The 72,089-nt window shown below is 44.2% G+C and overlaps 1 protein-coding gene across 2 annotated transcripts; it reads left to right on the top strand.

Moving 5' to 3' along the window:
- Window positions 1-53,330: 53,330 nt before the first annotated feature.
- LOC310770783 (uncharacterized protein) lies at window positions 53,331-70,458 on the top strand. Of its 2 annotated transcripts, none has more exons than XM_083663490.1 (6): window positions 53,331-53,612; window positions 56,594-56,731; window positions 57,908-58,054; window positions 64,401-64,784; window positions 67,078-67,275; window positions 70,259-70,458. In XM_083663490.1, exons 1-6 carry the CDS (start codon window positions 53,552-53,554, stop codon window positions 70,375-70,377), a joined length of 1,047 nt encoding a protein of 348 aa, XP_083519616.1. In that variant the 5' UTR covers window positions 53,331-53,551; the 3' UTR covers window positions 70,378-70,458. The 2 variants fall into 2 exon arrangements, with proteins under 2 accessions (XP_083519616.1, XP_083519615.1); XM_083663489.1 differs by having other exon boundaries at window positions 64,398-64,784.
- The last annotated feature ends 1,631 nt before the right edge of the window (window positions 70,459-72,089 follow it).

The raw sequence follows: 72,089 nt of genomic DNA, 5'->3' as shown, positions 1-72,089 counted from the left end.
ATTAGACACCAGAGAAGCTAGCTCATGACATGTTCTCCTCATGCATCATTAGACACCAGAGAAGCTAGCTCATGACATGTTCTCCTCATGCATCATTAGATAGACACCAGAGAAGCTAACTCATAACATGTTCTCCTCATGCATCATTAGATAGACACCAGAGAAGCTAGCTCATGACATGTTCTCCTCATGCATCATTAGATAGACACCAGAGAAGCTAGCTCATGACATGTTCTCCTCATGCATCATTAGATACAGTGCTGTAGTGGTAAAAAAAAAGGTGGGTAAACTATACTTTTGACTCGAGGCAGCTTTCTCACGCGGCACCGGCAGTGTTATAACGGCGGATAAATAAGCTTCCATGACCATTAAATATGAGAGTATATAGAAGAACTTAATCTGAATCATATAGCCCTATAAGGTATATCAGGGGGTTCCCCCACATTTCTGAGTAGCCAGCCAGATAGAAAAAGTAGCTGGCTATGGGATGGGCCTTGCCCCTCAAGGGGGGTCCGGGGGGATTCTCCCCCGGAAGATTTTTTTTTTACATTTTAAAGTAAAATTCATCAACCTGGTGCATTTGAGAGCAAAATTAACTACACACATCTCTAATGTGTTGTGACTTTACAAATAATTAGGCCTAAACAATCAATATAAAATGTATTTATTGAACATTTGTTGAATTTCTCCAGGTATGAAAAGTTAAATTATACAGTAGGTAGCCTACTTTAAAGGACCTTGTATGAACCCAGTATATACAGTTTGAAGAGTAATATAGTTCTCTCTCTCTCTCACACACACTGTACCTGTGATTGTCAGCTTCAGCTTTATAGCTAAAAATATGTAGACAGATTGAATCTGTGATTCTTGAATACCAATATATAATTCAAACTGTCCACAAACACATTGGGCAAGGATAGGTAGACAACATACTGTACATGGAAATAAAAGTGGTTCTGCCACTCTGGCCACTAAATTTTAGTCAGCCAATATTTATTTATACAGATCTCGGCACAACAAACACCAGTATGTTTCTAGATAGTTTTCAACATGGTCGTATTATATTGGCTTTATACAGTAGCACCTGGACTATTCAAGTCGACTCGCACGCACCTAATGTTACAAACTTTACTTGATCAGAGGGAAATCAATCATGTTTCTTACACCAGTGATTCACTCTTCAGTTGTAAAACGGTGAGCCTATATGATTTTCCCCACTCCGGACACACATTTTTAACCAACCTTACCTATGTTCAGCTCACCATGAGCTGGTCTCCAAATGCACGTCTCCAAATGCGCATTGCGCATCGCTGGCACAATGGCACCGTTAAGTTGTTTGAAGGGAGCGCTGTCTGGGCAGGCAAGCACAGCTCGATAAAGGCACCAACGTGACCGGGGCCGTGTAGGCTACCTTTCCCGCGGAGCGCTCCACAAAAATAGGCTACGGTTCGCGGAGATCCTGGTCAGTGCCATGCCCATGTGTAATCTTTTTTCTTTTCTTTTGGTGTATGACGTGCTTGGCGTGGTCTCCGCATCAACGGAGTTTACGCGAACGTGTTAATAATAAGTGTGCATAAACGATTTAAACATGTGAGTAAACGATCTTAAAAGGTGCCTAAACGCTGCAGAGCATTGAAAAAGGTACGTAAACACCGTTTACGTGCGTTTAGCCACCACTACAGCCCTGATTAGATAGACACCAGAGAAGCTAGCTCATAACATGTTCTCCTCATGCATCATTAGATAGACACCAGAGAAGCTAGCTCATAACATGTTCTCCTCATGCATCATTAGATAGACACCAGAGAAGCTAGCTCATAACATGTTCTCCTCATGCATCATTAGATAGACACCAGAGAAGCTAGCTCATGACATGTTCTCCTCATGCATCATTAGATAGACACCAGAGAAGCTAGCTCATAACATGTTCTCCTCATGCATCATTAGATAGACACCAGAGAAGCTAGCTCATAACATGTTCTCCTCATGCATCATTAGATAGACACCAGAGAAGCTAGCTCATGACATGTTCTCCTCATGCGTCATTAAACACCAGAGAAGTTAGCTCATAACATGTTCTCCTCATGCATCATTAGATAGACACCAGAGAAGCTAGCTCATGACATGTTCTCCTCGTGCATCATTAAACACCAGAGAAGTTAGCTCATAACATGTTCTCCTCATGCATCATTAGATAGACACCAGAGAAGCTAGCTCATAACATGTTCTCCTCATGCATCATTAGACACCAGGGAAGCTAGCTCATACGAGAGCAAGTTGATGGTATTTGATTTTCCGATTTGTTTTTTGGTTGTGGTTGTTATCTCAACTAATCCAATCACCGCTAACTTCTCCAGACAGCCGGTCTCCGGCCCGCCGGCTACAGCCCCTCCACAGATAATGTTGCTTCCTCTGAAAACAAACTTGTTTTCTTACCAGACATGCTCTCTGTTATCTGTCACAGCAATAGAAATAACACACTCTGAATGTGAATAGTGGTAAGCACCTCGCAGACAGACACGCCCTGATAAGACACAGAGAAAATGTTTCCTTTCAGTTGGAAGTGACGGTGTGAGTTATAGCCTCCTTCAGAACAGCCCGACATCTGACAGCGCACAAGGTAAGACAAATCTTTGCATTAAGATTGTTCTCTCTTCGCTTTTTGATATGCCGATTAGAGTGGTCATGTCTCAGTGTGTGTGTCACAGTGTGTGTGTGTGTGTGTGTGTGTGTGTGTGTGTGTGTGTGTGTGTGTGTGTGTGTGTGTGTGCTGGTGTGCATGTGACAGCAAAGCGAGGCACACCAAGGTAAGTGTCAAAAGAGAACACAAATAAAAAGGTACCAGACTTGCCTTGTTGGTTGTCAGAGAGCTTCAGGCTGCCAAATGACTGCCATCTATTCAGCGTCACTCCGACACTGATAATGAGGATTGAAATGAATGGCGACACTTGAGTATAAAGCAGCACACAACACCCTGCACAGCACCCTGCACAGCACCCTGCACAACACCCTGCACAGCACCCTGCACAGCACCCTGCACAACACCCTGCACAGCACCCTGCACAACACCCTGCACAACACCCTGCACAACACCCTGCACAGCACCCTGCACAACACCCTGCACAGCACCCTGCACAACACGCTGCACAACACCCTGCACAGCACCCTGCACAACACCCTGCACAACACCCTGCACAACACCCTGCACAACACGCTGCACAACACCCTGCACAGCACCCTGCACAACACCCTGCACAACACGCTGCACAACACCCTGCACAGCACCCTGCACAACACCCTGCACAGCACCCTGCACAGCACCTTGCACAGCACCCTGCACAACACCCTGCACAGCACCCTGCACAGCACCCTGCACACCCTGTGCTTATACCGGAAAACAACTTTCACACATGAAGGCATTACAACGCTTTCTGGCAATTTCCCGGTATAAAGCGCATGTGTGAAAACGGCTTATATAAGAAGCATGACTACACACATAAAACTCAGGTCTGGGTACGGTGTCCTCTTTTAAACTCCCCTTATGCGTGCGTCCCTCCTGACGCATCACCTCACCCTCTTGTGAGTATATCCGTATTACGGAACCATCCCCCAGACCTGCAGCTTTTAGCAGTAATTGCAATCATCTATGTTTTAAAACCAATTGTATAATAGTGATAGAGAAACAGCTGTCAGCAGTTAAAAGCGACGGTAAACATAAAAGTCTTTAGTCTATTTTTAAAAGTAAGTAAAGTTGGGGCAGATCTGAGGTCTTCAGGCAATTTGTTCCAGCTAGCAGAAGCATAGTGGGTAAATGCGGACTTCCCATGATTTGATTTGATCCTAGGGACAGTTAATAAGCTGGACCCTGCTGACCTAAGAGGTCTAGACGGTTCGTAGCATGGGAGCAATTCAGCTATGTATTTTGGGCCTAGGCCATTAAGTGATTTATAGACTAATAACAGTATTTTAAAATCTATTCTATGACACACTGGCAACCACTGTACGGACTTAAGAACTGGAGTGATATGATCAGCTTTCTTAGTCTTCGTTAGAACTCTAGCAGCAGCATTCTGAATGAGCTGAAGTTGCCCAAGTTCTTTTTTAGAGAGACCAGAGAAAAGGCTATTGCAGTAGTCTAACCTACTATAGATGAAGGCGTGAATTAGTTTTTCTAGATCCTGTCTGGACATGTAGCCCCTAATTCTTGCTATATTTTTAAGATGATAAAAAGCTGATTTTCTGATTGACTTAATGTGGGAGTTAAAGTTGAGATCGGAGTCAATAATAACGCCAAGATTTTTGACTTGATCCTTAGGCTTCAGGGATTGAGACTCAAGGCATGCAGTGATTTTAAGCCTTTGTTCATTGGGACCAAAGACGATCACCTCTGTTTTGTCTTTGTTTAGCTGTAGGAAATTCTGGCACATCCAGTTATTTATTTGATCAATGCACTGGCACAATGATTCTATGGGAGCATAGTCAGCTGAGGAAAGAGTTATATACAACTGAGTGTCATCTGCGTAGTTATGATAGGCTACTTTGTTTTTTTGCATAATTAGGCCTAGAGGGAGCATATAAAGGTTGAAGAGAACGGGCCCTATAATGGATCCTTGAGGCACCCCACAAGTCATCCTAGTTAGGTCAGATGTGTAATTGCCAATGGAGACGAAGTACTTCCTGTCTTGAAGATAGGACCTGAACCACTGGAGGACCGTACCCGATAGCCCAACCCAGTTTTCCAGTCTGTCCAATAAAATTGAGTGGTCAACAGTGTCAAATGCAGCGCTAAGATCCAGTAGCAATAGAATCGTATTTTTGCCTAAGTCTGAGTTCATTCTAATGTCATTTATGACTTTAGTAAGCGCAGTTTCAGTGCTGTGATGGGGGCGAAAGCCTGATTGGAGTTTATCTAGGAGATCATTTGAGGTAAGGAATCTATTGAGTTGTAGGTAAACAACCTTTTCAATTATTTTGGCTATAAAGGGGAGATTAGATATTGGTCTGTAGTTACTGATTACCGATGCATCAAGGCTACGCTTTTTTAGTAGGGGTTTAATAACTGCAGTTTTCAGGGACTCAGGAAAGGTGCCGGTCAAAAGGGAGCTATTAACTATTTGCAATAGGTCCGACGACAGACAGTTATAAACGCTTTAAAAAAAGCTTGTTGGAAGGGTATCGAGACAGCACGAAGATCGTTCATCCCGTTCAAGTCTCGTGAGAGTTTCCACACCAGCTGCTCTGAAGTTACAGGAGATATTCCCCTCGTGATTATTGTCTTGTTCACAACAACTTGAAGATTTTGTGAAACGATGGCCGCCCTTATCGATTTGAGCCAGAGTATATGCTTGCAGAGTTGGCCGAAATTGAAGAGCGGACGAGGAGAGAGAGGGACAGCAGGACGAACAAGCCGCTGCATGGCCGAGAATAAATGGTGATTGGTGGTGTTCATGTGGACGCTGTAACTCTCACGGTTCACAGACCCCGTATGAGGAGACCTGAACAGCCCGGAGGCGTACAAACAGCCTCACGTGTATTTATGTATCATATAATAAGGATATGGAGCGCGGCGTGACTGAAAAAGTGTTATTTACAGAGCGCATCATGGAGCTTGCCCCATATGCTCCAATTATAGGCTGTTTGAGGAGTGTACTCAGTGCGACAGATCTTCTGTGGGGATCCGAATGAAACCAAAGGTATTTGGGTGAGTAAAACATAATATTTTAAGCTGGAAATGAGGACCGTGGTGTAAAAAACCGAAATTCTCCTTTAAATGTGCTATGTGTAGAATTTTAACATCAATAAAATATTACCACATTAACACTGAAACATTAGTAGCTATTATTTTTGCCGTAAAGAAACTGGCAAGATTGGCAGCATCTACCAGCCTTTATACTGCATTTGACATTTGTGTGCTGCAGGTCGGATTACATAGGAAATCTGCTGGATTGCTTTACAACACAAAGTGTGATTATTCCTTATTTTTCATTTAGTGTGTTTTGTGGCAAAAACAGTGCAAATGAAGCTGCAGCTTTCAGTGTTTAGATGGGGAAAATGGTGGAGAGCTTGAAAAATTCCTTTCAACATGTTTGCAATCTTCAGTAGAAATACTGAAGAAGCAAAGAAGGCAAAGAGCAGTAGCAACATGGGATGTATGGGAAATGTGGTCTTAAATTGGTGAAACACTCCACAATAAATACCAGGATATCACAATGCATTTGACAATGATAATATATTGATGTTTAATTAAGCAATATCACACTCGAGGTCGTGATGTTGTTGTCTAATATCGTCACGGCTGTGATTCAGTCGTGGCTTCTCCATGACGGTATTAGACAACAACATCACGACCTCGAGTGTGATATTGCTTTTATACAACAATTGTACAGCATAAACAAAGCCATTCATCAAGTAATAATAGCATTGTTTTAAGTAATTTGCAACAACAGATGATTTCTGTCTGTTATTCGTCTCCGCCAACAAAAACATTTCCCTCAGGATTGCACTCAAGTGTTGCCAAGCAAGCAACATCAGGTAAACTTGCTGCCTGTAGTTTCCCGACTGCAAGCTAAGCTAGCTAAGCTAACGTTAGCTACTTTGAGGTTAGCACAGACAATTTCAGCTTACCATTCATAATTAAGGTTAAATCAATATTGCTGTCCCTGAGTGCGAGGGCTGTTTGAACACAGCCTAATCAAGGAAACGTTTAGAACAGCTGTGAAGCAGAGTGATATACAGTACACACAGTGAAGCGCCCGTGATGTTCTCGTGAAATATCAGCACGGCTAAGATCCCTCGTATCAAATTGCTCGGCCGGAACTAACTGTTGTATTCACCGTATGTTGCCCCGCACACTTTTTCTCTTCCATGTCAGACGCAATTGTATTTGTTCTTCCGGTTCAACGTGCCAGCCGGCCGGTTGCATTGTAAGCATCGATAAACTGTAAACTATCAATGAAGTTTGGCAACATTCAGTAGCTACATTGCAGTGAGTGTGGCCAACTTCAGTTACATGCTCATAGCAATACTGCTGCCAGGAGCTGATGGCTGTATCCGGTCAGCATATCTTTAGTTACAAATTCAGCACGTTGATTTCCAAATAGGCGTTATTCTGATAAACTGGTCACATATTTGGAATATATGTTACGTTCTCATCAACAGTTTGTGTGTTTGTTTGTTTGTTTTTGTTGTTGTTTGCTTGAAAACAGCTTTTTGGCAAGTCTAAAAAATGATAAAGGTAGAGGTAATCAACATCCTGGTCTAAAACGGAATAACGATTACAAAATGACATTATGCAGAAGAAGTGTCCTGATATGCGCAAATGATAAGGTGAACAAACCTGCTACACGTAGCACCTTGAAGACCAAAACCTGTCTTACCTATTCTCATTTGTTACATGCTCACTCTCTCTCCCTTGTTATCAGTCCATTTGTCTCTGTCCATCTCTCTCTCCTCCACTACCAGCCCTGTTTCAGCACTGAAGGGAGGCATCTCATTCCTGCTCCCCTCTACTACAGAGATTGATTGAAGTTATAGGCCTTAGTGTCTAAAGGCCATAGCTCTTCAGCATGAGAGTGAAAGCACCATCTATGGCTACCATTATATGTACAGGATGTGTGAACTGATTGTTTGCTGATGAGAGCACCATCATAAAGAGAGAGAGAGAGAGAGAGAGAGAGAGTGTGTGTGTGAGAGAGAGAGAGAGAGAGAGAGAGAGAGAGAGAGAGAGAGAGAGAGAGAGAGAAGAGAGAGACTGAGAATGATGATGAAGTGAGGAGAGGGAGAGAGAGGGGAGATACTGTACAGAGGGAATGAAAGGGAATTAAAGCTTTGTCAACACAGCAACAATGAGAGCACCTCCCACCACTCCCCGGCATGGTCATCCATCCATTAGTGGCTCGCTCGGCACAGAGTGACTCAGCGCTAAATCAAAGCTAACTCCCAGTCCACTCATTATGTCCATGACGAGCTGAGACAGACGCTCCACACAGACACACTGTCCTCCACTCAGACGCTGTGTGCTTCAGCGACAGGACTCCCTGCAGAGATGGAGCACGCAAGCATACGCGCACACACACGCACGCACCAGAGATGGGGATTTGACTTGCAACTTGGACTCGATCTGTACCATACACTAGAAAACTTTTAAAAGACTAAAGTCTGGCCCCCTCTCATAAATGACCCCAAAAAGGCACAATGCGGTTCACATGTGTAGACCATTGACTAATAGGTCAGTGCCAGTGGTGTAGGCTAGTTTGCAATGCATTTGTTATATTGCGGGAGTATAACGGGAGTTTACTGTAGCTCCATTTCAGCGCACAACAAGGTATTTAGCATTTATTTGTGTCCTGTTTTGGTGCTGGAGAGAGCACAACTATTGATTTTTGACAGTGCATGTCACTGAACTTCACTATTTGCATGAGCCAAGACTAAAGACTTACGATAATATTAAACACGTTTGATTTTGTTGGAACGTGAAGATGAGAGGAAGACTGAGTTAAGACAGCTCAGACCGTTTGATCACCACCTTACACCAAACGATGGAGATGACGGGAGCGCGCTATAACTCCAGCACAACTCTCATGATTTTTTCCCGACATTGGACATGTCGAAATCCCACAGTGAAATCGCTTGAAAAGTCTTCCGGTGTAAAGTCAGCAGTCGCACACACAGTGGACCCTATCTTCCCAAAAGCGGTAATTTAGCGTTTGCACTCGTTTAACGCCGTATGCAAAGCAAATTGGGGGCGGGCACAAGCGCATGCCTGTTATAATTGTACTGGGCATAGGCATGCCACATGCCAAAGCAGGAGTTTCAGTGCTAAAATGTGAGGATAGATGGCATTATCTATCGTCAGCAGCACGCAATTACTTTGCGCTAAGAGCTTTGAAAAGGACCTCTACGCGTTAAAATACCTCACTGTGCTGGGAGCGCATCATAATCTCCCCGCAGCGCAAAGTAAAATTTATTTTGAATATGTCATTACGCACAGCCTTGGCACGCCAGGACATCAAATTCTGCTGCTAAAATTGGGTATTAGCAGATAATTCAGTGAGGCAATCAAGTATAACTCACTGAGAAACTTTTATCACATCGCAAAGAGGGAAATGAATTGAGAAAACTTGTTGGACAATGGACAGGCTATGCAACGACTGTCTGGCTTGTGAGCTAACTTACTGCTTGATCAAAATAAAGAAAAAGAAAAAGGGGAAAATATAATATGCTGCTATGCTTGTGTAAATCTATCTATTACTGTCAGGTCATCACAGCAATGTGGAATCTTGATGTCATCACTTCCTAATAGACAAATGGAGCTGGATTCAACAAGATTTTGAGACTCATTCATCATTGGACAATACAATGTCAATCTTACCAATCTATCCAATCAACAACCAATTTGGTTGAATAAATCAATTGATTGATAGTAATTGGTGAGGGCAGTTGAGGCTTCACTGTTCCCTGTGAATTGCATGTGTTTTTCAACCAATCATGAGATACTGTAAATTACCAAGGAAATGAAATGCCCAAGGGGGTAATGTTAATGTTGCGTACCCCTGAGGGCACAGACAGACCCAGTGGCACAGACTCTGTCTGTATGCCGCTCTCCTTTCCATCAGTGCCCTACAGGTGTCACTGTTGAAGCATTTTAAGAATATCATGAATACCAGGAATTTTATTAAGAAAAAACACATTTGATTGATATTTTATAAAAAAAAAATATTATTATATAAAATCCCGCATCTCTTCTAAAGAATAAGGGAGGCTCATCCTCCCTTGCATACATTAATAACCTCCACTGATGTATGTATGTATGTATGTATGTACAGTGTTGGGCAGTAACGCGTTACTTAGTAACGCGTTTACTTAGCAACGCGTTACTGTAATTAGTTACTTTTTCAGTAACAAAGTAATATAAGGTGTTACAATTTCCAAAACAGTAATTATATTACAGTTACTAATCCAAGTAACGCTGCGTTACTGCGTTAGATCATGCCCCGCCAGAATGCAGCGTTTTCTATGTAAAAAGAGAAGAAAAGAAATAGTAATCCTCATGGACTCAGGTAGACCTGTCGCGCCGCACATACGTCATGACGTATCGGCGCGACAGGTCAGAGAGTGTGGTTACTTCAAAACAAAGCAGCATGATGGAGGCTGAAGCCAGGAGAAGAGAAATACGTGTTCAAAAGCTGGAGGTATTCATGCCATTATTTTGAGTTTGTCTCGGTCAAAGAGGCAAAGAACATTATTGTCCTTTGAAAACTATGTGCGAGCAGCTTGGCAGATGCTACCTATTTGCACTGTTGATTCGCCCTCATATCGATGCATCATAGAGAAAATAGCCACGAAGAACAATATCAAGCTGCCGGCACAGAGAAAGACGTTTGCTGGCTACCTCGAGAGAGAATATGCGGGGATGGAGGCTAAATTGAAGGCGACGCTGGGTGAGGTAGACTTGGGTGTAACAGTTCACTGGAGTAACAGATACACTTTGGGTAAGTGTTGTACACTTTGTTACTTTCTAACCTTCTGGTCAAAGCCTTCTGACCGTAGTCAGACGGCCCAGGGAATGTTGACAGATCATCATCACTTTTCTTACAGCAACGAAGCTTGAAACGTTTGTATTGAGGCTGTGTTGTTTTATTACCACTCCGACAGTAACAGCATCTTTCTTTACACTCACGTTATCTGTCTGACTCTCTCATTTCACGTCTTTTCTTGTGTGAAGCTAGCCAGTCTTAACACACCACTTCCTGTTCTTTCTAACCGAATTCCAAAGTAAAATGCCTTTGGTGTTTCTTTTAACATAACAAAGCGAAAATAATTAATACAGTGACATGCTAGATATGTACTGTAAACTTAAGTGTAAGGTATTTGGGATAAAAAAAGAAGAAGTAACTAGTAACGTAACTAGTTACTTTTTGAAAAAGTAATAAGTAAAGTAACTTTTATTACTTTTTTAAGAAGTAATCAGTAATCAGTAACTAATTACTTTTCCAGAGTAACTTGCTCAACAATATGTATGTATGTATGTATGTATGTATGTATGTATGTATGTATGCCTTTTCTTTCTTTTCCTGTGTCTGAGCTTGTTGTTGTTTGTGTTCTAAGAAAACTGAAAATAAAATATTGAAGAAAAAAAGTTGGGGTCCAAGTGAAATGTTCTATGTTCTCTCCTGTTTCTAAATATAGTTGTTTTGGTTTGACTAAGTAAAACAATTTTTTATAAGCATTTTATGAAATGTCTATGGGAAAATAAATGGCAGATGGAAGGTCTCTGGTACGCATGCTGAAACAGGAAGTGACGTCGACTTTGGCCCTCTATACACGCTGTACAGGGGAGAATCGTGACCCTGGGAGGAAACCGGGAGAGGACAATGAAAATTGGAAGTCTCCCGTGAAAAACGGGAGCGTCAGATATGCTAAGAAAGTCCCACTGAGTTGGCCTGGTCTACTCCCGTGTCACATTTGTTTACCATCAATTTTTACAATCAACAATTTGGCGGCTCGGCGGTGCGGTTTGGGTGAGATGGAGAGGCCGTGTTTCAGAGCTACCCACTGCTGTAACAGTTCAGTGGCTACGCCTCGCCGCTGCTGGTGGAGGGGAGGGGAGCCGGGGGTGGGGGGGGTGGGGGGGTGGGGGGGGGACAGACTTCTAACTATAAAGTAGAAAGGCTGAGGGGGAGAGATAGCGCAGGACTCATTATCAACTACAGCAGAGAGTTTAGCACACACAAGGAGGAGAGCTGCTGCTGAGGGCCCCCCCCACACACACACACAATCACACACACAGACACACACACACACACACACACACACACACACACACACACTCACACAAATCCTCTCTCCCCTGACTATATAGTGTCAGCTCTCACTCATTCTCTCACTCCTCCATCTCGTTTCATCCCTGTTGCTCATGCAGTCCATCCTTCATGTCTGCTTTCTATCTCCCCAATACATTCTCTCTCTCTCTCTCTCTCTCTCTCTCTCTCTCTCTCTCTCTGAAGAGCATAGAGAGCTGGCATCAAGGCATCAGGCCAAAGACCCAAGGGCACTTTCCCTACTCCCATGGCCGAGGGAGAGCAAGTGTACCATAAAGGGGAGTATCTGAAAGCAGTAGAGAGCTACTCAACGGCGCTCACTTTCAACCAGATGACAAGAACTGCCTTGTTGCTCGATCGAAGTGTTATTTGAAGATGGGGAGGTTCTGAAAATGCTTTAGTTCAAGGGGTTGTTCCAGAAGGCAGAGGTTTTGTACACCATGGGAGAATTGGAGTTTGCGCTGGTGTTTGACCATACCATTTCTATAGTATTAGTATTGGATCCGTTGCTAATAACAGTGGTAATAATGACAATAACATTATCGGCATTTGCCTTTCCATGGGACTATTCCAGTGACATGGAGAGGGGGGAACTGCTCCATGCCGTAACAGCATGTCCTCCATATCTACCTACCCAGGCTTTGGTACCAGCCTGTCCTCCATATCTACCTAGCCAGGCTTTGATAACAGCCTGTCCTCCATATCTACCTACCCAGGCTTTGATACCAGCCTGTCCTCCATATCTACCTACCCAGGCTTTGGTAACAGCCTGTCCTCCATATCTACCTACCCAGGCTTTGGTACCAGCCTGTCCTCCATATCTACCTAGCCAGGCTTTGGTAACAGCCTGTCCTCCATATCTACCTACCAAGGCTTTGGTACCAGCCTGTCCTCCATATCTACCTACCCAGGCTTTGGTACCAGCCTGTCCTCCATATCTACCTACCCAGGCTTTGGTACCAGCCTGTCCTCCATATCTACCTACCCAGGCTTTGGTACCAGCCTGTCCTCCATATCTATACCTACCCAGGCTTTGGTAACAGCCTGTCCTCCATATCTACCTACCCAGGCTTTGGTAACAGCCTGTCCTCCATATCTACCTAGCCAGGCTTTGGTAACAGCCTGTCCTCCATATCTACCTACCCAGGCTTTGGTACCAGCCTGTCCTCCATATCTACCTACCAAGGCTTTAATAACAGTCTGTCCTCTATATCTACCAGGCTTTGGTACCAGCCTGTCCTCCATATCTACCTACCCAGGCTTTGGTAACAGCCTGTCCTCCATATCTACCTACCAAGGCTTTAATAACAGCCTGTCCTCTATATCTACCAGGCTTTGGTACCAGCCTGTCCTCCATATCTACCTACCAAGGCTTTAATAACAGCCTGTCCTCCATATCTACCAGGCTTTGGTAACAGCCTGTCCTCCATATCTACCTACCAAGGCTTTGATAACAGCCTGTCCTCCATATCTACCAGGCTTTGGTAACAGCCTGTCCTCCATATCTACCTACCAAGGCTTTGGTACCAGCCTGTCCTCCATATCTACCTACCCAGGCTTTGATAACAGCCTGTCCTCCATATCTACCTACCCAGGCTTTGATAACAGCCTGTCCTCCATATCTACCAGGCTTTGATAACAGCCTGTCCTCCATATCTACCAGGCTTTGATAACAGCCTGTCCTCCATATCTAACTACCCAGGCTTTGATAACAGCCTGTCCTCCATATCTACCAGGCTTTGGTACCAGCCTGTCCTCCATATCTACCAGGCTTTGGTAACAGCCTGTCCTCCATATCTACCTACCAAGGCTTTGATAACAGCCTGTCCTCCATATCTACCAGGCTTTGGTAACAGCCTGTCCTCCATATCTACCTACCAAGGCTTTGATAACAGAGCCTGTCCTCCATATCTACCTACCCAGGCTTTGATAACAGCCTGTCCTCCATATATACCTATCCAGGCTTTGATAACAGCCTGTCCTCCATATCTACCAGGCTTTGGTAACAGCCTGTCCTCCATATCTACCTACCAAGGCTTTGGTACCAGTTTGTCCTCCATATCTACCAGGCTTTGATAACAGCCTGTCCTCCATATCTACCTACCCAGGCTTTGGTAACAGCCTGTCCTCCATATCTACCTACCAAGGCTTTGGTACCAGTTTGTCCTCCATATCTACCAGGCTTTGATAACAGCCTGTCCTCCGTATCTACCTACCCAGGCTTTGGTAACAGCCTGTCCTCCATATCTACCTAGCCAGGCTTTGTGCACTGGAGAATCCAGAGCACAACTCCATATTCTTCCAAGACTGACAGATGCCAATTATGATGATCAAGGCATCTGAGCACTATCAGAGAAAGACAGGCTCTCGCAGAATGTCTTAGCTACAGATTGATGTTGAGGATCCTCAGTGAGAGTGTGCATACTGCGTGTGTGTGTGTGTGTTCATACAGAATGCATATATGTGCGTGTACTGTGTGTGTGTGTGTGTGTGTGTGTGTGTGTGTGTGCGTGCGTGTGTGCTAACAGTGTGTGTTCATACAGAATGCATATCTGTGTGTGTGTACTGTGTGTGTGTGTGTGTGTGTGTGTGTGTGTGTGTGCTAACAGTGCATGTTCATACAGAATGCATATCTGTGTGTACTGTGTGTGTGTGTGTGTGTGTGTGTGTGTGTGTGTGTGTGTGTGTGTGTGTGTGTGTGTGTGTGCATGCTATGAGGGAAAGGTTTCTAAAGGCAGGCTGGATGCGCTCAGAGAGAAAGCAACAGCTCGCCCGTTAATTATGTTGGCTAATAGAGCAGCTGCTGATTCCCTCCCATGTCAGTGGGCCTCACAGCGGGGCGGGCAGGCACAGGCAGCACTCAGTGAAGTATGAAGATGGACGGGCTGCGACTTTGGCTAAGCAAGGTAAAGAGAGAAGCCATTACACTGATGCAGTTGATGGACTTCGGACAAGTCTCTAGGCCGGGATACATTGGAATGTATGTTGGTAATCAGGGGCCACTGCCAGCGTCTCTGACCATTCTCACTAGTCTTCCAAGACCCACTGAATATTTTGTTCTATGACAATGTAAATACTGAATAGCACTTTCATTAAAAAAAAGATGTAGCTTCATCCATTCTTTGGTTATCAACACTTGAATGTAGGTAGTGTTCATCGAAAACATCCGCCTGTCCCACAAAAAGGGTAGAAAAAAGCATTTTTGTAAAATATGTTCACGGGTCCTGAACCAAATCAATGTCTCTGAGGGCGGATAGTGGATACTGGCCGGTGTTGCACCCAACTATGCAGCCCTATGATTTGGTTTCCCTTTCCGACCAAACATGTTCATGGTCATACCTTTCACTGTAATACCGATGTATGAGGGAGATTCAGTCCGCTCGAGGGAGGCGGGGTTCTCCATGTCTGGAGGTCTGGAGCTCATCTACCGGCTGAAATTTACACTGTGTGAGAGCTCACAAACTGGATTACTTAACTACCTGAGAGGAGAACTTTGACAGCGCCTGGTGAAAAAAATCCTTCAGGTTTGATTGAGAGGCTGCCTTGCTGTCATGAGTCCGTGTTATCAGCGCCTCGGGTTGGTCAAAGCTGCCCCAGTACCAGCGCTTTGAGCAGCAAGCTTGGAGCTTTCCTGATGGGAGACTTTTCTCTGCTTCCTGGTTTTGGTAGACTATCACGGTGGCTTCTTTGTAACACTGGAAGTGCTGTACTATTCACAAGGTGGGTAAGAGCGCCATCTATCATATAACAGTGAAAACATGGATTGCTGTGGAATCACGTGATTGGCGGGGAAGCGTCTCGGAAATGACGTTAGATCACGTCAATGGCAGGAAAAGAGTGTTCAGATTGATCTAGAGAAGTTACCTAAAAATACTAATCTCATAAAATAAGAATGTTTGATGACATTAATGCTAGTGATATAATAGTTGGTCAATTTTAATCACATATTAGCTTTAAGAAGAAAATGTTAATGATATATAAACCGCTTATCAGCAAATGCAAGCCTAAAGGTCTTTACACATCGGGAGCGTTATTTTCGTGCGATTAATTCGCACGTCAATATTATTTTCCAAACCTATATCAGTCAATGCAACCGTGTATACCAACGGCGAAGTTTCACTGAGCGTTGTTGCGGCGTTTATTTTTTCGGACCAAGGTTGATTTTTCAGAAATTTGCTTCCGACAAATCTGTTGCTGTGATTGACAGGTGATTGTGATTGACAATTTCGTGGTGTATATTCGCATCGCTCTTGGTGTGTAACAGCCTTAAGTCTAACAATAAAATGTTAAGCTCAAGATATAGTAAGTACCATTAATACATGTGTTTAAATGAAGCAGAGGCTTATCTTTTCACTGCAACAAATTTAAGAAAATGGAAAGATATCTTAAAGATAGGAAAATTTAAGAACCCCTTTGCCTTTTATCCAAGAGAAATTTCTCCTACAGGAGACAAATAAAGTAACCTTGACTTGAGAACATTTTTAAGAAGCTTTGCTTTCAAGAGTCCCATTTATGACGTTAATTCTGTTTTGTTTTTACAAGGCAAAATAAGAATAGATACTTATCAGGTTGAGTAATGTACACATAATTGATGTAAAAGATGGACAACATCTTAACAGACTGGCGCTGCACTCCACAATGCCACACTTGGAGCATCTGGTGCAATGTCGTTGTCTACCGGTCTCATTCTGTCACAGGCAACATGTGAACAGTTAACTAAGATACAACGCACCATAGTTCATATAATCTGCTAAAACCCCATGCAGAGGAAGGCTTTCAGTTTAAATCCCATGTAGAGATAGTTTGTTGCCCTCTTTATCTGTGCATGGTAAAATAGCCCAATCTTTTTTCTATGTCTGCTAATACCCAGAGCTACTGTAATCATTGTAAAAGCACATAATTTCAAATTCTAATTTGAAGGATGCTTCAAGCTTACATACCGCTAATTTCCCATCAGTCGCCTTTCATTAAGTTCTGTGCTTTAATTTTTTTAGTGATCAGTATTCACTGATTCATAGACATCAAACCCATCAAGATGTTTTCCTCTTAGGATTTAGGACAGAATGATAGCACCCGAATAAGCTTTGCTGAATCTGAGAACACCCTATTTCTTCTCCTGTCCACTCTTCCTCTCTTCAAGTCTTCCTCCCCGTCCTTTGCGGTCAATTCTCTGCCCCTCTTTGATTCACACTTCTCCCTTTCTTTCAACCCCCTTACCATTCTCATCTTCTCTTCTCTTCTCCCCTCTTCTCTCCTCTCCTCTTCTCTTCTCCTCTCTTCTCGTCTTACTCTAAGGCTTTCTCTCCCTACTTTGTTCCACTGTGTGATTTGCATATAGGGCTGAAAATGCTGTTGAGCACTGCTGATGCGAAATTGCATAACATTTTACAGCTACAACATGTCCATTAGGAGTTTTACCTATCACAATATTTTGTGCAACGATAAATGTGTGGTGGCCTGCAAAAACCCTTCACATGGTGAAAATTTGACATTTTCATTTTTGATATTTCCATAAATTAGAAATTCCCATATATATAACTTTTTTAATGAATGAGATAGCTCTCTCAGATAAAAAAAAAAATTATTAGTATTTTAATCTGTTATGTGTCTAAAAGTAAAATGTGAGGAAAAAATTGGTTTAGAAATTCCACAACATAATATTTTCTACAGTGGCATTCCACAAAAGCCATAGAATAAATACTTTCCCTTTTGTTTTATGAAAATAATTATTCACCATGATGTACTATGGAGACCAAATCACTCAAAATCTCAAAATACCTGCAAAACAAATTCTCAACCTTCTGTGGTTCATTATTTATACAATGTGTAGCAGGGACATGTGAAGGGTTCTCACAGGCCGCCACACTAACAATGTGTAGCAGGGACATGTGAAGGGTTCTCACAGGCCGCCACACTAACAATGTGTAGCAGCAACATGTTAAGTGTTCTCACAGGCCACCACACTAACAATGTGTAGCAGCGACATGTTAAGTGTTCTCACAGGCCACCACACTAACAATGTGTAGCAGGGACATGTGAAGGGTTCTCACAGGCCACCACACTAACAATGTGTAGCAGGGACATGTGAAGGGTTCTCACAGGCCACCACACTAACAATGTGTAGCAGGGACATGTGAAGGGTTCTCACAGGCCACCACACTAACAATGTGTAGCAGGGACATGTGAAGGTTCTCACAGGCCACCACACTAACAATGTGTAGCAGGGACATGTGAAGATTCTCACAGGCCACCACACTAACAATGTGTAGCAGCGACATGTGGAGGTTCTCACAGGCCACCACACTAACAATGTGTAGCAGCGACATGTGAAGTGTTCTCACAGGCCACCACACTAACAATGTGTAGCAGCGACATGTTAAGTGTTCTCACAGGCCACCACACTAACAATGTGTAGCAGTGACATGTGAAGGGTTCTCACAGGCCACCACACTAACAATGTGTAGCAGGGACATGTGAAGGATTCTCACAGGCCACCACACTAACAATGTGTAGCAGCGACATGTTAAGTGTTCTCACAGGCCACCACACTAACAATGTGTAGCAGGGACATGTGAAGATTCTCACAGGCCACCACACTAACAATGTGTAGCAGGGACATGTGAAGGGTTCTCACATGCCACCACAATAACAATGTGTAGCAGGGACATGTGAAGATTCTCACAGGCCACCACACTAACAATGTGTAGCAGCGACATGTGAAGGATTCTCACAGGCCACCACACTAACAATGTGTAGCAGCGACATGTTAAGTGTTCTCACAGGCCACCACACTAACAATGTGTAGCAGGGACATGTGAAGATTCTCACAGGCCACCACACTAACAATGTGTAGCAGGGACATGTGAAGGTTCTCACATGCCACCACAATAACAATGTGTAGCAGGGACATGTGAAGATTCTCACAGGCCACCACACTAACAATGTGTAGCAGGGACATGTGAAGGTTCTCACAGGCCACCACACTAACAATGTGTAGCAGGGACATGTGAAGGTTCTCACAGGCCACCACAATAACAATGTGTAGCAGGGACATGTGAAGGTTCTCACATGCCACCACACTAACAATGTGTAGCAGGGACATGTGAAGATTCTCACAGGCCACCACACTAACAATGTGTAGCAGGGACATGTGAAGGTTCTCACAGGCCACCACAATAACAATGTGTAGCAGCGAAATGTGAAGGTTCTCACAGGCCACCACACTAACAATGTGTAGCAGCGACATGTGAAGGTTCTCACAGGCCACCACACTAACAATGTGTAGCAGCGACATGTGAAGGTTCTCACAGGCCACCCCACAGATGGCTACATGACTAATGATGTATCAACAAAACTACTGAAGCTGACTTTTTCATTTATTTCCTTCTTTTTTTTTACAAACAGCTGAAGTCAACTTTCTGGTACTTCTGAATGCAGACTAACGTTTTTAACAGGAACATTAATTGTTACTTCCACCAAGGAGGCGGTTTGTTCGTCACCAAGATTGCAGAAAAACTACTGGGCCCATTTTCATGAAACTTCATGGAAGGGTATATGGGCCAAGGCAGAACCCATTACATTTTGGAGCCGATCCCACTAGCAGACGGAACTATTGGCCATGGCAGAGGTATACGCGCTCCAAGTGCCCTTCTAGTTATAATTGTTATGATGCCTGAATTGCAGCTCTCTTCTGCATACATACTGAGTTATGGTTTAGGCTAAATAACTTACATGACAATTATTACAGCAGCTTGTGATATGTATTTCCTTGTCCGTTGCTAGCACAGTAAGATACATCAGCATGGACAATACGTATTTAAACATTGTAATTTCATGCATTACATGGGGGTAAACTGCTTGCACAACAGTTGGAGACCACAAATTGCATGCTCAGTCAGAGTTACCTTGGCATTTGGCACCTGACTTGAATATGCAAATAGAATAGTGACAGAACAATTGATTTACAAACCATGCACTTGAAAACTCTGGGAGCAATTAACATTTCCAAAGGGTGGCAGTGTCACAAGAATTCCCAAAGGTGTCAGATCAGTGATGATCGCCTTATTGCGGAAAGCCTAACAAACGATCTAACAGTACAGGGGAAGTGTGTGTGTGTGTGTGTGTGTGTGTGTGTGTGTGTGTGTGTGTGTGTGTGTGTGTGTGTGTGTGTGTGTGTGTGCGTGTGCGTGCGTGCGGGCGTCTGCGCACGTGTGTGTGTGTGTGTGTGTGTCTGTCTGTTTGGGGGAGGGGAGGGGAGGGGAGAAAAAAAATCAATGAAGCTATAAGTTCACGAATGCAAAACAGAAAGGTCCAAAACATACAGGAAAGGACAACAATAACAGGCCCCTTTGCAGTGCTTTTTCTAGGGTGACAGTGGCAGAGCTACTAATGTGAGACACTGCAAACCTAAAAGCTACATACATGCACCCACTATACAAATCCTCAAAACGTTGGAATGTGGGGTTCCAGTGCAGTAGAGATTACATAAAAGGGAATTATTAATCACCTTCTTTTTTTATGCTAGAGCAGGGGAGAGGCTGCCAGCCTGGGATAGGAAGAGATGATAACAGGATGCCAGAAATTCGGCATGGATGTGAAAAATGGCAATAGAGTGTTGAAATATTCACACGCTAATGAATGCCTATAAATACAGGAGTCTTCAGCAGTGTGTGAAGAGGGCTCATCAGCAGAAAAGGCTTCCACTCTCGGAGCACACTGGGCGAGATAAGAGAGAGGGAGAGTGTGAGATTACGATAAGCTCATCTCCGGCGTTTTTCTATGCACAAGCCTCAGAGTCGGGCTGAGAAACAGAGGGGAGGAGGAAGATAGGAAGAGAGTCTGTGTGCACTAGGAGATGGATTTGTTACTGTTGGGAAGACTGACCAGGAGAGGGCGCCCTTCACTCAATGCAGCATTGCATGTGTGCACACGCACATGTGTGCACACGCACACGCACACGCACACGCACACGCACACGCACACGCACACGCACACACACACACACACACACACACACACACAAGAGGGCGATACCAATCTTTTCACGGCCATTACTTTCAGATTCGCTTTAATTTCACTTGTTCTTTATCATAATCCAGATGTTCCACCTGTCTCGCTCCCTCTGCTCTTTCCTCCAGCACTACAGTATGTCATGTTCACATTTTCCAACTGAAGTCTCTCTTTGGGCAGACCCCGGCCACCTCAAAACTCTTCCACTCACCAATGCATCCTCCTCCTCTGTCCAATGTCATTGTTAATTTTTGCCTTCTGTTTAGCAAATACAACAGCCCCGCATCATCCAAACAGCAGGGAGAGGTTACGGTGATTAGAAACGGTCACAGTACACTCTCTGCCTCCTCTGATACCGCTAGCTGTGTCGTCATGGAAACAGGATGCCAAGGTAGACAATACATATTCACAAACCATCGGGGCACTGTTTGGTAGGAATAGCAAAACTGGCTGAAGTTACAGTACTCAACAAATGCTCCGACACGTCGTTGAGATGGCCTCGCCGACGAACAGTAATCTATGAACTTTGGTGGAAGTGTTTTTTTAACGAAATTGGAGGTTTGCTGATGCACAAGTGCTGAGTACTCAAGAGAAGTGTCAAGTGCTGTGTCTTCTTGACAGCACAATCTATCAGAATAAAAATCATTTCTGGAGCGGAGCAACGTCCTTGAAAATAAAATGGAATTTGCAAACAAGTGTAGTCAAACTGATGTTGCTGTCAACTCAACATGCACATAGTAGGCTACACACACACACACACCCACACCCACACACACACACACACACACACACACACACACACACACACACACACACACACACACACACACACACACACACACACTCACACTCACAAACTCTGAAGTAACAGTATTGTTACAGTAGCTGTCCTGTCCCTGACCAGTGTCTTTGGAAGTCTCCCTGGGACAGGTTCTGAGCTTCAGACATCCATATGCATGAGCCTATTGTTTTAATAAGGGTCCACTCTGTCATAACACCTTGTTCTAAGATCAGCTGAGCGCTGCACCTCTGGGTCCTCCATATTCATACACTAATGGCCAGCCACCTCAACCAACAGCACCGGAGCAACAAATCCTGCTGGGAAGGTGAGTCGACCAGAGAAGACAAACAAACTTGAGCTAAGGTCCTACTTGTGAAAACAAAAATTGGATTGTCCCATAAGCACAGTGTTGGGCAGTAGCTTGCTACAAGTAGCGAAGCTACATAGCTTAACTACATTTCTCAGTAGCTTGGTGGTGGCTTCACTACTTTTGAACCAAGTAGCTTTTTCAGTAGCTAAGCTATTGATAGACCCAAGTCGCTTGTAGCTTCCTGCAAAAGCTACAAGCTACTCGCCAGAGAAAATCCATGAGCAAAGCACGCAGTGGAGATTTCTGCTGCGGTTTGGATTAAAGAGGAGGAGACATTGCATATGTCAAGTGTGCCTGTGTAGCCAATAAAGCACTTCCAGTTCCATTATGACAGACAGTTGTTGTCTCATCCTTGCTTTTTAGCATCCTTGCCTCTCTTGCAGCAAGACCCGGCACTACTCTGCCTCTGATTGGGTTGGTTTAGGCAATGAAGACTGACGATTGGTTAAGGGTAGGGCAAAATATATCATGTGCTGGCGAAGTCACATCAGCAACGAACGTTGAAAGATGGCAGAGCCAGAGGGAGCTGCACTGGCAGTGATGAAGAAGACATTCAGGTGTTATTGTCTGTTTTTGAATATGTGTTTTATAATAAACAATCAAAATGAGATTTTTTTTGCCTGCCTATTTGTTTGGTGGAAAGACAGAGAGAGAGGTTAAGAGAGTCTGACTCACAGACAGAGAGGTTAAGAGAGGCTGACTCAGACCTCAGACAGAGAGGTTAAGAGAGGCTGACTCACAGACAGAGAGTGGTTAAGAGAGGCTAATTCACAGACAGAGAGAGGTTAAGAGAGGCTGACTCGCTCACAGACAGAAAGGTAGAGAGGCTGACTCACAGACAGAGAGAGGTTAAGAGAGGCTGACTCACAGACAGAGAGGTTAACCCTTGTACCCCCCTTATATTTTTTGCCTGTTAAAACCCCTAATCCAGCAGCTGGATATTGATAGTCAATAGTTATTTGTTATATTCATAATAATTATTATAATTATTATTATGATTTTTATATTGATTCTTATCCATTGGTAACTTCATCCCTCATACCTCATATCAACATTTCATGCTTACTCAGAATTTTAACCCCTCAAATGCCAGTTTACTGTACTTACTGTACAATCAAATTTACAGTAGAAAAGACAAAATATGATTTTTTTGCCTTCCCATCAATGCCACCTGGATATCCCCCTGTGGGAAACTGCTAATTTTCGACTGCCAGCTAATTTTCACAAAAAACATAAGATAGCTTCATTGATCCATCAATCTCGGTCTAAAGGCTTCAAATCAGTAGTTTGCACTGGAAAATCCGGGTTCCCAGGTCATGTGACATGTTGCTATGACGACCACTGTACTGTGTATTTCATGTTAAACTGCATGCAATTGGCTGCTATGCCAGCACTGATCAAATACAGGGGCGGGGCCAAACACAATAGAAGCTACAAATTTGATGTATTGACTCGAGCTGAGAGGTGTAAGATCAGAAAAATAATTATTTTTGGGGAAAGTAGGTGGGAGTCAAAAAAAAATGTTGTTTTTTTGCTAAATTAACATTGAAATCAATGGGAAAAATATGCAATGGATTTTGAATGCTTGTAACTCCACCAAATGTTCAACCAACTCCAAGGTTAGATATTAAGGTCAAATTTAAAGGTATTTGGTCCAGGATGCCCGCTGAAAAAAATAAAATAGATTAATTTTGTAAAAAATTCCTGGAGGTCTCAAAAAAGTGGTTTTAATGGTTTCAATACGCGGGCTGCTGGATCTTAGGGGTTCTAACATGATTATAGCACTTACTTTGTGCCAGGAACACTTTTTTAGGGTGGCGGAAGGGTGAATTACCATGATAAATCAAAAAAAATGATGGGGAAAATTTCAGGCCTGAACTCCCAAAACTTTTTTTTCCACAGAAAAAAAAAAACACAAAACACACCTTACGATCCAGCTGCTGGACCAGGGGGGTACAGAGGCTGACTCACAGAGAGGTTAAAAGAGGCTGACTCAGACAGAGAGGTTAAGAGAGGCTGACTCGCTCACAGACAGAGAGAGGTTAAGAGAGGCTGACTCGCTCACAGACAGAGAGGTTAAGAGAGGCTGACTCGCTCACAGACAGAGAGGTTAAGAGAGGCTGACTCGCTCACAGACAGAGATGTTAAGAGAGGCTGACTCGCTCACAGACAGAGGTTAAGAGAGGCTGACTCGCTCACAGACAGAGAGGTTAAGAGAGGCTGACTCACAGACAGAGAGGTTAAAAGAGGCTGACTCAGACAGAGAGGTTAAGAGAGGCTGACTCGCTCACAGACAGAGAGAGGTTAAGAGAGGCTGACTCGCTCACAGACAGAGAGAGGTTAAGAGAGGCTGACTCGCTCACAGACAGAGAGGTTAAGAGAGGCTGACTCACTCACAGACAGAGAGAGGTTAAGAGAGGCTGACTCGCTCACAGACAGAGATGTTAAGAGAGGCTGACTCGCTCACAGAGAGAGAGGTTAAGAGAGGCTGACTCGCTCACAGACAGAGAGGTTAAGAGAGGCTGACTCGCTCACAGACAGAGAGAGGTTAAGAGAGGCTGACTCGCTCACAGACAGAGAGAGGTTAAGAGAGGCTGACTCGCTCACAGACAGAGAGGTTAAGAGAGGCTGACTCACTCACAGACAGAGAGAGGTTAAGAGAGGCTGACTCGCTCACAGACAGAGATGTTAAGAGAGGCTGACTCGCTCACAGAGAGAGAGGTTAAGAGAGGCTGACTCGCTCACAGACAGAGAGGTTAAGAGAGGCTGACTCGCTCACAGACAGAGAGGTTAAGAGAGGCTGACTCGCTCACAGACAGAGAGAGGTTAAGAGAGGCTGACTCGCTCACAGACAGAGATGTTAAGAGAGGCTGACTCGCTCACAGAGAGAGAGGTTAAGAGAGGCTGACTCGCTCACAGACAGAGAGGTTAAGAGAGGCTGACTCGCTCACAGACAGAGAGAGGTTAAGAGAGGCTGACTCGCTCACAGACAGAGAGGTTAAGAGAGGCTGACTCGCTCACAGAGAGAGGTTAAGAGAGGCTGACTCGCTCACAGAGAGGTTAAGAGAGGCTGACTCGCTCACAGACAGAGATAGAGAAAGTCAGAAAATCAGTCTGCGGCCGGGTACCTGAGTATATCTCCCTGCTCTTCAATTTCATCAGCCAGCGCTTCACACCTGCAACGATGTGAAGAAGCCCATCAACGTCACAAGTTGCATCAACCCCGCCCCCTTTCCTCTCTCTCAGACAGGAAGTTTATGGCCAGAGAGTCCTGTCCATGTAAAAGTATGTTATAAAAGACTAGGAATTAACACTCATAATAATCAGAATTATAGCATGTAACCAGGGTGCAAAATTAACTTTTTTGTCGACCGGCCAAACGGCAAGTGAATGTTCAAATTCCCCCAGCCAACCGCCACAACAGCCCAATTTCCTTTTTCCTAATCTCGCCTCTATCTATTCCCTCCCCCCGATCAGGGTGGGTGAGTGAGGGGTGGGTTTATGCAAGATTTGTAAAGGTTGTGTTCTGTTTGTTTCATACTATTTGTATTGTGTTGTTGCCTGAAATACTCTGAAAGTCCACAGCAAGTTTTGGAAGAGGATAAAGAAAAGAAAATACTTGTACACACTGTTTTATACTTACACTGCTGTACTACTATGTATTTCTGTACCAATAAAAACAGTTGAATTATTTTTACCAGCCACTCAATAGATGACTTGCCACTTGCATATTTTACCAGCATTTGCCTGGTGTCAATTTTGAGCCCTGCAAGCAACCCAGTCCATTTGTGCCCAAATAGCAGCAAAATCATCATCATTTTTGCTGAAAAATATCAGTTAGAAAGAATGCAAATAGCTGAGAGAGCAGGTATGAGCTCACAGATGTAGAGAGGAGACACAAAGACACAGGTATACAGACAAATATGAACCCCGGCCACCCTGCACCTCCTCCCCAGCACAACCACCCCTCGCTCCACCCGTTGACTGTCTGTCTGTGTGACTGTGCAACTGGGTTGAAGTGAGCATGGTTGAGAGTGGACAACTCTTCTGTGCTTACCTGTGTTCCTGTCTGGTAAGATACAGCAATGCTTCTGCAGTATGCTTGGCAACACCTTTGAAGAGATGATGGGGGAGGGAGGGAGGGACACAGAGAGGGAAATAGAGAGAGAGAAAGACGTTAGTATCACAGCAGCTCAAAGCATATACTGTAAAAGGGAGAAAGCACTGAGCCACATGCTGTGACCAGTGTTTCCGCTAGGAAAAACAGGTGCAGGACAACGTGTCCTTCAAGATTTCAAATTACAGGACAAGTGGGATAAATTCCGGACACATATTAAATCTGTGTTCATTGAGCTTAAAAAGAATCAATATAGGCTTAGGCTATATAAAGAATGACATAATTGGGCATGTATATTCATATTTTTTATTTAAAAGTATAAACCAGGCCAATAAGACTCAATTAGCCTTCATCATCATCTTCATCATCATCTTCAGTTTCACACTGATTTTCATCGTTGTCATTGTCATTAATAGACCTGCTTGATTGTTTGGCCATGATGTCTCTCTTGCTCGCTTGTCATAGCACGTTAGCCTACGGCGGCCTCCTGCATTCAAAATAAATGTAGCCTAATTTTAAATGTTGTTTCATTCACCATCCTAGCCTATAAACAGTCAGTGGTCATCCACGAGCAGCCCATCTCGCAGGTCTCCTCTTACAAGTATCTCGGGGTCTGCGTTGACAATGCGTTAACCTGGAGCACCCACGTTGATAGTCTGTGCAGCAGACTACAACAACACCTGCACTTTCTACGCCGCCTCAGAGTTCATGGTGTCGACAAGAAATTTATGTTACTTTTTTATCAGTCTGTTTTAGAGAGCCTTATTAGATACGGCATCACAGAATCAGAATCAGAATCAGAATCAGATATCATTTATTCGCCATTATGTTATGTAACATATAGGAACTTGTTTTGGCATTAAGGTGCATTAATCTTTTTTCACATAAGAGCACAGTAACGCCACAGCAGCCATGGGCGGCGCCGTCTTGCATTGAACAGAGCATCTAAATGAAATGGATGAAATACACTCAATTCACATTATTACTAATTTGAAAAGTAATAAGGCACACTTCAATATTATACAATACATATACATTTGTTGTAAATGTACAGGATTACCAGCAGGGGGGGGGGGGGGGTTGCTGAGGAAAACAGGGGTGGGGGGGAGGAGGATGCAAGGGCTAACAAGGCAGGGGGTTTGGGGGGGAAAGAGCTCAGTTGCAGACGAAAAATCAGGAGCGCTGCGTCCTTGGCAGTACGAGAGTCCAGATTAGGATAGAATGTTTTGGTTGCCTGGAATTCCTTTCGGTCACACAGACCAGGGTCACACAGACCAGAAAGTCAACAGCAGGTGTCAAGTCTCTGATTCCCAACTTAGTTCATATTCTCCTTAGATCAGTGGAATTTCTATGATATATCCAGATATGATCCATTTTTCACAGTTCAAATTCACTGACCGCCCATCTCAATTTTCATGACGTCACAGCCTAGGGTCAATCGCTGTTGTCTTCCCGTGCCCCTGGGCAGAGGGTGGGTGTTCCCCGGACGCCGCATTCCTCAAAGTTTAGTTGATTTGCGTTGAGAGACCAGCTTAGTAAATCCAATAAATCCATATTTGTCATTTCGAGTAGACGAATGCAAGTTTGCTCTGGGTGTTGTTGCAGGCAGAGGGAAAGAAGGGAAAGAAGGGAGATAAGGGAGAGCGAGAAATAAAGCGACTGCCCTGTGCTGGAGAAGAAAAAACAGCTTGGTTCGGTAACCTATCTGTACAAATAAAGTCCAAACTGGTCCGTCTGATGCACACGGCATGGAAGATTATAGGGGTGAAAGACCACTCATCCCTGCAGTCTATTTTTGAACAGGCCACTCTGAGGCAGGCTAACAGAATAGTTTCTGACCCCTCCCATGTTCTACATGCAGAGTATGAGATACTGCCCTCTGGCAGGAGGTTCAGGGTACCTCGCTGCCGATTAAACAGATTTAAAAATTATTTTATTCCCATTTCGATTAAACTGATAAACAGCAGCAGATAAACAAATGTACAATTATCGAATATCGATATCAAGACTTGTAATGTAGCACAATTATATATATTTATATATATTATAAGAAATGTATCTTGAAATACTGCATTGCAGTGAGGTGAGGCAGGTTGTTATGTCTTGAGTCGATTGATTGATGCCTGAGCTCCCCCGACTGTTTTGCCGGATACTTTGTTGGCCAGACAAACTATGTATTTGTGTAACGTCGCACTTGGCTGTTGTCCTGTGTGTATGTATGTATGTATGTATGTATGTATGTATGTATGTATGTATGTATGTATGTTTTTATGGCTGCAGTGTGGGTGTAAGCCCAAGACAAATTTCCCATGCGTGGGACAATAAAGTTAATCTTATCTTATTATCTTATTATCTTAAAACATGAATAACATTCATTTATTTAATAGAAGGATGTGTGTGTGACTGTGAAGGTGTGTGCAGCCCATTTTAATACAATTACCGTAATTAATTGCATCGGGAGATAATTTACAGGACACGTGTACAGCAGATTTTAATTTACCAGACTTTGATGAATTTTACAGGACGATGTCCTGTAATTACAGTACAACGGTAACCCTGGCTGTGACCCACAATTACAGAACAGCAATCGGCATGATTTGCCACATGATTTGTCACATGATTTGCATGGAGGGGAATTGCTCAGATATTTATCTATCGGGCACTGGAGCACTAAATGATGGTGCCGGCATGGATGGGTAAAGGGTTGATTTTGAGCTGTGTATCTCTGATCTGACCTGCAAACAGCCAAAGGTGGGTTAAACGGTGTGTGAAGGGAAATATGATCCACTGTGAGGAGGAGGGCTGCAGAGATAAAGTCGAGATGGGAAAAGGGTGGCTATCTTATTAGTCAATCTGGTGCGGTCACTTCAAATGATAGGCCAAGTTTAGAGGCCTCCTCTGCTCTATCAGCAGCTTCTCGAAGCCAGGAAGGTGTACTGTAGCAGCAAATCCAGCAGCCAATTACTGCCCTACTTACAACCCTGATGTGGTTATCATAATCAATAATGCATGCATACTGTGCATTCTCTGAGGAGTTCTATCAAAAGTCTATATCTCACCAGCTCATTATGATAGCATCAACTATCTAAGTGAGCAACTTGCGTTTCTTGACAGCAACACTTTCTTGTGAAACTACGCAAAGTCATGACACTAAAAAAGGTTGTTGGTTGTGGCATTCTGAATATCAAAAGAGGAGGAGGTAGTTTTGATTTCTTTGTAAGATAACAAAAATCTGACTATTAGTGTTCACAACACAAGGCACAAATATGCAGGGTTGTCTGGTGGAAAGAAGCCAAGGCAGCTGAAACAAAGCTGAAGATGCAAAGGCAGAGATGCGGAGGTGGGATCAAATCAATGCCGCTTTGTCCTTGCACCTGATTGACAGGCCCATTGTTGTCAAAATGACTTTGGTAATACAGACAGCTCCCCCCCTTTCACCGCTTCCCACTTGCCTTGTGATAGTGATAATATTCCTTCGCATTATCTCGAGCTCCTCTGTCTCTCAGAGTTATTTTACTCCTCTCCAGAACTGAACAAGACTGATCAGATAAGTGTCCAGCTTAATTAAACAGAGGGACATATAAAAGGTACCACTTGAAAAGGGAGTGGAGGACAGAAATAAAGAGCAGAAATGAAGTCACCTTTGTGTCTCGTCTCTGGGGGACATTTAATGAGCTAGCTACTTCATTCATACAGGAGGAGGGCCTTGAGCACAGACACTGTCACCCAGTCTCATTTTATATTCTAACTGGATCATTTCAGCAGAAGAGGTCATGATAATATTATACACTATGTCATAATATAAACTAGATACCATATGCACTGTGCTGGTTTATGTGAACTCTCAATTCTGGGTAATATGCAGTATTAGGGAGCTGGTGTACAGTAGGATTCTGGGTAATATACAGTATTAGGGAGCTGGTGTACAGTAGGGCATTCATGACTACTGCATTTTAGTACTCAACTATTCCCAAAAAGTAGTCGACTAGTCACGGGAGATCATATTTTTTCACCCAATAAAAATAATCAATTCAAATTCAAAAAGGTTTCAAAAACAGCCACTAAAGGGTTAACTAATGTAGGCGGGACCTACCTGGGGGTATGTTAAATAGCAGGGTCCTGATTGGCTCTGAGAGGCTGTTTACAAATGAGCCGCTAAACCCCAGCAACTTGTCTGAGCTGCAGTGACTGTTTAACTGCAGTAACAACACGGGAGTCTTTCAGTCTCTAGTCTAAATACCTTAAATTATGTTTATTTAACATGACATCATGTAGAAAATTATTGTTCAAACAAATCTATGTTCAATTTATTTATATTGTTTATTCCTAAAACCACATATGATTAGTCAACTGGATGCACAGTGTCAACTATGATGCACAGTGTCAACTATGATGCACAGTGTCGACTGGTTTTGATAGTCGACTAGAGAGCTGCTGCTGGCAGGTTTAGTATCTTCCTACAGTTTATCCGTGATGAGTGCAACGTTACAATGAAGTCACTGTGCTGAGGTGATTGCAATTTAATTAATGGCTTCGTAATTTGTTGACACCCCCCCCTAATTTCTCTCATCCATTTTTTTGCCTCTTGTCATTTCTACTTGGTTAGGGCTAGTGACTCTTCCCTTCATAGCTGTAGCATTAAACCCTGGGAACGCCAAAAGGAGAGCAGCCAAGTGAATAACGAACACGAGTGGAACATGAGTCTGCAAAGATGTAAGATAAAGAGTTTGGCTTGTAGGGATTCAAACATCTGCATAATGGGCAGTTGTAAGTGATGCTGGCTGGCTGGGTGTTTGGCTGGAAGAGACTTGTATTAAGGGCAGAGCGGTAACGGACTGTCAGAGATGCTCTTCGATGCTCCTCTCATTTACGCTCTAAAAGGATTGGCAGGGCGTCTAATTTCACATAAATGTGTTAGGCATCCGTTTGTCTTTTTAAGCTGCTCTCGAGATGTCACCATATTTTAACAAGGCAGACAAGACACACAGGGACAATCACAACGCTAAGTGCCGCACTTTAACTGGGACAACTGGAAATAAAAAACATCAACAGCCAGCTTTGGTATTTTTGGTATTTGTACAGATTTGTTTTCTCTGAATATCTGGATTGTTGGTTTCAGCTGCCTCATTTTATATCAGTGCCATTCATAATTAAAATAAATAACCATGATTATGTCAAAACAGAGAAATAGAGCACAGTTCTAGCTTGGCACTCAAGGGAGAAGCATCTATAAACTATAATGGAACTAGTTCCACAAAGACCATCCCAAGCACTGCCCTCAGCCCTAGAGGCCCCATCTTGTGAATTAGTCTTCAAACCCCAGTGAGCCAATGAGTTAATAACAGGCTCCATTTGGCAATGTTGTCGCAGTTTACCATCACACTCTTCCAATAGGACCGGCTGTGGCCCGAGGACGTAAGATCAAAGAAATCTACGGCGACGTCATTACAGTACATGCTTCCAATACTGCACCGCGCCACTCTCCATAATATCCCCTATTACAGCCACAGCTCGCATTGAAGGTGTGCCTCATCAAATCAAATGGAAACGACAAAGCGGATGGGCTGGCAATGCACATGAGAATACACTATTACTTTCAAATTGAAGCGGGCTATAGTAGAGATAAACAAATCTAGCCAGGTTATTTTATGGAACTGTGTGCCAGTAAGTTACATATTGACCTCCACGATAATGCTTGTTTGCCGGTTATCAGACAATTCATGATGATAGAGAAGCAAACCATCAAGCATTTCAATAAGGACTGTGTGGCATAACACTGTAGCAGTACCCATAAGTATCCCCAATAGCATCAACACCTATCATTGCTGGTCATCAAATCAAAATGAGATAGTAGTACAGTAGGCTGGAGAGTAGTATAGTAGGCTGGAGAGTAGTACAGTACATAGAGAGTAACAGGAGGCTGGAGGGTAGTACATTAGGCTGGAGACTGGAGAGTAGTACAGTACATGGAGAGTAACAGGAGGCTGGAGAGTAGTACAGTACATGGAGAGTAACAGGAGGCTGGAGAGTAGTACATTAGGCTGGAGACTGGAGAGTAGTACAGTACATGGAGAGTAACAGGAGGCTGGATAGTAGTACAGTAGGCTGGAGACTGGAGAGTAGTACAGTACAAAGAGAGTAACAGGAGGCTGGTGAGTAATACAGTAGGCTGGAGAGTACTAGTATAGTAGGCTGGAGACTGGAGAGTAGTACAGTACAAAGAGAGTAACAGGAGGCTGGATAGTAGAACAGTAGGCTGGAGACTGGAGAGTAGTACAGTACAAAGAGAGTAACAGGAGGCTGGTGAGTAATACAGTAGGCTGGAGAGTAGTACAGTACATAGAGAGTAACATGAGGCTGGAGAGTAGTACAGTACATAGAGAGTAACAGGAGGCTGGAGAGTAGTACAGTACATAGAGAGTAACATGAGGCTGGAGAGTAGTACAGTACATAGAGAGTAACAGGAGGCTGGTGAGTAGTACAGTACATAGAGAGTAACAGGAGGCTGGAGAGTAGTACAGTACATAGAGAGTAACAGGAGGCTGGAGAGTAGTACAGTACATAGAGAGTAACATGAGGCTGGAGAGTAGTACAGTACATAGAGAGTAACAGGAGGCTGGAGAGTAGTATGGTAGGCTGGAGAGTAGTACAGTACATAGAGAGTAACAGGAGGCGGGTGAGTAGTACAGTAGTACAGTAGGCTGGAGAGTAGTATAGTAGGCTGGAGAGTAGTAGGGTACATAGAGAGTAACAGGAGGCTGGAGAGTAGTACAGTAGGCTGGAGACTGGAGAGTAGTACAGTACATAGAGAGTAACAGGAGGCTGGATAGTAGTACAGTACATGGAGAGTAACAGGAGGCTGGAGAGTAGTACATTAGGCTGGAGACTGGAGAGTAGTACAGTACATGGAGAGTAACAGGAGGATGGAGAGTAGTAGGGTACATAGAGAGTAACAGGAGGCTGGAGAGTAGTACAGTAGCCTGGAGACTGGAGAGTAGTACAGTACATGGAGAGTAACAGGAGGCTGGAGAGTAGTACAGTACATGGGAAATTGCTAAGTGTACTTTAGCCTGTTTCCGAGCAAGTGAGAGAAACACAAGAGGTGATTTTCTGGGAATCAAAACACCCCTACTGTATATCTCTTCAGGAAATTCCCACACATATATTACAGTATGCTTATAGTAGGGCTGGGCGATATATGACTTCTTCAAATCATGATTATTTCAAACTTTTACTTTCGATAACGATTAATGAACGATTACTTATTTTGTACACTTTTTTAATGCTGCCCTCATAGTTCTCTGACAAGGTAGAGTACAGTATACTGTACCATACCGTTTTCATTGACTCAAATGTTTTTGCTCGTGTCATCCTCAATGCTGACACCTTCGCATTGAGGGAAGGCCTAAACATGGACTAACGTTAGTTGGACAGGGCGGAGGCATGATGTGACTGAACACAACGTAGTATTTTTAAGGGGACAGTTCATGAACACACGCATTAGGGAAAGTATTGACTGAATTAACATTCAGTTAATTAATTAATTAAATTAAGTGACTGGCTTAATCTGCCGGTTAGAGGCTCAGTAATTAATTGGCACTAATTACCTAACTTAAAAAATCCAGCTCCATTAGATCACCCGCAGGGGTGCTCTTTACACTTCCTGAAAGATTCGATGCGATCGCATGTAAGATGGCTTTCTGCTCACTCACTCACTCACTCAGTCACTCAGTCACTCAGTCACTCACAGAGACTTTGCATTCCTATATAGTTCTAAATTCCCTTTGGAGCACACACTCACTGGCCATTTATAGGCCAACTCCCTGGCTGATTCTAACTCCGCTCAGGTGTGCTCCTCCACTCAGGTGTGCTCCTCCACTCAGGTGTGCTCCATCAGTAGCTAACTGTTGGAGAAAAATATAAGTTCCATGCCATTTCCTAATCAATACGCTATAAGCTATAATTGCATACACATAATTAATGCTATGAGTCATAAGGAATTGAGCTCTCCATGGGGCTGAATCTATGTTGACTCATTTTGGCCACTAATAAGCCATTTTCCCCACTAGGTCGGCGCTAATTACGCAATTCAAAAATCCGGCAACGTTAGGTCACCTGCAGCGGTGCTCTTGACAATTCCTGAAAGATTAAGCACGACTGCACGTAAAATGGCATAGCTCAAGCTGTAGGACTTTGCATTCTTATAGTAGGATTTGAGTGTTAAATATACTGTAGTTCCGTGTCTGGGGGGAAAGCAGGCATTTCGCTAACAGAGACATATCAGTGTGCTCAGGAGGGAAAAACAAAGAAGAGAAGAGAGCGAGAGAAGCAACCAAATGCATACATACCCATTAACTGAGATGAAAAATCAATGGGCCACCTCAGTCACACATCATTTCAGTCCAGTTCACAGAGGAACTTTTTCCACTGATATAAATTCTCTTCAAATGACTCCTTATTTACAAAGTACTGATGACTTTTTCTCTGAAAGTCCATTTGTCAGGGAGACTGCTTTGTCTACTCTCACAGGCAGCTTGCCTCCACAGATTGGAGAGGGGAAATCAGAAATAGCCTACTACATATAATTTAACTTGTGCACAAGCTATCCTGTCAATACATTCTCAAATAAATCCTCACAAGCTGAGCTGGTAACCATAAACATACAGTATGTATGTGCATAACTCACAAAAATTAACTATCCCTTGGACCTGGGTGATATACATCAATACAATATCAATATTGTGATATTGTGAGTAGAGATCCTTTGGGATTTTAGATATGATAATGTTGTGATATAGCTTAAATATAGTCTTTTCCTGGTCTTTTCCTGGCTGTGGTACAGTTATCTTTTACAGGAAGAACATGTTCTGAACTTAATTAACTGTTGTAGAGTGAAATTAACAGTGAATGGCTTGACCTGCTTCCCCATCATATCCACATTAGCCTACTAATGATGTTTTAATCTAGTGTAAATACCTGAAAGCACCAATATTCACCCCCAAAATATTGTCACATTGTTGATATCAAGGTTTTGCATAAAAAAAAATATATTGTACTTTGTCAATATCAGCCAGCTCTATAAAGTCACATCAGAAAGTTAGACAAAATGATCCGTAGAACTTTTGTCCGCCACCGGTCTCACGTAAATGGACTGCATTTATATAGCGCTTTCATCCAAAGCGCGAATGTGCCTACATTCACCCATTCACACACCGAAGGCAACCAGCTGCCACGCAGGGTGCTGGCGCAGCCATCGGGAGCAATTTGGGTTTCAGTGTCTTGCCCAAGGACACTTCGACATGCCGGGGATCGAACCACCGACCTTCTGGTTAGTGGATGACGCGCTCTACCTCCTGAGCCACAGCCGCCCCACGTGACCCGCTGTGAGATGCGCACACTACCTGTCAAACTAGTTCAGCCAGACGTTGGAGTAGATCCCTCCAAACAAGACAGGCTCCAATGCACCAGGTTAATTTAATGGTTGGGCACATGACACGAGGCTGGGGGGAACACAGCCTACAGTAGTTTGTCCCAAGCAGAGAGCAGTCAATGGAAACAGCTCTTGTCCCAGTGGGGTCTCTGGACGCTCTCAGAGCAAATCACTCTCCATCTATTTGTATTTGTATACTTTATTATCCCTGTGGGGAAATGTGTCCTCTGCATTTGAACCATCCTATACACACTAGAAGCAGTGGGCAGCGGCAGTACAGTGCCTGGGGACCAACAGTTATTTTGCCAGTCAGGGGCACTGACAGGAGTAACACACACAAATAGAGAGCCAAAGTGGAACATCACTTCCTGCTTCAGCGCTGTACCAGAGATTTCCATCCGCCATTATTTTCCCATAGACATTTCGTAAAATGCTTATACAAATAGTTTTACTTGTTCAAACCAAACAGTTAAGATATATTTAGAAACAGGAGAGACTGCATAACATTTCACTCGAATAAAAACGTAAAAGAATGCGGGTATAAAGAAAATATTTTTTCGATGTTGTTTTGGTCCAAGTGAAATGTTCTATGGTCTCTCCAGATTCTAAATATAGCTGAACCATTTGGTTTGACGAAGTGAAACTATTTTTATACGCATTTTACAAAATGTCTATTAATAATAATAATAATAAATAAATTGCGGAAGAAAATCTCTGGTACAGTGCTGAAGCAGGAAGTGACGTTCACTTTGCCTCTCTATACACCACCTATTGCCACACGCTACTACTGCTGGGTACAGGCAATTATCACAATTGGCAGTGTATAATAGGATATCTTGGCGCCTGCTACTGGGGGCTAGAGTGCAACACTTGGTGAACTAATGGAGAGCTGAGGGCATGGACGGGAAGTGGAGATGCCAACCCATCCAAAGCTCTTGTCCCATCTGCTCCACATCAAACGCAGTGGTGTGCAGATTGTATGAAGATAAGCCTCCCCCTGTAACATTACAAGTTGCCCTATAGCACTAGCTAGAGGATACAGCACACAGAAAATGCATAAGTAGCCTTAAACTGAACCACACGATCATTTCTGCTGCACAGTGGTCCGTCCACACGGGGGAAATATTTTTTAAATCTTGTGGTAGATAGCAGGGTGGATGGTTTACCAATTTTAGTTTTATTTCACAGTGATGAAACATAAAAGTGAAGTCAATGGAGTAAAAAAAAATAAAGAGATGAGATTAAAACCAAGACAAACAAAACAACACAAGAATGTCAAGATGACAAGCAAAGACAATAGGAAAATGGAATCAACAAAACACAATTTGCTGGAAAACGAGATTATTCATAACAGCATGGCAAATAAAGAAAGAAAAGAATTGATGATGCATACAGTCAAACCCTACATTATAAACAGCTATGCAATGAGTGCGTTTACATCAACACTTCTGGAGTTGCCAGATTATTCAAGTGGTCGTGTAAACGGCATAAACTGATACGCTTTATCGGATAAAGGCAGTTATCGGATTATGACAAATCTGATAAACACACCAATCTTTTTGCCGAATCATCAGTTTTATTCATTGCATGGCCCAAACTCAATGTCCACTCACAGAATTTGAGGTGAGCTATATAGCAAAGCTATTTACTGAGCTACTTAAGTGCATGTAAATGTATAAATGAGATTACTGCCATTACCTGATTATTCTAAATTATCGGATTATTGTGTGCATGTAAACACACTCATTCTATCTGTCGCATTATGACGGACCATCTAGTTTTATCGCCATTTTTTATGTGTTCAATCTTTATCTCCCTGTCTTTTATATATTAGCGGAATACCCGTCCCTGTGTGACTGGCCATTTAGTGAGGCCTCGCACACAGAAATAGCATGCAGCCTCTCCTCTCTCTCCCCAGAGGGTTTTCATAGTCCACTTCACTGGCTGATTATTTGTTTATTTGTTTATTTAAAAGGATCCCCATTAGCTGCCGCCAAAACGACCGCTAGTCTTCCTGGGGTCCAAACACAATACACAATACATTACAGCAATAGTAACTGTAGACAGTAAAGTTCAGTAGTAAAATAACATAGTAAAAAATAAGAATTATTAAAATAATAAGAAATAGCAAAATGCAGTGCAATACAGGTGCGTCACAGAGCACCTGTAAAGAGCAGTATATAAAACAAAACAAAAACAACAGTTTGGTCAGCTGGTTATGTAGCTGGCCAGCTACATTAGATCAGCCTATCTAAAAGACGCTATTCTAAAACATACTATTAAAAGACAGACATAATAGGAACTGAGTAAAGCTGTGTGTTCAAAGTGTGTTTGCTGGTGTTAGTGAGTGCAGATGGGATCTAAGTTTCCGTTTGAAACCAGCCCTCCCATGGATGGAGGAAATGTTTACTGGCAGACAATTCCAGGACATTATCGATCTGTATGTGACTGTTTTCTTCATAAAGTTAGTTTTGGGTCTAGGCAGAGTCAACTGACCTCTGCTCGCCCCTCTGGTGGAGTGTGTGTGAGTACGTGAGCTATAAATTATGCTGTCGAAGAGAAAGCCAGGAGTTTGGGTATTGATAACCTTGTGAAAATGTACAAGTAGGATTGATAAGAGTTTCTGCTCAACAGTGAGCCATGTGAGACGTGTATGCATTTCAGCTACGCTAGCCCTAGGGGAGCACCCAAGGACCAGCCTAGCTGCTTTGTTTTGTGCAACTTGCAATTTTTCAAGAAGACCTTTAGCTGCTGATGACCATACCACAGAGCAGTATTCCAAGTGACACAGAACCAATGAGGAAACAATTTGGCGAAGTGCCAATGATGTAACAAATAATGCACATTTCCTGGTAATTGCTACAGCTCTGCCCATTTTCGCAACCACTTTATTGATGTGATCAGACCATGACAATGTGCAGTCCAGCCAGAGTCCTAAAAGTTTTACTGTTTTTACTTGCTTTATAATTTGATCATCTATTAGTATGTTAATTTTAGGATTCTGTGATAATCTATAATTAGAGCCAAAAATAATGCACATTGTTTTTGATAGATTCAGTATAAGTTTATTTGCTTTTATCCAATTATATATAATACCTAACTCGCTAGACAGAACATGATTAAGTTCAGTACATGAGTTAGCCGCATAATAAATAGTCGAATCATCTGCATACATGGTCAAACTAGCCTTACTGATTGCATATGGCATATCATTTGTGAAGATGGAGAAGAGGAGAGGGCCAAGACAACTGCCTTGTGGGACCCCGCAGTTCAGGGTCCTACTGTTAGATAGTGCCCCATTAAAATAGACCCTCTGTGACCTAGCCGACAGGTAGCTCTTAACCCACTGAGTTGCAGATGATTTAAATCCATAACACGTGAGTTTGGATGTTAAAATGTCATGGTCGATCACATCAAATGCTGCGCTGAAATCAAGCAGAACAGAGCCAACGAGCTTTGAGCTGTCAATAGAGGTTAGCCAACTATCACACATCTGAGTCATGGCAGTACAGGTTGAATGACCAGGTCTATATGCGTGTTGGAACTCAGTTGTTAATTCATTGTCAGAAAAATAACATTGAATTTGCTCATAAACAATTTTTTCCATCAATTTGCTCAATACTGGTAAAATGCTGATGGGCCTGCTGTTCTGACCACAGAATGTAGCTTTTGTATCTTTAGGAATAGGAATAATCTTACCCTCCTTCCACAACTCTGGGCATACGCCGCTGATCAGACATCTATTAAAAATGTGACAAATAGGATGAGAGACATGTGCAGCGGAAATTTTTAACAACTTGCTATCAAGCTGGTCCGTTCCAGCAGCCCCATCAACAGGCAGTGAGCTCAGCAACATTTCTACCTTTTCCACACTGACCAGATGAAAATCAAAGGTGCAGATCTTATTTTTCATGATGTGTTTTTTTATAAGTTATTCAGAATTAGACTTGATGGTGTTGTCCATGTTTTCTCTGAGTTTGGACACCTTATTCACAAAATATTCATTAAAATAATTAGAAATATCAAGTGGTTTTGTCAAGTAGACACCGTCCGATTCAACAAAAGACGTGCGGGCGGTCTTCTTGCCCATAATTTCATTCAGTACACCCCATAATTTTTTGCTGTTATTGCCACTGTCAGAGATCTTCTTCTGATAGTAAGCTCTCTTATTAACTTTGTTCATTTTAGTTACCTGATTTCTTAACGCACAATAGAGCTTTCTGTCAACAGAAGAACCCGAGAGAGCAGCAACCTTTTTGGCATCGTCTCTTTGAGACATAAGGTTTTTCAATGGGATGTCAATCCAAGGCGCACTTCTGGCTTTAACTGTGAATTTCTTTAAAGGAGCATGTTTGTTAACAGTTTTCATAAAGTAATCCATAAACAAACTCAGAGAGATCTCAACATCATCAATTGTGCATACGTCAGACCATTTAGTATTCTTAAGATCATTAATAAAATCGTCTTCATTAAATTTCCTATACGATCTAGAAATAATAACTTTGGGACAGGCCCTAGGTAGTTTAGTTATCCTTGAAACAGCCACAAAATCATGGTCACTGAAGCCAACAGGGATCACAACAGATTTGGAGCACATGTTAGGAGTGTTGGTGTAAATATGATCAATACATTTTGAAGTGTTGATGCCAATATTGTTCACCGAGTTTCTTGTTGGTTGCGAGACTAATTGCGATAATCCACATGTGTCAGTTATGGTCTTAAGCCTGTTCTTCAGTGGACAGTTTACAGAAAGCCAGTTAATGTTAAAATCCCCGAGACAGTACAATTCTCTGTTTTCTTCTGTGGCCTTATCCAACATATCACACAGACTGTTTAAATATTGTAGGTTGGTACTAGGTGCTCTGTAGCAGCATCCCACAAGTATGGGCTTAAGATGTGGGAGCTGAACTTGGAGCCATATAGCTTCAATGTCACTAGTCATTAGATCCTGTCTAATTTTCACAGGGAGATGCTCATTAACAAAAATAGCAACTCCACCACCAAACCTGTTTCTATCATGTCTGAAGATTGAAAAACCAAAAATTTCAACTTCAGCATCCTCAAAAGAGCTGTCCAGATGAGTTTCAGAAACTGCCAGAATATGAACTGTGTTTGATTGCAAAAATAAGGCGAGGTCATGAGTTTTGTTTCTCAAGCTACATATGTTAATGTGAGCCAGTACTAGGCCCCTAGGCAGGTTGACTATGGTATCCATAATAAACTGTTAATATAATAATAATAATAGTGAATGCTATAATATATTAGAGTGATTATATATAATAGTAAAATAGTGAATTTATCATATAATAAGAATATAGCAGTATGTCTATTCATAAGAAACATTATATAAATATATAATGATATAAATATGATATGCATAGATAATATAGATATACTATCAAGGTTCACAAAAGGTGAAGTATAGTACATGTACATATATACATCCATAAACACACACAAAAAAAAAACCAAAATAAATGTATATATATATATATATATGTATGTATATATACTCCGCTCCGCTCCGATTAGAACTCCGCTCACCTGTGGGCTCCTCCACTCTGCAGCTCTCCATGGTCCTGAACCGGTCTTGAGTAATTTTGGCCACTAATTAGCCATTTTTGCCCATTTAGTCGGCACCGATTACATCATTTAAAAATCTGGCTCTGTTAGGTCACCCGCAGGCCAGGGGCCAAGACCGAGGAACAGTATCATGAAAAAAGGTTCTTGCCACTAGATCCATGCAAGTTTCTTTACTGAATCAAGTGGCAAGCTTTTGGTCACAAGGACCTTCATCAAGGCAAAGCAGCCGTCACAATGAACAAGGTCCATATATGAACAACAGTGCCATCAGCAGAATAGTTTGTGAAAATATGTAGCACATTGGGCCTAACTCATACTGCTCAGTTGAAGAGCTTGCGGTTCATGTAGGATGCTCTTGGGCAGCAAAGTTAATGTACAACCTTTATTTCACGTCTTTAGAACATGCACCAGCGGAGACATGGGCAGGCAGGCAGAGGAAAGGCAAAGTGAGGAGTTGAAATGCCCTCCAGATGATGGAGGCGAAAAGTGCAGAGCTGTGTCGGCAGGGTTGGAGAGAGATAAACACCTCGGAACAACATTTTGTGTAGCTTTCAGCAGAAAATGCTAGGCTACAGTAAAGCATCAAGAAACTGGTTATCTACTGCTACTGCACAGTGGGGCGGGTGGGGGGTCAGAAGAGGTCAGCTCCCGGGCTACAGGAGCGCTGTCCGCCCATGCGCGTAGCCAGGGGTGTGCCTGGGTGTGCAAATGCCACCCACACAGGCAGCTGGCGCACCCAAACAGAAAGGGGGAAAAATTAAGTCGTGTTTGTTCATTCAGACCAATAGCGCTTTTGGAGCTGCCAACGTCTTTCTGCAATTCATTCTCTATGTAAGGACGCGCTAGACGTGCTCCTCTTGAACGCACCTGGCGTTTCAGCGCTGGTGGCGTCTGTTGTTTTTGGAGGAGCGCTGTGGGCGTTTACTTTTTAAGCTGAAAAAGTTGAACATTGAGGAAAAGCGCCCTGATCGTCTTTTTCACTCTTCCAACTGTAGCCTACCTTTTCTCCTCCCGAGGGATTTTCAACCTCTGTTACTGCCAGAATTAGCAATAATCTGGCTTTCATGTGGACAGTGAACAACATCAAACAGACAAAACTAGCTGGCTACCGGCCGTGTGGTCGTTGTGTTCTGATCCGTACTGCACGCGACTACAGGGGAAAAACAAACGGAGCACAAAAAAACACTCTGTGTGCTGTGTTTTGTGCACAATGGAAGCGCTCTCAACATGATTTTCATAGCGTTCTGACTGAAAAAAGCACATTGGGGGTGAACGCTTGGTGGTGGACAGTGGAGAGACAGACGATGATGAAGATGATGCAGCCGAAACAATGACGTTAATAACAGCGGGGGGACGCAGCCAAAAACACACTGGTGGTTTGTGCAGCAGCAGTCAGAGGATACTGAGAACGCTACAGATCTCTCTGCAGTAGACGAACCTGCATGCCAACCAAACTTGCGTTCTTTCCCGACTAGAACACTCATTGGAAAAAGTAGGTGAGACTTTTTTGAGATACCAAAGTGTTGCCAAAAAATACAATTTAATTGACTGCTTCTACCTGCTAATAATGAGTGCGAAAAGGAGCAAACATTGATGGATATGGTCCTATCTTAATATTCCTCTAAATCTGGTTTGAAAAGACCCCAATTTTTTTGGGCGGGGGCCTTGCGGCCGCCACCAAATGGTCCGCCCCCTGGCATACCCTGGCTTTCTGTGGCACACCCAATGAGCCAACACTGTGTCCGCCAACATGCCCACGTGATGCAGGGGAAAGTGGAGGCACACAGTAAGAAAACGGGAACAGAGGAGTGATAGCAAGAACATCAGACAGGCCAACAACAGCAACAATACACTGTGCACTGAACTGAACGGAGCGTACAAGCTGCTGAACGACTCCACAAGAGGACTATCAAACCTCTCTGAAAGAAAAAACACTGCTTGGCTTCTGCTTATCTAAATCATCCAAAGGTCTCTCCTCGGCGCACAGGGTCTCCTCAAATGCGAACTGCTCGCCTCTACTGCCCCCAAGCCACCGATATCAGCAGCCATCCATGACCGCTGTAGGTCCCGCAGCAGAGACCGATGTACGTCCCGCAGCAGAGACCGCTGTAGGTCCCGCAGCAGAGACCGCTGTAGGTCCCGCAGCAGAGACCTCTCTACATCCCACAGCAGAGACCGCTGTAGGTCCCGCAGCAGAGACCGCTGTATGTCCCGCAGCAGAGACCTCTCTACGTCCCACAGCAGAGACCGCTGTAGGTCCCGCAGCAGAGACCTCTCTACGTCCCACAGCAGAGACCTCTGTACGTCCCGCAGCAGAGACCTCTGTACGTCCCACAGCAGAGACCTCTGTACGTCCCACAGCAGAGACCGCAGTACGTCCCACAGCAGAGACCTCTGTACGTCCCACAGCAGAGACCGCAGTACGTCCCACAGCAAAGACCGCTGTACGTCCCACAGCAGAGACCGCTGTACGTCCCACAGCAGAGACCGATGTACGTCCCACAGCAGAGACCACTGTACGTCCCACAGCAGAGACCGCTGTACGTCCCACAGCAGAGACCGATGTACATCCCACAGCAGAGACCGATGTACGTCCCGCAGCAGAGACCTCTGTACGTCCCACAGCAGAGACCGCTATACGTCCCACAGCAGAGACCGATGTACGTCCCGCAGCAGAGACCGTTGTAGGTCCCACAGCAGAGACTGTAGGTCCCACAGCAGAGACCGCTGTAGGTCCCACAGCAGAGACCGCTGTAGGTCCCACAGCAGAGACCTCTGTAGGTCCCACAGCAGAGACCGCTGTACGTCCCGCAGCAGAGATGAGAGCGCTTTTCTCATGTTGGACTATTCATCACTCCACTGAACTCTCATAGGTCAGCGCTCCACAGGCGCGAGCTGACAGACCCATTAAGGGGCTTTGTTAAAAATACATATTTAAAAAAGTCCACTTCCACGATGACATTCAGCAGCTGCACACGTACAATAAAGTACATGTACTGCACCTGAGGCCATTGTGCTTCTGGTTTCCACTGCAAATCCATACAGGTTGGAGAATTTAATTCTTGGGAAATTGAGCTGCCCACAGGTAATGCAGTCGGTGGTCAACTGCCATTGAGCTCTAATAGCTAGACTACATTAGGACCATCAAATGACTTACACCTGTTCCAAGCAGGGACAGAAATCTGCAGCCTTCATGGTGCTTTGTTAAAGTGGGAGATTTTATTAGGCCAGTATATTCAAGTTCATTGCTCTCCTTCATAATTTTTAAGGGTCTGGAAAAGAGTCAGTTGTAAAAGTGGGGCCTTTCACTAGCAGCAATATGGTACAATGATCTAGGATCTTTGCAGAGTTCTCGCATTAGAACCAAACCTTGCCTTTCGATAGAGTGTTAGACCTTACGGGGCAAATGTATCATTCTGTTTATACCGTGACCTTCATTACCTCTGTCTCCCTTCAAAGCATGTCAAAGGCCCCCGCGACCGACAGAGACACGGCGGCTGTGGAAACTTTCAAAGTGACAGATCCTATTATGATGAAAATGTCTGGCGGAGACAGGCAGGGTGGGACTAAACTCATCAATGGCTGAGCGATTAGAATAGAGGAAACGTTACAGATAGTGCGGCAGCTTGCTAATGGACCCTGTAATGAGTCAGATGTGACCTAGAGCTATGTGGCAGCTATTATAACACACGAACACTGGGGGAACGCAATGCCACTCACCCCACCTGCCAGAGAGATGAGTGTCTACTGTCTACCGCAGCACAGCGGGGATTTACTGAGCACCGGCGATGCACAGAAACGCACCGAAACAGACACGCAACCACACATAGGTGCACGCACAGAGACGCAGAGGCACACACACATACACACACAGACACACACACACACACACACACACACACACACACACATACTGTAGCGACGCACACACAGACACACACTTGTCTCTTATGCATGATTAGATTCATAAAGCACAGTCCCCCATCCATCCTCTTCATTGACTCTGCAGCCCTCTACTGAAGCCAAACTCTTAGTGATGGTTCGTATTCATCAGGGGATGAATAGACATCATAGAAGAAGACAGACAGAAAGAGAGAGAGAGAGAGAGAGAGAGAGAGAGAGAGACAGAGAAAGAGAGAGAGTGTGTGTAAAAGGGTGAATGAGAGAGTGCAAGGTAAGGGATAAGTAAGAAAGAAGGAAAAAGAAAGGAGCAGAGATGCACAATATGGATTTTCTTTCCCGCCGATACGATCACGATAATTACCTGTTTCTCATATCGGTTATCTTCTCCGATATCGAGAAGATAACCGATAATTTCACATTTTCGTATTTAAAAAATAAGTTGATAACAGTTTATGGACACCTGCACGGCGCAAACAGGAGCCCGGCCATTCACACCAGAAGCACTCTGTTTTGCTTTGCGCCGGTCACAACTTGTACTAACTTCCTGTTCCTGCCTGGTTGCACACAATCGCTCGTGGCTCGTGTCAAAAATAGACCAGACGCATAAACTATCGCTGCAGGCGGCAAACTGCCCGCACTGTGCCGCGGCCGGTGTGACCGGTCTAATGTGTTTACAAGGACGCCGAAATGAACCTGCCTGCGCTTCCAGACGCTCCGCGTCACTTCCGCGTCGCGGTGTGTTTGCGCCGTGAGGGTAAGAAAGCTGTAGTGAGCAAAGATGGATGATTTAGCTCTGGCCTAACCAAATCTAACTGACATCAGTTAGATTTGTGTGTTAAGGACGGCACGGTGGCTCAGTGGTTAACGCTGTTGCCTCACAGCAAGAAGGTGCCGGGTTCGAACCCCGGTCCGTCCCAGGTCCTTTCTGTGTGGAGTTTGCATGTTCTCCCCGTGTCCGTGTGGGTTTTCTCCGGGTGCTCCGGTTTCCTCCCACCATCAAGAAAAACATGTATGTTAGGGTTACTCCTGTCAGTGCCCCTGGCCAAGGTACTGGCAAAAAGAACTGGAGTTGGTCCCCGGGCGCTGCACAGTGGCTGCCCACTGCTCCTAGTTCTAGGAAGGTTCCTAGTAGAGGATGGGTCAAATGCAGAGGGTGAATTTCCCCAAGGGGATAAATAAAGTATATTTTTTTTTTTTTTTTTTTATCACTATTGTGAACACAACAAAAACAAAGAACAGTTCTGACTCTTCAAATGTTCATTTCTGTTTTCTAGTAAAGTATAAAAAAAACTTCACAAACATACTATGGCTTTTATAGAGCATTTTGCCTAAGAATTCAAATTAAATGAATGCAAATGAATGCTTTGCAATAATCTGTCAAATCAGACATATCAATGTCTCATTCATGTCAATCGGAACTGTCAACAGGTTATTAGTTATTAGTAAGGTGCATCACTCAATATAAAAATAAGGATTGCTTACTGCTAGTCTGCAGATAAAACACAATGACAAAAGGCATAGTAGAAGAGTGGCCCCTAGAGTGTCATTTAAAGGTACTACATGTAATTCTGCAGAGAGATTGAGTCAACAGGGTTCTCATTCCCAGGTCGTCAAATACTGACGCACCAACCCAACACATTAGTATTTGACGGCTTGGGAAAATGAGAACCGTGTTGACACAATCTTAAGCATGTAGTACCTTTAAAGGTATCCAAAGGAGTTTTCCTTGTAAACAACTCATTTTGTATAGATAATACTATTATAGCCTATATTTATCCACTATAATAATGCCCATACCGCTAATAGCCGATAAATGTAAATTTCCCATTTGGTAATTTATCGAGCATCCCTAGAAAGGAGGATTAAGAATGAGGATGTAGAGCAGTGATCCTCACTATTTCTTCAATGAGAGCCGCACTGGCAGGACAAAGTCAATAGGAGAGCCACTTTTACCGCAAAACACCAAAAGCCACCCCAACCAAGCACATCTGCCTACCATTTTTTTGTTTTCCACACACACACACACACACACACACACACACACACACACACACACACACACACACACACACACACACACACACACACACACACACACACACACACACACACACACACATACATATATATATACCAGTTTCCCCTAGAAAATCTTTCAGGCCTGGAGGGATTTCGAAACGTACCTCGACCGCAACGCTGGGGGCCGTCGCTGGGGGCCGTCGCTGGCGACGCTGAAGTTTTAGCTAACCTGTTCACATCTATGTTCGCAATGGCATCCCAAGTATCATCATACTATTATGGGATGCGATGCGAACAGTTGTATTATGCGATGTGCGTTTCCCAGGCAACGACACACGTTGACACGTTTTGGAACAGCGCTGCACGCTGGCACAATACTCCTAAAAGCAAAATGCTTATTGTTTTGAATGATTTGGCACCTTCTATTACTGTCAACACCAGTATTGTTTTTTTTTTCTTTTTCTTTTGCAATTTCTTAGAGCCGCCAACTAAAGCTTCGAGAGCCGCCAGCGTCTCGCGAGCCGCGCAATGAGGAACTAGGATGTAGAGGGAGAAAGTGGAAACACAAGCCCACGGTGAGTGGAGGATTAAGAATGAGGATGTTGAGGGAGAAAGTGGAAAAACTAGCTCACGCTGAGTGGAGGATTAAGAAGAAAATGGCCTGCTGAATGTTTCAACATTTACTGCTGGCCAGTCTGGTCGACTACATCCAGCGCTGCCTCGCTCCCCTGTACACCAAGATGACATCACTGCACCCATAAATGCTGCATTTCAAGCTTGCTATCTAACAGATGAAGAGATGCCTTATCATGTCAATGCCAAGTAGACACAGTCCAAACAAGCTTCCCACTGACATCTAGAGTTTGTGTGGGCGCACGATGCACGCGTGTGCATGTGTGTGCGCGTTGCGTATTTGACAGCTAACAAGCTTCAATTCCTGTGCGCTACAGAGGAGAAATAGGCTGTCAGTTTCCTCCTTATTGTTCTTCCATCTGTACTCAAGCGGTAGTGTTTAATTGGGCTCTCTTCTTTTTAAGTGAGCAAATGACCTGGTAGGATGAGGGAAGAGGTAGAATCCCTCCATCCTGCATGAATGGTTAAACTCTCATTGAAAGGCTGTTTACTTAGACGCCAGGTTAGAAGCAGGTGGAAGAGGTGAGAGGTGCTGCTGCTCCCTAAAGCTGCTAAGTGACAGGTCATTTCTTTGAAGGTTCCAGAAGGACTTATGCAAGTGGCCAACCCAGAATAAAACTTCAACATTGTACGTGCCTCACTGCAAACCAGAGATATGTACAATATCAACATGAATTTGAAAGAAAACATCTGCAAAATAAGTTTGTAAAACGTGGCATTTTACATTTCTGCAAACCTACAATCTCAACATAAATTTTAAACAAAACGGCGGTTAATTTGAAAACCTCGCTGCCTTTCCGTTAAAGTTTAACACAAATACAACATCGGTTCAAGACGTGACTTTACTATGACCATTTGCTGACATAAAAACATAATCTTAGGGATGGTGATTTTGAGGAAAACATATTTAGAGTGGTACTGTAACCGATTACAAGGTGTTTAATTTGACATGGTACATACGTAGCCATGATTTAACTCACAATGGACCCATTTCACAGCAACTGTTTTGAGGTGGTAAAAGCAGGAAGTAAAGCAACTGTAGCTAATACCATTAATTATGCTTCCATTCTGTTTAGGCGTTCCAGTGCCAGGTGCCCTCATTAATGCTAATGATTACACCTGCATTACTTCCTGCTTTACCACCTCAAAAGGTTGCTTTGAAATGAGCCTATCCACCTTATTTTTGAATGCCCCACTGTAAAAAAGAATTGTGGGTACAAGGTCCGGTTTAACGTGACTTATTGTTGCAGCTTGCCATTTCCTTTGTTATACTCGGCTGCAGACCCGAATTATAAACCGGAAACTGGAGTACGTTATAAAAGTTATAAATATAGTCACGTTATAAACAACTAACCAACGCTGGGGGTCCGTATGGAAACAGTGTTACTCGAAATGGTTAAAGGTTAAATCAATTTGGTCATTCAGTGGCGTTTTTCTGCCATGTAAAGTAACTATTACGCTAGCCGCTAGCATTAGCCACAGTAGCCGACTACCCACAATGCATTACGTTATCCCAGCACCCGAACGACACGGCTGTAGAGCAGAATGGCTCTGCTGTAAAATCCTCATAGATGTTTTTTTTTGTCAAGTTAAAACCATAGACTGTAAAACAGTCTATTACACCGAAAGCGGAAGAAGCACCCATCAGGCATCATGGCAGCTAGAAATAAGGTGGATTGGGCCGGCTATTTACAGCCCACTTCCCATCATGTTTGCAAAGTCAATAATACCTAACCCAGTGAGCACCAACCGGGATTCAGCTTTGATTTCTAGTAGAAAATATTCGTTCTGACGTCCTCTTTTCAACCAGCTAAAATGCGGTTAACATCAACGTGTCACAAAAATAAATCCTTTTGATATTTGTTTAGTTGTAGCTTGAAAGAGAGACGATATTGATTAGTGTGAAGTGAACTGAAGGTATTTCTACAAAGTCATATTGCACTGGGGCCTGGCACAGGGACCTGGAGACTGACATCAAGCACAGTGGGCTGACATGGAAACAGCTGGAAAGGCAAGCCCAGGACAGAAGAACTCTTACGCCTTGACATTGTAACCGGCCAATCAGGAACGCCACTGGGAAAACAGTAATGGCTGCCTCCATAGCTCTCCAGCTCGAGCAGTAACGTCAACATTTGTTGAGTTTAAACAGCCATAAGTGCAGTTATTGCAGAAATAAGCTCAATAACAACAATTAAACAAGAACAGGAGTATGCAACAGCGGAGTTTCTTGGGGAATAACAGTATTTTGCAGTTCTTCGCAGTGGATTTGGATTTGACTGGAGCTAACGCTGATTGGCTGAAGGACTGGTTACTTCCACCCACTGAAATGGTTTTAACCAGGCTAGAAGACTGGCAAACTGTTGTCAATGGCCTGTGCTCCATGAAAAAGGAGCAATAGGCATAAGTACATGTAAGTAATATTGCACTGGTTGGCGAAATGTGGAAACTACAAAAATATGTAATTTCAACGCATTTAATGTTTAATTTAAAATGACAAATATGGAACTAACGCAGCTGTGTGCTGTCAAGAAGCTTCCAGGACACTGAAATGGGAGCACTCCCTATACATTAATGTGTAAAATAATAACAAATACAGTATCTGCGTTACAGCTTACTGCTGTAATGCGGAAGTGGCAAGTCAGCTTCACTGCAACTGACACATGACTTGAGGATTATATACCACTCTGAAACACAGCACATCCTGGTGGCCGAATGGTTAAGCTGCATGCTTCATAGTCAGAGGTTCCGTGGTTCGAACCCGGCTGTCAGAAAAACATACATATCAGCCCATCAGATCAACGTGGGCTCGACCTCCAGGACCAACATGAATTAGACCTCTGATAGATGTCAGGATGTTTATTGGGCTTACTCACCACCATGCTATTTCAATAGCAGACTCTGTGACCTGCATAACGTTGATACACGTATCTAGAAACGTCATATGCAACGGATTCTGGTTCAGAAATGTTCATATGGTTTAGGTATCTGTGGATTTTGGTTCAGAAATGTTCATATGGTTTACGTATCCGTGGATTTTGGTTAAGAAATGTTCATATGGTTTACGTATCCGTGGATTTTGGTTAAGAAATGTTCATATGGTTTACGTATCCGTGGATTTTGGTTAAGAAATGTTCATATGGTTTACGTATCCGTGGATTTTGGTTAAGAAATGTTCATATGGTTTACGTATCCGTGGATTGCAGAAACATTCAATGCTCATATTTGATTCTGGCGAGCAGGCTGAGGTGCCACATGTCTCTCCAGCCAGCTGGCACCTGACCGCCCACGGGCTCCCTCTCTTTGAGTTACATTATGCAAACATATTGCACAGGCACACACACCCACACACCCACAAATGTAAGCACTTGTACACAGCCAGATCCACATACTCACGGACACTTTTAATTACCCACCCCATTGATTTAAACTCAGTTAATTTGCTTTCCGATTGCTTTGGTGCTACTGCCACTGCTCTCCAGCACTTCTCATCGCCTACATAATGAATGAACATGGGACTCTTTGCTAGGAAACGCTACTATGGCAGAAAATGCAGTTTCCATGTTTGAACTTTGGGCACACCCCACCGCTCCAGAGACTGGATGAGTCCGTCACGAACTCCGTCACCTAGAGACCACAGTCTCATCCGCACAGCTGCCTGTCTTTGAAGAAAGATCAACTGACACCACGGCTAAAATACGTCTTTTTGTATTATTGAGCACGGTATAGCATGCAGGAGAATCAAGGTAAAACTTCTAGCCACGAGGGTGAACAGCAATAACTCCATTGAGCTACATGCTCCCCTATTTTTAGGACCTCTGTGATTATGATGACTGACTGTGTGAGTTCTGGCAGCCGGCACTTTGTCACTCACAGTGTGTACTGAGTGCTGCTGTGTATTTGGTAGCAGTGCTGAAGCAGGCATTTTATTTTAGACAACTTCCCTTCGTTGTGTAACGCTCACGGGATTATATTGGGAGACATCAATACTGTGTGAATCTTAAATACCATGCTCTATCATAGTTTAGCACTGACAAAGGTGACAATGTCTCACATGCACAAACAGGCAGGCACTACGTATTTCTAATCTTGCATCACCGCAATCAACAAAACAGTCCTGATTCCCACTCAAATATTCACCAGCCTCTCACAGGAATACAAGTCTCACTGCTTGATTCATCAGAAACAAACTGGCCCTTTCCCTGGAGGGAATTGTCCAAGTGTTGTTCAATGTTGCCTTCACACATGTCTCTGTGCAGTTCCTTGAATCCTACAAAACCTACTATTCATCCAATGCCTTCTTTTGCTGAGCTGCAGATCACTCCTCTCAGCACTGGGCTTGGGCTCTGTCTGACACAGACTCTGAAGCTCATCCACCCACAGAGACTACATCCGCATGGCAGCGGACCACAGGAGGAGGCTGGGAGAGATCAAACGTGACATGACATCCATTTGAGAAGTTAAACTTGCACTAAGAGGGCTCTTTTCTGCCAGGAAAGTTCCTCAACCTATCTCTCCACCCCTCAGGGACGAAGATAAGTGCAGCATCCATGAGGCAAAGCAGGGGAGTGGTAACGTTAGTGAACAGATTTCATGTGCATGCAGAAATGATGGCATAGATGCAAAATCCCTAGGCCTATTGATTATTTTGTTTAACGTGGAGACTGACCATCATTAAACAAAATAGCTTTATGCTATTTAATATAGCCTAAATAACCTATTACAGAGAACATTTCACAATGCCTTCATTTTATAATTACCAATAATCAAAAAGTCTGATTAGGCTACCTAAAACAACCCTGAAAATACAATGCCTGCAACCTAACTGCTTTGAAACCGACCCATACACTACTGCATGCACCATCTCATTTACTGTACTTTAATAACATTAGACAACAAGACTCCAAAGCTGCATTATGTGCATAAAGGTTAATAGGAAAGAGAGGGCTTTACCTTCTTCAGAGCTGACATTCTAGGTGGATCCTCCTCCTCCAAAGCCTGTTCACATGCTGAGGTCCCAAGCCAAGTTTGGAGGGTGCGCAAATCAACTCAGCGCGGTGCTGTTTAGTATTCTCATCTCGCTTCCAACCAGTCCTACAGCTGGTTCGGTTTGCGCATGCCCAAAGTGGTAGTCGTTACGGCATTCAAACACAGGGGGAGCTCTAGCCCTGATACATGCCGTTATTTTGTATGGGGAGAATGGCGTACCAAACTCCATTAAAATTCTACCGGTTGTATGCCCCATGAAATATGACCGAGTATCATTTACGAATACGCTAGGACAATTCTTCAATTCAGCTTTCATAAAACACACCCGGAACCAATTTGCTTCGATAACATTTAAACTTTTAGAACCTGGAAATACACTGTGGTGGTGAGCAGTAAAAATTGAAATTATAGTGAAGCTAAATTAACATTAGATCTGTTTCGTAGATTATGTATGCCGATTTGAAGAAGGGGTAGCCTACTAATGATTAAAAAAAATATTGCTGTTTTTGTGGGGTATAACGTTATACATTTACCGACAAGCAAGTACACATTAAATTGTCAGGTGTTTGAATGCGGTTTGGTGTAACATCGTGTCACGCATCGTGGTTCCTTTTTGCTCTGCTGTGCTGTCAGTAGCTATTTGGGTCTGGGACCAGTGGGACGTGGTCTGGGATGGGACAAGGCTGCTTTAGGACCTAAAGACAATATTGTGATTTGTACGGATTTGAAAATCGTAGCTGACTAACGCTATTTTTTGCAGCAGCAGTTTTTGCAAATCGTTCTTGCCATAGCCTACATAATGCTTCGGCGCGAGTTAGCGTACTAGCTAAGCTAGCATGTTAGCGAACATGACATAGGCTTAAGCTAGCTTGTTAGCTAACTAGCCACCATTCTCATCCTGATGTGCTTGTTCCTCGTTTCTTGGCAAGCGAAATATGGCGACATGACGCATAGGAAACAAGGTGAGCACCATGATCCAATCCAACTTTGCCAAGCTAATATAACAAATCGAGCATGCAAAGTATTAGATACACGGCTAGGCTAGATAGCTGGCTAAGTTTTGCGGCTCGCCAGACGCCAGTTCAAGTCTCGCGTGGATATGATGTAAACAAATACACGTGTTAGATACCGTCTGTCAGAATGATGCACTGTTGGGACTGTCTCCTTGGCGTAGCGTGTGAAAAACAGTTGGCTTAACAGCTAATACCTTGGTTCGATTTCCCCTACAGCCATATGAGATGTCAGGCTGCAGGGGGAGGTAGCGTAGTGTGACTATACAGTACTACCTGGGTATTGCGAGCACGCTTGAGAGTCCCTTTTAAAAAGAAAAGAATGATACTCTTCCCGCTGTGCTACTTTCTGTCCTAATAGGTAAGTTAGACCTCGTGTGTGGGGTTTCTCTGCTTTAATACAGTACAGTATAGCTCCATGTTATCTCTTTCTCCATGAGAGATTATTGCAACTCCATGTCGATTTCTGCCAGCTTGATAGGATACCCTACTTTATTGATCCCGCCAGAGCACCTAAGGCGTATAAAGACAGTAACATACACCAATGAACACTATCGATCTACATACAAGTAATAAACTGGAACGACCGCAACGCGGACTTATGCCTCCGCCATTAGTTCATTCTGGAGTCCAAATCGCCATTTGAGGCAAATTGGAAGAGATTCCGTCAAGGCGCTCCTGTGATGTTGCGTTACAGAGCTTGGAAATTGGGTGTGTGAGAGGTCACAGTGACCTTGAACTTTGACCACCAAAATGTAATCAGTTCATCCTTGAGTCCAAGTCGATGTTTGAGACAAGTTTGATTAAATTCCGTCAAGGCATTCCTGAGATATCGCGTTAACAAGCTTGAAAATGGCGTTCGAGAGCTCACCTTGACCTTTGACCTTTGACCACCAAAATCTAATCAGATCATCCTCGAGTCCAAGTCGATGTTTGAGACAAGTTTGATTAAATTCCGTCAAGGCATTCCTGAGATATCACGTTAACAAGCTTGAAAATGGCGTTTGAGAGGTCACAGTGACCTTGACCTTTGACTTTTGACCACCAAAATCGAATCAGTTCATCCTTGAGTCTAAGTAGATGTTTGAGGCAAATTTGATGAAATTCCGTCAAGGTATTATTCATGAGATATCGCGTTAAGAAGCTGGAAAATGGCGTTTGAGAGGTCACAGTGACCTTGACCTTTTACCACCAAAATCTAATCAGTTCATCCTTGAGTCCAAGTCGATGTTTGAGACAAGTTTGATTACATTTCGTCAAGGCATTCCTGAGATATCGCGTTAACAAGCTTGAAAATGGCGTTCGAGAGGTCACAGTGACCTTGACCTTTGACCACCAAAATCTAATCAGTTCATCCTTGAGTCCAAGTCGATGTTTGAGACAAGTTTGATTAAATTCCGTCAAGGCATTCCTGAGATATCGCGTTAACAAGCTTGAAAATGGCGTTCGAGAGGTCACAGTGACCTTGACCTTTGACCTTTGACCACCAAAATCTAATCAGATCATCCTTGAGTCTAAGTCGATGTTTGAGGCAAATTTGATGAAATTCCGTCCAGGCGTTCCTCAGATATCGCGTTAACGAACATCGTACGGACGGACGGACGTACGTACGGACGGACGTACGGACGGACGTACGGACGGACGGACAACTCGGATCCATAATGCCTCCGGCCTGGCTATCGCCGGCGGAGGCATAAAAATAGGCAAAAAATACAAGAATGCCAAAAACAGCTCTAGAAGAGTAATGACGTATGTGGATGAATATGTGCTGCTATGTTGTCCTGCTTCAAATTGCCTTCCCTGGCAATAAATTATTGGTCGACTCATAATAATGCCACTGCAAGTATAATTCCAAATATGCCACGCTACTAGTATTATGAAGACAATGTGTGTACATATGACATGACCCACTCATGCAGCATCTGTTTAAACTTTTATACTGTAACTGGTTTGCATGTTATTCATTTGTCTTCTTACTGTACATCAAAATACACCATAGGCACTGACTAATAGCTGTGCAAATTAATTTAAAAAGTTCACACTTCATTGAGTCACAGTGTTACACCCAATGTACACCAGATGCATTACGGCTCCATGCGGATCTGGTAAAACTGCCAGAACAGACTCTTGCCCATGTTAATAGATAGGTAGTCTCGCTGGCCAGCCTCCCCTCCCTACCGTGAGAGTCGTCTGGCTACACGGAAACAGGCAACTGGGATAAGCCCTCCCCTGCTCTACAGCTGCTCCCCATTGGAGCGACTGTTGCAGTCGCTGCCAGATGTCCACTCCCGGCTTATTACAAGCTCTGTCATTGGCTCCGACCATGTCAATCAGAGTGGCGTCCGCTCCCTCCTCCCTGTGTGTCACTGTAAATAAATAGTGCCCTGCCGCCTCAGTGAAAACAACAACGCTAACTAGCTAGCAAGCTAACGGCAGAAACCTACATGCTAGCTCATTGCTACAATGTGAAAATGGCAAGTTGGATTGTTGGAAACTATGTTCCAAGGGCACTGCCTCTAAGCGTCGCCCATCGCAATTCCACAATGGAGACCTGCCCCACCAGACTCATCTCACGGTAGGGAGGGGAGGCTGGCCAGCGAGACTAATAGATAGGCAATACATGCCGTACGGGAAAAATATGCACCTGTTCTATCTTTGTCGGATCCTGCATGCGTCTGACGGATTATATGAGTGTGGGTCTGTTCGCAGCCGTACCGGAGCCGTACCACATCTGTTCCGGAGCTGGTGGAAATTAGCCCTTAAACTGCCAGATTTCAGTATTAAGATTCAGATTAAAGTTTTCACCCATACAGAGAAAGTCACATATCTGAAAACCGCATGTACAGTATGTAATTTAGGAGTAAGGAGTAAGTGTTTGCCGGCTACAGAAAGGTCACTACAGAAAGGTACTAACTAATATTTGTTTCATTTAGTGTTTCAATCCAAGGTGCTCCAGAAGCTTTACCCTACAGATCCCAAACAGGACAAGGAACCCAGCCCACTGTGCATTGTTGAGACCCTGGCCAAAAAAACATCTGTGAAAAGGAAAGTGTCCCAAGATGCTGCCATTGGTAAGTTCATACTCATACGTTGTCCGTGGCAGCTAGACAGTCAGTACACCAGCCGCGACGACCCAACGCTCCGTCATATTTTTGGGGTGCTGCATGAAAGCCTCGCGGCAGGCTCGCCGGTAGGGGCTGCATTGTGTTGACAGTACTGGCAGCAGCCCAAGGGCTTGCCCAGGGCAGGGTGGAGCGGGATTCAATCCACCGACCTCCCGCTTCCAAAGCGCATGCACTAACCACTATGAAAGAAAGCTTTGCCAAGAGAGCAGAACTAAGCTCTCTTGACATAGTGGTTAGCAGTGTTTCCCCTACCATACTACAGGCGTGGCGGGCCCGCCAGGCCAGAAAAAGAATTGAAAAAAAAAAAAAAAAAATGCTCTCCCCAAAATTTCAATAAACCTTTATGGCATATTATTACAATACAGCAATACAGGTGTTGACAGTGTTGACAGTAATATAAGATGCCAAATCATTCAAAACAATAAGCGTTTTGCTTTAGGAGCATTGTGCCAGCGTGCAGCGCTGTTCCAAAACATGTCAACGTGTCGTTGCCTGTGAAACGCACATCCCATAATACAACTGTTCGCATCGCATCCCATAATAGTATGATGATACTTGGGATGCCATTGCGAACATAGATGCGAACAGCTTAGCTAAAAGTGTGGCGTCGCCAGCGAGGGCCCCCACCATTGTGGTCGAGGTACATTTCGAAATCCCTCCAGGCCTGAAAAAACTTCTAGGGGAAACACTGGTTAGCATACAGGTACATGTAATGTGGAAGCGGGAGGTCGGTGGATCGAATCCCACTCCACCCCTGGGCAAGCCCTCAACATGGGTTGCTGCCAGTGCTGTCAACACAACGCAGGTTACACTGGCCTACGCGCTACCCACGGTGAGGGCTTTCACATCTAAGTATAAATTAAGCTTCAACTTTCCAGTGCCTGCTACTTGCATTGACAGATCAATTATCTATTGTACTATGGAACACACTGTCCCTCCTCCATCCTCACACTGATAAACATTACTTTTTGGTGTAAAATGAAACAAATTTGGGGTTTTGATTATTCCCTCAAAACACACTCTCATACCAACACACCGTCGTACACATGCTCCAAAATGAGCCCCCCCCCCCACTTCAGGATGTGGTTCATAACCCTCCTTTATTTGCTCCCTCTGTCTCAGGTGATGAAGGGGCGGCACAGAGCGCAGCCCATCTGGGCAGGCGGGTGTACACGGCCCCGCCTCCCCCCGCAGGCTACGAGACAGGTGCGGAGGGATCCGTCACACTCTCCCAGCCAGCAAGCATAAATAGTGCTGAGGACCCAGCTGGTAAGAGGGCCATAATCTGACATTTATGGACTTTGTCTGTGTGCGCCGTAAAGCTAGGAGAGATTTACTGCGTGGGCTTTCTCCAGGTTGACTGGAACTAGATTGTCTTTGCCACTCTAGTTAAGGGAAACGGACAATGACAATTATTTGTGCTCCTGACCCGAGAAGAGAAACTGACTGCAGCACAGATTAGGGCTGCACAATTAATTGAATTGAAATCGCAATATGGCCATGTGCAATATCCAAATGCCCCCCCTTCTCCCAAGTGAAAATGAAATGCAAAACTTAGCATTCCCGCTCAAACTCAGTGGTCAGACTGTGATGACCTGTCCTGGCTCCTGACACATTGTACATCTCTCTCTTCATCCATGCTGCCCCCCGACCATATCTGCTTTACCTCAGTGAAATGGGAGGAAAATGCTGGCTCCATCAGGACCTGCAGCACTTGGTAGGATGCAGGACATGGTTAAGTTTAATCAAGTCCACTCGCTCTAACCACACCTTTATTTGAACATAGTTTTGAATGATTGTCTGCAAATTGCAGTACAAAGTGCTGTTTGAGGTCAACTCAGGCTGGGCTTCCTAAAAGCTTGGTAATGAAACCATCAATAAAACATAACTTTATAAAAAATAACGTCTGAATTTGCGGCGGTATAGTCAAACGATTCAAATTTTCTGAGTGAGTATTTTATAGCACTTAAACTGCACAACCTCCATGGCCTGAACACAGTCTTTGGATAGTGAAATATTAAAACCTCTTCCACACCGACATGTTGCTTTGGTTGGAGGCTTCAGTGAGTTCTTGAAGGTTTTGGTAGGTCCTGGCCCATGATTTGTGGGCTGATTCTGCGTTTCCGGACCAACTGTGTGTGCCACCTTTTTTATTTTATTTTTTATTTTTTTGCGGGGGGGGGGGGGGCTGTTGCTCAGGTTCTTTAAATTGTCATGCAAAGACATGATATATTTACTGACTCATAGGAATAGACTACGTGACAACCAGGAATAGACTAGTGACCACTGGAGAGACAGTTGACAGCCGGAACAGGTACGGCACCCGGGAGCAGTATGGGTTAGCTCCCCAGCCTGCGTCTTCCGTGAGGAAGAAGCCCAACAATTCACGAGAGGCCTTCTAGGAGGGCCATTCAAGCCGCAAGTGGAGTCTGCAGTTCCACCAATTACTGGTACTGCATGGTATCCACCAAGATACCATCACATCGGAATGAGATGTTTGGAGCGGGGGAGTCTGGTGCAGCGCACAGGTCCTAGACCTGGTGAGACGAGGGAGGAGCCCGGCCGGGTGGCAACCCACAGAGCCCGGCCCCTCTACGTACCAGAGCCCCCCCCCCCGGTCCCGGCAGAGTAGTTCCGGAGCAGCGGATTGAGTGGCCCTGACCACGTGACCACCTTCGACCCTTCCTAGAGGGCTGACCGTGGGTAGCTACTGGGACGTAAGTTGGGGCTTGGCCAGCCCCGGCTGGGTCACCTGGGCGAGGGTGTATGATGTTGCGAGACCCGAAACATCCTATGACCCCAGGGTACATCACTGAGGATACGTCCCAGTTGCATCCATGCGATGTTTTCTCTTTATACTCTCCATTTATTTTAGTTGCCTCTAAATCCCTTGATATCTGCTGTGTGACAGATGTGGCTATTGAAGAAGTAGTATGCTCAGGAGCTTAGAGGATTTCTCTCCTATTGCACACAGAGTGACACATAGACTTGCAACTCTGCTCTATTTTTAATTAACCATCACAGGAAGGAAGGAATACAAATCACTATAAATATTACATCTTTGGAAATGCTCTGGGAAAAAATATGGCTCGGCACACTCGCATGACAGGAGAAAGGACAGAGCATCTGCTTGCAAGGCTACAGTATTTTACCATATAAATAAAACGTTCAAATAACACTTTTGCTCAATTGTTGCTCGTATGGTCCACTAAGTGATTTTGTTATCATTATAAACCAGCTTAGGCTCAAATTAGCTGTCATTCCTCTAAAATTGCTATTCAGTGTTGTGGTTGTTGTTGCACTGCGACTTCCTCAGCTACATTATGTTCTGGCTGCTGGCCAGCCCATCGCTTGCTAGTGTGAGCGTGTCATGAAGAATTAGATGGGGAGTTAGTTCCTTTGACCAGAGGTTCTCAAATGTTTTTCAGCCAAGGACCCCTTACAAGATAGAAAATATACCGGGGACCCCCTCATTCTGATTTTGGGCTAAGCTTAATTGTTTCCACGGTAACGTGCTTGACTTTTAATTTGATCGGTTTGTTATTAGAATGTAATCCATGAACCATTTTAGATTTAAAGCATAAACTATTTTCGTTGAACTATGAAGATTTTGCAATTTTATTATTATTATTTTTTTTTATTATATTACATTTACATTACGTCATTTAGCAGACGCTTTTGTTTTGTCCAAAGCGATATCACAATTTGTCAACAGTACAGAAAACCACTATGCAACACAATCAATGACAGCTAGGATATTTTGATAGACTAGCACCATGTAGGAAGTAGTTTGAGAAGGAATAAGTAACATGTAGCATTTTATTTTTTAATTAAAAAAAAGAAAAAAAATTACCTGAAAACTTTTCGTGGACCCCCTGGCAAAGTGCCGCGGACCCCCATTTGAGAACCACTGCCTTTGACTGCTCAGTAAGGCCTCGGAGTTCTTTGAGAGAGGGGAGGTGGAGGGAGGGAGCAGCAAAGTAAGGCCTGGGAGTTCTTAGAGAGAGGGGAGGTGGAGGGAGGGAGCAGCTCAGTAAGGCCTCAGAGTTCTTAGAGAGAGGGGAGGTGGGGGGAGGGAGCAGCTCAGTAAGGCCTCTGAGTTCTTAGAGAGAGGGGAGGTGGAGGGAGGGAGCAGCTCAGTAAGGCCTCTGAGTTCTTAGAGAGAGCGGAGGTGGAGGGAGGGAGCAGCTCAGTAAGGCATGGGAGTTCTTAGAGAGAGGGGAGGTGGAGGGAGGGAGCAACTCAGTAAGGCCTCAGAGTTCTTATGCCTGGTTCAGACTACATGAATTCAGCCCGATATTAGACCGATTTGGTCGTGCGCGACAGATTTTCAGCGTCGGGCCCGAATATGACCGTCGGGGACGACGATCGGCCGTCTTCACCTCTTGTAGTGTGACATAATCAAAGACCAGCGTCGGGACCAGTCGGGACGTCTAGGACGCCTCACGACGCCCCGACGAAAAGACTGGCATGTCAGTCTTTTGGACATGGTTTCGCCTAGTGTGACACCCCGGAAGACAGGTATCAGGTCCTGGGGAGACCGCTCCCCGCTCGATACAGATTTCACCCGCTCGCACTCACCGCTCCGCTCCGCTCAAAAGAATAAAAGAGATAAAAAGGCCAGGGTGTTTTAATTTGCGTTTAAACGCCTGGGCAATGGGCATTGCTCACTACAAATAACATGAGCTCAGCAGAGTCGGCTGCATTTTCGTTTCTCTTCCTTCTCGTCTCACAGCAGCTGGCAAGAAAATGGTGGGCGTGCACATGAAGTAGGTTGGAGGCTGGAGCGGACATCACAGTGCATCACAGTAGAGCCTGTCACTCATCCAAATAACGTTAATTCTGCAAGGGATATATATAGCACCTGGATTACATACATGTTTCACATAGGGTTGTGTTTGGATTTCAATGTTTTATTTTGCCCAATATTGAAATGTTTTACAATTGCATGTTGTGCTAACATAAACATTATTTCTATCTACCACTTTAGCCTATTTAGGCTGATTTGGTTGCTATTTCTTGTCTATGTAGTGGCCTCAATGCATGCTGGGAGATTTCGTTCACAGGTCCGCCTCCCCGACGACCTGTGAACTCGCTGACGACAGCAGACGACGTGATGACGGTGGCATACGATGCTCTGTCGGTGTTAAGCGAGAATACACTTGTAGTGTGGCCAGTCTCCCGACCAAGACATGTCACGAATTTATGGCAGTATGATGGCCTCGTCTGACATGGTGACATCGTGAACGACAAAAAATATCGTGTAGTCTGATCCTGGCATTAGAGGGAGGTGGAGGGAGGGAGCAGCTCAGTAAGGCCCTGGAGTTCTTAGAGAGAGGGGAGGTGGAGGGAGGGAGCAGCTCAGTAAAGCTTCTGGCATACTCTTTGCGCCCAGCCAAGCGCATAGGGCGCACGGCGATTATGACGTCATCGCACGGGGCGTGTCGGGGGGCGAGGCCTGAGCGCAGCGCGGCGCGTCCATGGAGATTTTTCTATCAGCGCGTCGGGTTTTGCTGCCTGTGCCTGTGAGATCTCCGTGGTAGGCTATCAGCGGATATCTGCTGTGATTGAGTCCTCACCGTTGTAAAGTCGCCTTCAAAGCATGATGTTCGATTATAACGAACTAGTTGTGTGGCTTAGCCTTCCCAAATGTTGAGGGTCGTTTTTTAGAATGTAATATATAGAATTGGGAACGTTAGATTCAATTTCATTCAGACTGCCTGGTACTGATCGCCGCCATTTCTGGAGCACTCACTATGTTCTGTTTTGGGCCGCGCAGAGTGCGCGCGCCCTCCGTGGAGCCCCGCCTCCAGCGCGTGCGCGAAGAGTATGCCAGAAGCTTTAGGCCCTGGAGTTCTTAGAGAGAGGGGAGGTGGAGGGAGGGAGCAGCTCAGTAAGGCATGGGAGTTCTTAGAGAGAGGGGAGGTGGAGGGAGGGAGCAGCTCAGTAAGGCCTGGGAGTTCTTAGAGAGAGGGGAGGTGGAGGGAGTGAGCAGCTCAGTAAGGCCTCAGAGTTCTTAGAGAGAGGGGATGTGGGAGTGAGCAGCTCAGTAAGGCCTCAGAGTTCTTAGAGAGAGGGGATGTGGGAGTGAGCAGCTCAGTAAGGCCCTGGAGTTCTTAGAGAGGGGGGAGGTGGAGGGAGGGAGCAGCTCAGTAAGGCCCTGGAGTTCTTAGAGAGAGAGGAGGGGGAGGGAGGGAACAGTTCAGTAAGGCCTCAGAGTTCTTAGAGAGAGGGGAGGTGGAGGGAGGGAGCAGCTCAGTAAGGCCTCAGAGTTCTTATAGAGAGGGGAGGTGGAGCGAGGGAGCAGCTCAGTAAGGCCTCAGAGTTCTTCGAGAGAGGGGAGGTGGAGGGAGGGAGCAGCTCAGTAAGTGCACGAGGGGGGTGCACGATATGCCGGGGCATCTCTGTAGCACCACAATGCTGCATTATACGGACAGATATTGCGATATGTGATATATGATTTTAGTTGGAATGGTAATTTTTGTATTTAATTTAATTTAATTTACTTTTTAATTTAATTTGAATTTTTTTGACTGGCAAGGAGGTGCGCGCCGCTGTCAAAGAGTGGGAACGTATGGCTTATTTTATCAGAAATGGCTAAAAATAGTAGCGTTGTGTGGTTGCATAGCAGCCATATTTTACAAAAACGAGGTGAATGACAATTCACTGGTACTCTATAGGCTTATTTGAGCCGAAATTGCTAAAAATAGTATGTGGTTGCATAGTGGCCACTTTTATTTTGAAGGCTAAACGTCCAAACCGGAACTCTTATATTTGGTCATTGAACGGAGCTTTAGCGATCTCTCTCTTTCAAGATTCAAGATATTGGTCACTCCATTGTACAATTATGCACGTGTGAAACTATTGTGCTGGGGGGCTCCATTACAAGACATAGGTAGGTACAAAGTCACAACAATTATTATCATTATTTTCAGTCTCTTTCGCTATGAACAGCCCTGGGCGGAAACAGGCAACCGGCAGCTGGAAACAGGGAGGGAGGGTGTCATGGAAGCACCCACTGTCTCCCCAAGAAACTCGTGAATAGCACCACAATGCTTCATTTAATGTTATGTTGTGACACATTTTACCTTGATCAAATCATTGCAGGCTCCTGCCATTTGGATATTGCACTTGGCCATATTTCGATTTGATTAATTGTGCAGCCCTATTGTGTGTGTGTGTGTGTGTGTGTGTGTGTGTGTGTGTGTGTGTGTGTGTGCGTGCTCCTGCATATGCCTTTATTTATTGATCTCACTGTGTGTGTATTGTTGGATCTGATGTGAGTCTCTGTCAAATTACTCATATGCTACATCACAGAAATGTGTCGCTCCAATGATAGGCTGTTCGGGGCAGAAGGGAACTGGTGGGAATAGCGTCATTCTCCCACATGCTACGTCCTGCCGGTGAAGCTCCCCGCTGTCAGGTGAAAAGAAGCGGCTGGCAACTGCACATGTAGGAGGAGGAAGCATGTGTGTGTCTACAGCTCTCCCCAGATCGGCATAGTGGGTGGGGCAGCAGAGGGAATTGACCAAGTACAATTGGGGAGAAAATGGGGGGAAATCAGAAAAACATAATAAGGTGATCAAGAGCTTACTTTCTCATTGCCCCACAGAAGAGAGCACCCCCGAGAGCAGCGAGGAAGTCGACGGAGAGACAGAGGCAGAAGAACAGAAAAGAAGAAGACGAAGACGGAAGAGGAAAGTAGCCCTTCATGAACATCCAGTGAAAGAGGGAGAAGCTCCAGCGAGCGAGGCCGGTGCGGGTCAGAGTCAGGCCCAGGCGGGTGAGGGAGGAGAGCACCTCAGCAGGAACAAGAGGAGGAAGCTGAAGAAGAAACGCCACAAAGAGAAGCTGCTCTCCATGGGTCTGGTGCCCCGGGCCACTGCCCTGGACTTCACCTACCACAGAGAGGGGGCTGAGCAGGAGGACGACGACGAGAGCCGAGCTGCTGAGGTGTCGGACTTTCTCAGGACCACCATGGAAATCTACATGTCAGATCGTGAGTGTTGAGAATAGGGTGCTTGCCTTTTATGACCAGCAGTGGGCGTGCGCTCTGCGCTAAAGCTTGTAACTAATAATATTGGCTTTTTCTAAAGGAGTTTCACATTGGCTGCTGCATGATGATTGTGGAACCTCGTCTGTCAGGGTGACTAGGGTGACACCTCATCTGTCAGGGCGACTAGGGTGACACCTCGTCTGTCAGGGCGACTAGGGTGACACCTCGTCTGTCAGGGTGACACCTCATCTGTCAGGGCAACACCTCATCTGTCAGGGCGAAAAGGGTGACACCTCATCTGTCAGGGCAACACCTCATCTGTCAGGGCGACTAGGGTGACACCTCATCTGTCAGGGCGACTAGGGTGACACCTTGTCTGTCAGGGCGACACCTTATTTGTCAGGGCGACTAGGGTCACACCTCGTCTGTCAGGGTGACTAGGGTGACACCTCATCTGTCAGGGTGACTAGGGTGACACCTCGTCTGTAAGGGTGACTAGGGTGACACCTCATCTGTCAGGGCAACACCTCATCTGTCAGGGTGAAAAGGGTGACACCTCATCTGTCAGGGCGACTAGGGTGACACCTCATCTGTCAGGGCGACTAGGGTGACACCTTGTCTGTCAGGGCGACACCTTATTTGTCAGGGCGACTAGGGTCACACCTCGTCTGTCAGGGTGACTAGGGTGACACCTCATCTGTCAGGGTGACTAGGGTGACACCTCGTCTGTAAGGGTGACTAGGGTGACACCTCGTCTGTCAGGGTGACACCTCGTCTGTCAGGGTGACTAGGTTGACATTGATATATTGAAAGAGCAACCGATATTGAAATTCAGCGTCAGCAATGTTCGCCAAGGCCTTTGGACTGCTTCATTATTCTCAAGCTTGATGGTCCGGCGTGCAGCTCCCCGTAAATGTGACGCAGCTGACATGAACAGAGCAAGTATATACTATAAAATGTAGATCGAGAGATAACAGGAGACAATGAAAGCTACAGTATTACCAACTATGTACTACATTCTCTACTTGGGCTAACTTCTAGTCATTGAAATCCTAGTGAAATCCCATAATTTAGTAATTTTGCTGGGGACTCCCCTGTGACACCCTTGTCAAGCTGACGTTCGAGTATATACAGTACATAGGTCTAGCTGCCGTCGGCAAGGCCCCAAGTTGCGGCTGACGTAGCTAGTTTCCAGCTTGAGTCAAGTCATCTGGTATGTCATGAATAATCCTCATTCTGATTGACTGGCTGACTAATTGTCCACCTGGCTGCTTCCTCCAGTTTATTGGTTTCAGGGATTAATTCTCCTTTCTAGCAACGGTGTGTTATGGGAGCACAAAATACCTCTTTCTGGTTCCTCCTCTACACACAGGACTGTTCATAAATACCACTGTTTTCCATACAGTGTCAATATTTGGGTGGTCTACCCACTAGGTAAATTAACCTGTAAATCTTTGTTTTAGGTTCATGCCATGATGCATGAAGCTGGCGGTTCTCGTCACTGTCAACAATCAAGATTGTTTGCTCTGCTGACAAGTGCTAAAAGCGAGTTTCGTGAACTACAATGACCATAATTCAGACGCTTTTATCCAAAGCGACACGTTTAGGTTCATAATAGGCTACTGTTAACGTTTATCTGTGAGCTCTTCATCAGCATTGTAGGCTAATTTACGACCATCCTGCCTCGCTAAATTGTTGCTGTTATTTTAATTTGTATGCAGTGACGCAGCTTGTGGGAAAACAAAAGCGTGAGTCATAAATATCAAAAGGTGTAATTTATCACGGAGAACACGTAAAACATGCAAAACAACGCTGCGCCAATTACCTACTTTACGGAGGACTTTACACCTAGTAAGACGTAGGTGTAAAATTTAAGTTCTAACTTATGCCTACGTTGTAACTATTTCACTTGGTGCAACCCAAATATTTTTAGTAGTGCGTAAACTCGGACTTAGTGAGACTTTACGCTCAAACTAGCTTACGTTTCAACTTAGGCACAGCTGGTGCAACCCACTGCTGTGCTCCTTTGAATTGTGGTGCGTCTGTGTTTGTGCCCACACAAACTGAATGGAGAGCCTTGATACTCAGTAGCCATTGGCAACAGCTGTTGTGTGCGCTTAGGTAAAGCATACTGTAAGGTGATGAGGTTTTATGAGTGTTACAATTATTATGTTGGGTGCAATTCTAATCGTAATAGTAACTTGGATGTTTTATCAACTGCAGATACCGGTACAATACATTCCTCACAGATACAATCGTGAGATGTGACGTTGATGCCTTTGTGTGTGTCCTTCAGGCTCCAGGTCGCATGTAGACAGGCTTGCTCTCCTGTCTGTGGCAGTGGATGACCTGCTGAGCAGCATGGCCAGTGGCGGTGTGCCCACCTCTGTCCTGAGGCAGCTCCATAGTCTCAAGGCCTTCGTGCAACAAAAACAGACGGACAGACTGGCCAAGGCTCTGCAAGAGCTCCCCCACACCACCTCCATGTCTCCAGGTCAGTCATGCATCAGCCAATCCACCATCAAACCGTTGTGCTTCCCAGTAGAAAACAGTGCGTGGTCCTCTCCCTTGTCAAGGGTTAGGCGTCCCACAGGTCATGGAATCTCTGGAATATCATGGGATTTAAAGAGGTGTATTCCTGACTTGAGTTCTTTAAGGTGATAAATGCTTAGTACTGTCTATTATTGAGAGATGCTCCCACAAGAGACTGATTGTCCTACACCTGTGAACACAGGGATAGAGGGGGTGGAAAGGGTGGAGCATTGTCTATTTCAGATCACTGTAGCAGAAATGCTGTAAAACACTTGACGGAGATCCAGTGGGACCGAAACGTGATTATCAATAAATGGTGATGCTGAGCAAGAGCAGTGTGCGGGATCTTCCTTCTTCAAGACTCAAGTGATACTTTCCAACGCACCTGCACCAGAAAGAATTGGATGTGCGAATATTTCCATTGAAAATGACGGGAATTTGACAAAATCTCTGGGCAAATCAGGGAATATTGTTTCACACTGTATTAGATGGTGTACAGTATACACATATGTGCCCATCCCTGTCCATACTAGCCTCTTCTTGCTGGGATCTGCCCAAGGCATCACACCTGGCGTGTCAACACTTGCCTGTGTCTGTCCATACTTGCCAACCATTCTATACTTTCTTACACCATCATTGTCATTCAGTTGAGTACACCTGCTCGTACCTGCTCGTACCTGCCTTCTTCAGCCTTCACTTGTACATACCTGCCCATAATTGCCAATGCTAGAGCCACTCTGGTCCATATTAGCTCTCTCACGCACAGCTGACCTCCATCATGAGGTACCCAACATGCCTCAACTTGTCCATCTTGCCTTCACCCCATCCACAGCCTAACAATCTCAAGAGTCCCCAGAGACGCTCATTCACCTAGGGGCACACGGAAGAGCTGCCGTCTAGTAGCACACTGTGGAATCAGTGAAGGAGGAGGCCTTTGTTTGTGTGTGTGTGTGTGTGTGTGTGTGTGTGTGTGTGTGTGTGTGTGTGTGTGTGTGTGTGTGTTAGAGATGTAAAGGTATGAAAATGTAACATCGCGATTATCGTGACCAAAATTATCACGGTTATCGTATTATCACGGTATTCGTAAAAAATTGCTGAAATTTTTCAAAAAGTACTGAGACTCCCTGAAATCATTTTACATTTTATATTGAAAACTCAGACCCAAAAAGGATTGATACACTCACTGAAATCATTTCTCCAAGGCTGCACGTTTGCATCTGGGAGACTGTTGCCAACTTTGGTTGATGATGGACAGTATTTGTATTTGTATTTGTATTTATTTAGCACATATAAAAAATAATCGGTATACAAAGACACCATCAAATGCAATTTAAATAAAAGAAAACATGCAAGGAGATTCCAAAAAGCCCTCAAGTGTCTTGACAAGAGGCATCCCCCAAAATATTTTAGAGGCAAAAAAAAGCATAGCTTAAAAACATAAATGAGAACACGCACACAGACACACATGCACGCACACACACGCACACACGCACACACACACACACACACACACACACACACACACACACACACACACACACACACACACACACACACACACACCCACACACACACACACACACACACACACATATAAGGACATCACAGTAGAGATTAAAACAAACAAAATAAGTAAAATGTTAGCAAAAACAGTATTTACCATGTTTTTCAAAGCACTGTAATCACGGTACCACGGTTTTAATGATAATGAAAATTTGAAACGGTACGGTTATCGTAAGGAATTTTATTGCGGTTATCATTAAAACCGGTTATCTTTACATTGTGTGTGTGTGTGTGTGTGTGTGTGTGTGTGTGTGTGTGTGTGTACGTACATTTGCATGGTTGGCTGGCTGGCTCCATAATAGGATCAGCTGGGACTTTGCTTTGTGTTTAGTAGGTATGTGTGTGTGTGGGTCAGAGAGAGAGTGAAAGAGAGACAGAGCAGCCAAGTAGGTGTCCACAAAGTGATCCTCGTCTCCCTCTGTCCCCGTCGCCAAGACGACACCGCGTAAAGACCAGTATGCTCCCTGTCCCCCTCCATCCACCTGCTCCACAGCTGCTTGAAAGCTTTTCCACCGCCCACCCTGTTGTATGAGTCATGCATTCATTCACTGTTTATAAATGCATCGCAACTCCGCCAGCAGATCATATCGCAGAAGCAAAATATTTATGCAAAAGCAAAACTCCCTGGGAATCAATCTGTGCAGTGTTTAAAGAAAGGAAGATTTATTTCAGTCATCCCCTCTTTGCTATGTTGACATATTCGCGGGGAGCCGTGATATTTGTCATACGTCCTCTCACTTAGTTATGAATTGCTGCAATGCAAATTTTTGTTCAACATCAGTCTTGTTAAAGCGGCATTCTGCTGTTTGTATTGGATCCAGCCGTTTCCCTGTGAACACCCACTGCTGCCACTGAGGCACATAAGTCCATGTATTTCTGGCCGAGCCTGTTTTCAAGGTCCTTCGCGTCTTTTTCACAGTTCACTGAAGCTTGCCTCAACTCTTGTCGATCCTCACAGTAGGAATCAATTGACCACGGGTGCAGGTCTAAAGATTGCCTTCTAACTGATTTTGCTGCTGTGAGCAGCCCGTGAGCATGAAACCCGTGAGCATGAAGGATGCTGGCTTGCCTGCCCCGCTTTTGTGCTCCGTTTGATTTTGCGTATAGATCTGGTGAACAGGGAGCTGCTTGTCATTCATAATCGGTGAAAGAGAACAATCTGCCTGTGGAAGAGACAGATGTGTTAGGATGGCTGTCTACATGCATAGAGGTAGGAAGCAGATATCAATATTGGCAGGAGATTTTGATTTATTATGCTCAGAATTTTAGCAGCAAATTGGTTTGTCTCATTGGCAAAACACTCACTGTTCTTCAGGTATTGTGCTGTCAGCATCCTCAAGTGTGAAACTGAAACCTAGCTCTCTGTCTCTTTGTTTTTCCAGAGGAGACCGCTGCAGTCACTTCACTGTTCCAATACTGGATCACAGATATTCTCCCCATGCAGGGAGACGCAGCGACAGGGCCATCCACAACACAGCCGCAGAACTGTCAATCAGACTGAAGCAGCACTGCTTCTGAAGGATTTTATCAACCTCACATCATCACTTCAGACAAGAACATTGACTTATGCATTCTTATACATTTCCACATACATTTTATAACCTCCAGGCAGTAATTGATGTGCTGAGCACATTTTTTGATAAATAAATATATTTTACTTTTGATCCGTGCTTTTGTCCAATACATTTTCATGCTTAATTGTACAAGTAGAAACAAAGCCAGTTCATCTTCTGCTGGTGATTTATTTTGAAATTTTATTTATTTTTTGAGCTGGTGAAATCATTGCTCCGACCATGAGTAAGCTTTGATGTTGTCGTTATGGACCGAGCTGCTGCTTGCCTCCCATTGCTACAGTTGTTTTTCATGTTCATATGGCGCAAACGGCTAATTTGTTATTAGAATCACACTCTTCCTTGAACCCATAATTGGCAGAAAGAGAAATGTCAGGTCTGCTGGAGCTCCCATCTCGCTTGCAGATGTCATGACATTTAAAACCACCAGGCTAACACAATAGCTCCTTATCCAAACTCAAATCGATTTTTGACCAAGCTGACATACCCTGTGCCTCTTTAAATCTGCTCCTATTTCTCCTATTTCACCTAATTGCACTGGATACTTGGTTTGAATTGTAGTTTTTATGTAGACAGTGCCAATGAGTTGACATTAGCACATTGTCTAAAGAGGGCAATTCATTAGCACACAACTTCCTACACTAACTACAACAGTCTGATCAGCACTCTGACATACAGTACAACTATATACAAGTGGAACTTAATGTCATACACTACAATACAATACAAGTGGAAGAAAGTTAGGACGAGAGAGTGGCAGTTAGACAGTTTGATTTAGTCTGCAGGTTGGGAGCCAAGGAACTCAAAATCAGGATGATTACACAGTTTTATAGTGTTGAATATCCAAGTTTATGTTAACTCATTCACCGCCAGTTTAGGACTGCCAATATTTAGCACAGGCCAAAGATTTTCATAATTGTTGGTCATCTTTCAAGACCCACAGTAAATTATCTATTAGCACCAGAGTGATTTGCAATACCTCAAAATGAAGATGTACGTCTCTGGGTTCACCAGGAAAAAAAAGTGAGCTTTTAGCATGTTCTGTACTCTACTTATAGCCATTTATATACACCCTGTTTTCACCCAAAATGTCTCTCTGAGAAAAGAAATAGCAGAAAATGGCATTTATGTACAGCACACAATATCATGCAGAACTCGCTCTCAATTCTTTTATTTTGAACTGTATTGACATCAGACATGTAAATATTATTCATTATGACACAAATGACAAAAAAAAAAAAAATATATATATATATATATATATATGAAGTGCTTTTTTTACATTCAACAATACAGTTTGCTCAGTGAGTGAGTGTACAGACAGACACACAGACAGACAGACAGACAGACAGACACACAGACACACACACACACACAGAGAGAGAGAGTTCTGTCCACAGCTGCCTGCAGCTAGATCGCACCTCCTTCCCCCTCCTTCCCCATCAGCGTTTTGCCTCCTCTGCTGCTCGTTTTCCTCCTCTCGTTCGGGCTGGGAGTGGGACGAATGCTGCGACACGAGTCACACGACACAGGAACGGGTCCGCGGCTTGGCTTTGGGACCAGGCGCTGCTGGAACCGGATCGATCATGTTCATCACGGGTTTGACTAGGCAATCCAGGTTCGCCCTGCAGCAAGGCAGCAG

The sequence above is a fragment of the Poromitra crassiceps genome, assembly GCF_964638095.1.
Source record: "Poromitra crassiceps genome assembly, contig: HAP1_SCAFFOLD_372, whole genome shotgun sequence".
Classification (NCBI taxonomy): Eukaryota; Metazoa; Chordata; class Actinopteri; order Beryciformes; family Melamphaidae; genus Poromitra; species Poromitra crassiceps.
Note: the sequence above shows the minus strand (reverse complement) of the source record. Positions and strands in the feature narration are given on the sequence as shown.

Bases quoted from the DNA above. Each gene is read 5' to 3' on its own strand.
- LOC310770783 (XM_083663489.1), top strand. From the start codon at position 53,552: ATGTGCTTGTTCCTCGTTTCTTGGCAAGCGAAATATGGCGACATGACG. The intron at 58,055-64,397 runs GTAAGAGGGCCA...ATTGCCCCACAG, and splicing joins TAGTGCTGAGGACCCAGCTG to AAGAGAGCACCCCCGAGAGC. The intron at 67,276-70,258 runs GTCAGTCATGCA...TTGTTTTTCCAG, and splicing joins CACCACCTCCATGTCTCCAG to AGGAGACCGCTGCAGTCACT.